The sequence below is a fragment of the Phodopus roborovskii genome, unplaced genomic scaffold, assembly GCF_943737965.1.
Source record: "Phodopus roborovskii unplaced genomic scaffold, PHOROB, whole genome shotgun sequence".
In the NCBI taxonomy this organism is placed as follows: domain Eukaryota; kingdom Metazoa; phylum Chordata; class Mammalia; order Rodentia; family Cricetidae; genus Phodopus; species Phodopus roborovskii.
Window position 1 is genome coordinate 67,926,676 of NW_026126418.1, and position 67,426 is coordinate 67,994,101.

General features: G+C 44.2%; 1 protein-coding gene across 2 annotated transcripts; it reads right to left on the reverse strand.

Annotated features, from left to right (window-relative positions):
- Positions 1-34,391: 34,391 nt before the first annotated feature.
- LOC127222644 (histo-blood group ABO system transferase 1) lies at positions 34,392-52,610 on the reverse strand. 2 transcript variants are annotated; one of them, XM_051184917.1, is made up of 5 exons: positions 52,139-52,301; positions 41,398-41,467; positions 39,433-39,468; positions 38,796-38,930; positions 34,392-36,355 (listed from the first exon to the last, which is right to left on the reverse strand). In XM_051184917.1, exons 1-5 carry the CDS (start codon positions 52,191-52,193, stop codon positions 35,665-35,667), a joined length of 987 nt encoding a protein of 328 aa, XP_051040874.1. In that variant the 5' UTR covers positions 52,194-52,301; the 3' UTR covers positions 34,392-35,664. The 2 variants fall into 2 exon arrangements, with proteins under 2 accessions (XP_051040874.1, XP_051040875.1); XM_051184918.1 differs by lacking the exons at positions 38,796-38,930; positions 39,433-39,468 and having other exon boundaries at positions 52,139-52,610.
- Between the last annotated feature and the right edge of the window lie 14,816 nt (positions 52,611-67,426).

The window sequence follows — 67,426 nt, forward strand, 5'->3', positions numbered from 1 at the left end:
TCTCTTTTCTTGTTCTCCTCTATTCTTTCCCTGTCTCAATCTTCCTGTTCCCTCATGCCCAGCTCTGCCCTTCTCATTTCCCTGTCTCTCCTAACTCCCTCTCACCTCCCCACATGCTCACAATTTGCTCCCTTTCCCCTTCGCCAGGGGACCATGTATGTTTCTCTTAGGATCCTCCTTGTTTCCTAGCTTTTCTGGCAGTGTGAATTGTAGGCTGGTAATCCTTTGCTCTATGTCTAAAATCCATATATGAGTAAGTACATACTGTGTTTGTCTTTTACACCCCACTCTCAACACTAGACAGGTCCACTAGACAGAAGCATAACAAAGAAACAAAGGAACTAACAGAAGTTATGACCCAATTGGGTTTAACAAACATTTATAGAACATTCCATCCAAATACAAAAGAATATACCTTCTTCTAGTGCCACATGGAACCTTTTCTAAAATCAACCACATACTCAGCAATATAGTAAACCACATTAGGTACAAAAAAAAAAAAAAAAAAAAAAAAATGGAATAACCCCCTATATCTTATCAGACCACCATGTTTTAAAGTTAGAATTCAACAACAACACAAATTGCAGAAAACCTACAAACTCATGGAAATTGAACAATCACACCATTCCAGGGTCAAGAAAGAAATAAATTTAAAACTTCTTAGAATTCAATGAGAATGAAGACACAACATACCCAAACTTATCAGGTACTTTGAAAGCAGTGCTAAGAAGAAAGTTCATAGCCCTAAGTGCCCACATGAAGAAACTGGAGAATAGTCACACTAGAGAATTAACAGCACAATTGAAAGCTCTAGAACAAAAAGAAGCAAACTCACCCCTGAGGAGCAGATGCCAGGAAATAATCAATTTGAGGGCTGAAAACAGTAAGGTAGAAACTAGGGAAACAATACAAAGAATCAATGTAACAAAGAGTTGTTTTTTTGAGAAAATCAACAAGATAAACAAACCTTTATCTAAACTAACCAAAAGACAGAGAGAGGACATGCAAATTAACAAAATCAGAAATGAAAACGGAGACAAATCGATGGACATAAAGGAAATACAGAGAATCTTCAGGTCATACTTTGAAAACCCATACTCCACAAAATTCGAAAATTTAACAGAAATGGACAATTTTCTGGATAGATATTACTTACCTTAAATCAAGACCAAATAAGCAATTTAAATAGACCTATAACCCCTAATGAAATAGAAGCAGTCATCAATATTCTCCCAATCAAAAAAAAAAAAAAAAAAAAAAACCCACGGTTTCAGTGCAGAATTCCATCAGAAATTCAAAGAGAAGCTAATATCAATACTCCTCAAAGTGTTCCATATAATAGAAGCAGAAGGGTCATTGCCAAACTCTTTTTTATGAGGCTACAATTACCCTGGTACCCAAGACACAACTAAGAAAGAGAACTACAGACCAATATCCCTCATGAATATTGATGTAAAAATATTCAATAAAACACTGGCAAATACAATCCAAGAACACATCAGAGAAATCATCCACCATGACCAAGTAGGCTTCTTCCTGGAGATGCAGTGATGATTCAATGTAATCCACCATATAAACAAACTGAAAAAAGAAAAACTACATGATCATCTCACTAGATGCTGAAAAAGCCTTCGACAAAATCCAACACCCCTTCATGATAAAGGTCTTGGAGAAATCAGGGATAGCAGGAACATACTGTAAGACCCTCAGAATGAGGAGTCTCCCAATTTCGGTCAGTACCCCCAAGAACTCAATGTCCAGTCCAGTTGCTGCAAAACGCAAGAGGCTTTAATGAATAGGAAACGTTTGAGCAAATGAGCTCCTCCAGCACCCAGGCTAGAGAGAAGACCCCCCCCCCCCCGTTCCAGGTGTTTTTAAAGGCAAACCCACAAGCTTAGGGAGGGGGTGGGACCCTCTGTCCATTGAGTACTTGACCCTTGGAGGCCAGATGGTCTGCTATTAGGATCAATAGACCTTAGGACCTCAGGGTGTGCTAATTAATTTTGTCTGGGCAAACCGGAGTTGCAGCTATCTCTTTGTTTCCTAAGGACTCTATTCACCACCTGCTGACTCACAAGAAAGGAGGGGCAGAAAGGAGGGGCAGTGTGAATTCTTGGTATCTTGTTATTTCAAGGCCTTGTAAGAGGAAGTTAACAAATTCCAAGGAACAGATATTGGTTTCCAGGTTAGTCCTTCATTAACTTTACTTTTTTGTCTTTCAATACTTAAACATAATAAAAGCAATATACAGCAAAGAAACAGCCAACATCAAACTAAATTGAGAGAAACTCAATGTGATTCCTCTAGAATCAGGAAGACAAGGCTGCCTACTCTCTCCATATCTCTTCAATATTGTACTTGAAGTTCTAGCTAGAGCAATAATACATCAAAAGGAGATCAAAGGGATAGAAATTGGAAAGGAAGAAGTCAAATTTCCATTATTTGCAGATAATATGGTAGTTTACATAAGTGACCCGAAAAACTCTACCAGGGAACACCTACAGCTGATAAACACCTTCAGCAAAGTGGCAGGATACAAGATTAACTCCAAAAAAAAAAAAAAAAAAAAAAAAAAACCCAGTAACCCTAATATATACAGGCGATAAAGGGGCTTACATATCACCCTTTACAATAACCACAAACTACATGAAATATCTTGGGGCAATGCTTACCAAACAAATGAAAGACCTATCTAATAAGAACTTTGAGTCTCTAAAGGAATAAATTAAAGAAGATACCAGAAAATGGAAAGATCTCCCATGCTCTTGAATAGGTAGGATCAACATAGTAAAAATGACAATCTTGCCAAAAGCAATCTACAGATTTTTTTGTTTGTTTGTTTGTTTGTTTTATTTTTTTGAGTCAGGGTTTCTCTGTGGCTTTGGAAGCTGTCCTGGAACTCACTCTTGTAGGCCAGGTTGGCCTCGAACTCACAGAGATCCACTTGCCTCCACCTTCCGAGTGCTGGGATTAAAGGCATGTGCCACCACTTCCCAGAAAAGGAAAAAGTTTTTATTGTAGATATGAGCGAGAGCACATCCAGAAGCATCTGGAAGAGTCCAGAGCAGGGAGAGAAATCAGTAGACTAAATATGGCCAGTAGAATGAAGTGGACCATGAGAGGAGAGGGAGCAGGGAGGAGCAAGAGAGGAGGGCAGAGAGAAGGAGGCAAAGGAGAGGGTTATGCGAACCAAGAGAGCAAAGACAGTGCATGGACAAAATGACAGGATTATATTGGACTGAGGAGCTGGGGGTAGTGAAGCCCATGAGCTGGAGTTTGTGTAGGGGGCAGGATGACCAGAGGTGAGGGGAGACAGGGTGCCAGCATACCCTCTGTAACTGGTACTTGCAATACTGAGAGAGCCTGGAGGTAAACTTTGGTATGTTAATAAACCCCACAGTGAGCCAATTATGTGGAGTTTCTTCTGAACCTAACAATGGAAAGCTAAAATCTGCTTCCCAGCCAAGCTGCAAAACCCAGCATGGGTCTATTGATGAAGTGACAGCTATGAATGTTAAGAACATTCTGTGCCACATTCGATCTGAGGTTTCTTTTTTTATTTCCTCTTAGCCTTCCAAGATCAACTGGAACTTGTTTGTAGTGGATGGCAGTAGATCTTCAGATCTTGAGCATTGTCTGTAGAAGTACTCCATTATATAATGACACTCAATGAATGGAGGGAAGATTTGAGAAAGTGTCTGAGAGAATGGTTAAAACAGCTATAAGAGCTGAAATGTGGGGGATGAGTATTCAGTGGTAATGTGCTTCCTAGGCATGAATGAAGACCTGAATTCAAATATCCAGCATCCACTTAAAAGGCAGACAGGAAAACATGCATCCACAACCCCAGTGCTCTGGGGACGGGGATAGAGACAGAGGTCCTGTGGGTTTGTTGGTAGCTAGTCTAGCCAAAACGCCATGTTCCAGGTTCAATATGAGATGCTGATTCAAAAAAAAAAGAGGTGGAGTGAGTCAAAGGAAGACAGCAATGACAATCTTTGCCCTGCACATGTGCATGTACAATGAAATGTGCACATATATGCCTATACTACCCTCAATCTTCCACATACACATGTTAACAGTAGGTCATAAGACCCTCTTGGTGAAGACCCTCAACGCTATGGCTGCAAATATGAAGAAATAAGACTGGAACTGAGCAGAACACACACACACACACACACACACACACACACACACACACGCACGCACGCACGCACGCACGCACGCACGCACGGCTGACTGGTTCTTTTAGTACCACAGGGTGCTGTGCATGCTGATGCAGGAGAATTATCACCTGCTGTCCTGCTTGGTTATGGACAACCTGTGCTTCACTAGCAACAGGTCAGGCAGCATCTAGTGGCACTATAGTGACAACACCATGATGGGTGTTACTGATGATCTTCCAATTGAAATTAAGACTGGTTGCAGAAGAAGGAACTCTTGTTCAGTTCTGTGAGCAAGCGCAACAACTTGTGGCTACAAAGATTAAAATCCCAGAGAGGTGGTAATGGCTCCTGTTTTGTTAAACAACAATGATTTTTCTGTAAAAAATGTCTTCTAAACATATGTGTTCATGCCCATAGATTACTGCTATGTCCAGCCTCATTCACAAAGGGGTTGTTGTTGTCTTCATAATTATTGCAACCAGCACTGGTTACTGCACTTATAGCTGCCCAAGTTGCTGAGAGTTTATAAGTATTACTATATATATATATATATCAGAAAGAACATTCAAGTTATAAAAAGGGGTGGAGTGCTGTATACTTATTTCTTTCCATTATGGGGAGAGTCTCAGGAGGCCCACAAAACTCACAAGAAATGTACAAGATTCAGGGTCCTTCCCTTTCCCCCATGTTATATAAATAGTAAATAATAGCTAGAAAAGAGGAGACTCTTTGGTGGATCTGCCTAGAACCAGTGGAGGGAGAGCAACTTACTCAGCGTTCATGAGGCATCACCATTGGAGAAGGAAGTTTTAATGGTGCAGTATCCTGAGTCACACACGGTATTCAAAATAGCCTCTCACACACTGTCCTAATACATTCAATGGGTCGGCCAGATAAACGTGGGTGAAATGGGTTCCTTGTTTATTGTTATTGCCCTGTCTGGAGTGAGCACACACTCATATTATCCCCAGGAAAAGTCACACAACATTGCAGAGGTTCCAAGGGATAGTTGAAGACACTTTAAGAGGTCAAGTTGTAGGGAGGACCTACTCACAAATAACAACACTGAGAAGGATTCAAGTGAGAAAACTGCCAGAAACACAGGTTAAACTGTATAAAACATAGAATGGAAACATGTATTAAAACTCATTGAAAGAAAAATTCAGTGGAAATTCAACTGTGTTAGTCTAATACTAAGTTTTGGTTCATTTGAGACTGCATCTCTGTATACAGTCCTGGAGCCCTAGAACTCCCCATGTAGGCCAGGCTAGTCTCAAACTTAGAGAGATCTACCTTCCTCATTGTCCAAGTGCTGGGATTTTAGGCTTGCACCACTCTACCAGTCTCAAATATTAAGTTTTAAAGCATGTCTACTTCAGCAGTCAAATCTATTTTCACATAAGATTTTTCAACCTACCCTTCAATACTATGAAGTTTAATAAACTCAGTGTTTATCCAGAGTTCAATAAAATACATCCACTTCTTTTTTCAAAATCGTGCATGGAGATAGACCTTTTACCTTTCCGGGCAGCAGAGACACATAGAGTGACCACCAGTGTTGTAATTTTCTTGCCATCCCTTCTCTCCAACCTGTTCCCGCTTCCTCAGGCTCCAGCAGGTGCCTGAGGGGTTGATCCCTCTGCAGATGATCAGGCAGAGAGGGGCCAAGAGAGGGCAAGAGGTGAGGGTGGGAGTTGGGCTGAAGGGCTACTGCTGTGCTCATTTGACAGCAATGGGCAGCTCCTGGGGAGGGGGAAATAATGTTGCTCACTTATCCTCCACAAATCCATGTCCAACTGAGACTGGCAGTGATCTTGATCATTCAAAGTACTGGCCCAGCCCTCCCTTACTGTGGTTCCACCACGTCTTCCCTCCCCCCAGCCCCCCAGGCAGTGTCAACACAGACCTTGAATACTGACCAATCACAGAAAGCCAGGATGAGTAAACATACCCTGAGAGCTGCACCCAGGTCTGCCTTGCTTAAGGGTCATGAGACAGGGTCCTGCTCTCCACCTCTCTCCACCCCTGCCCCTGCTCCTAGGTTACTCAAAGCTAAGTCCCTCACTGGATTCAATGACGTTCACCAGTGTAGCAAGATCTCTGTAGGGACCTTCAGACGTTTTCAACCTGATGTCATCACCCAGGCCTGCCCACCCTAGTGACTACCCGAATTCTCCTGCCCCAGTGTCAGACATCTTCTGAAGCTACGTGGCATTGGATGCGTATCACATAGCTCTACAGGACTGCTGAGTGGCATGCTACTCAGCCTACCACATAAAATCTGAACACAGAAAAACGAATGAACTCTTTATTAGATCAGACAGGGCTGGGAAAGGGGCTTAAAAGCTAAAGCAGGATGGCAGTCCACTGGGGAATAACATGGAAGGAGTGGGTCTCAGGGAGGGGAAACAGAGCTCAGTGGAGTGTGGTCTGGAGGAAGAGTAGTCCAGTGAGGTCATTGCTGTATACTGGTGGCAAAGATGGCTCAGCAGTTGTGGTCCTGGTGGGCTGTGGCAGAGAGAGGGACACAAATGAGAAACTCCTTCCCTTACAGTAAGAATAGCAGTAGCTACCTGGAAGGTAGGTGCCTATTGGAGACCTCTAGGAGGTCCTTTGAGAATACATGGGCCCCTGAACAATCCTGAATCCCTTGACCTTGTAGATCTCTGATTGTGTTTGGTGGGTAACTAGGGAATGGAATTATACCAAATTATATAGGACTCTTAGAAAAGAAAGGGCAGATTTCCCAAGTATCCCGGGAATTATGCTTGAGGACACCTCCTGAGGTGGTCACTGCTTCCTGACTAGGCAGGGTCCCTCCTGAGTGAGAGGATGGGAGCAGGACCAAGAACAGATAGAAACTTCAACCCTGAACTGAGGATTCTGGGTTTTCTCGGGGTTCTTTCAGAGGGTCACTTACCACTGTCATATTTGGGAACACATCATTCTATAAAAGCAAGAAAAAAATCAAATATAAGAAGGTGTCCACAGTGAAGACCCACATTACACCTGAAGTTTGGATGACCTATGGTTAAGATCATAAGATGATCCCTGCTGGTGAAGGAAGGCACACAGTTAAACAACAGTTGCAGGATCATGGGTGACACAGAGGGACATGAGGAGCAAAGCAGAGCAGAGCAAATTCTCACCCCTCTGCTCAGGCACAAAGATATTTTTCTTGGAGAAATCCTTTGCTCAGTGTGAATTTCCTTAATTCTTCCAAGGCCTCCAGGTTTTCTTCTGGACTCCTTCCTGTGAGCAGAGGCCAGATAAGCAAGGGAGCATGACTGCACAGCTCTGTTGGGATCCAGTGACACAAAGACATTGCCTAACCCTAGGGCCTCCTTCAACCTGAAACAGATGGCAGAAAGAAGTGAGGAGACTTTAGAGTGATAATAGAATCAAACTTTTCAGAGCCAGCAGTGGCCCATTGAAACCCTGAAAATGTGTCTATAGTGTGGTGCATATATTTTAATTTTCCAAATTCTGCAAAATGAAACACATCAATTTGACATATTTCATTCCTATTTATACCTTTAGGGTTACTGCCTGGTAGTAAAGGACTTTGGTTATAGAATGAGCAAGTAGGACATTTCCTTACTATTTCTTTAGCTTGTTGCCAAGTGATAGAAAAAATCCTTTTTTAAACCTTTGTTGTTCATTTAGTGTTTCTAATGAAACTCCGAGGCTTCTAGCATACTTCCTATTAATACTGATCAATTTCAGATACTGTGGTTCGATAAGGATCAGGAGAAACAAATAGGCAGAATAGATGTTTATTCAGGGAGAAATAACTTACAACATAGACAGATGAACACCAGCAGGTTCCTGGTCCCAAGGATGCCTCTGGATGCTCTTCTGTCCCCGTGCTGCAAGCAAGAGAGCTCCCAGGGCCACTTCCTCAGACCTAGTTCCCACAAGTAACATCCGCCCCTGTCGGCACAGACATTGAGAGCAACAATTAATAAATGGGACCTCTTCAAACTTAGAAGCTTCTGTAAGGCAAAGGACACAGTCGACAAGACCAAACAGCAGCCCACAGACTGGGAAAAGATTTTCACCAATCCTATATCCGACAAAGGGCTGATCTCCAAAATATACAAAGAACTCAAGAAACTAGTCAACAAAACACCAAATAACCCTATTAAAAAATGGAGTACAGAATTGAAGAAAGAATTCTCAATAGAGGAAATCAAAAAGGCTGAAAGACACATAAGAATGTGCTCCACATCCTTAGCTATCAAGGAAATGCAAATCAAAACAACTTTGAAATAGCATCTTACTCCTGCCAGAATGGCTAAAATTAGAAACACCAATGACAACTCATGCTGGAGAGGATGTGGAGAAAGGGGAACACTCCTCCACTGCTGGTGGGAGTGCAAACTCATACAGCCATTTTGGAGATCAGTATAGCGGTTCCTCAGGAAAATGGGAATTAGTTTACCACAGGACCCGGCAATCCCCCTCTTAGGCATATACCCAAATGATCCACATCCATGCAACAAAGACATGTGCTCAACTATGTTCATAGCAGCACTATTTGTAATAGCAAGAACCTGGAAGCAACCTAGATGCCCCTCAATTGAAGAATGAATAAAGAAGATGTGGCACATCTACACAATGGAATACTACTCTACAGAAAAAAAAAATAATGGAATCTTGAAATTTGCAGGCAAGTGGATGGAACTTGAAGAAACCATCCTGAATGAGGTAACCCAGTCACAAAAAGAGGAACATGGTATGTACTCACTCATATATGGATTTTAGACCTAGAGCAAAGGATCACCAGCCTATAATTCACACCTCCAGAGGAACTAGGATTCACATAAAGTCCCTCACAGAAGCGGGAAGGGACAAGTCCCGCAGAGCACAGGCGGGGGGGGGGGGAAGCAGTGAATGGAGAGAGAAGTAGGAGAAAACGAGGGGGAGTAGAGGAAAACACGTGCGACTAGGAAGAGGAAGATTGAGTCTGGTTAGGAATAGAAGACAGGAGAGAGAGAACATAAAGAGGGAGCCAATATTGGTTTGAAGAGAAAACTGAACCCAAAGAAAGGTCTAGAGACCTACAAGACTGACTCCAACTAACAATTTGAGCATCCGTGGAAAGGCTAACATAAATGCCCTTCCCGAAGAATGATATCAACAACTAACTTATGCATGGAGCCCTCAACTAAAGCCTGTTGGAAACAGAAGCAAACACCCATACCTAAGCACTGAGTCAAACTAGAACCCAGATGCAGAGGGAGAGGACAAGACCAGGCTGTAGAAACACATAGACAGCTGACCTGAACAAGGAGGAACTAACAGGCCCCAAGACTGATAGCTGGGAATCCAGCATGGGACTGACTCAGGCCCCCCTGAATATGGGTCTCAGCTAGAAGAACTGAGCAGGCTAAGGGACCTCAGACAGTGGAGCCAGGATGCATTCCTGGTGCACAAAAGGACCTTGTGAACACATCCCCCATGGAGGGATACTGCCTTAACCTAGAGACAGGAGAGAAGTCCTAGTCCCTACTTCAAATGACCTGTCAGATCTATATGACCCCACCTGGATGGCATTGCCCTACATATGGAATTGGGGTGGAGGGATGGGAGGGGAGGGTGTTTAGAGTGCTTGTGAGAGGGCAGAGAGGGTAAAAGGAAGGGAGGGAGGAGGGAGGGAGAGGGAACTGGGATCGACATGGAAAATAATAAATTAAATTTAAAAAAGAAAAGAAAAGAAAAAAGAACACCATAATCTTTTGAAAAAAAAAAATCTGCCCCTGCCACCACCCCAATGGGCGTGGTCAGTGCCACAGGTTTGGACAAAGTGAATATCTCACTACAGATTAGTGCTTCATCACAGGAACTGAGACAGGCACTCACAGGTGGTGTATTGACAAGCTCCTCTGCTCTCTGCATATGGAATCTTATCTTTATGCACTCTCCCACAGACATGGAAAACAGGAAACCAACCAACATCCTCTTTCAGAACACATGCCTGAGCTCTACCGGGGTCACCTGGTTCATCAGTCTTAGAACAATGACCCCTGAAATCCAGTATCCAACCCTCCAAGTTTCAGGATGCTGACAAAGGAAGGGCCTTTTCTGTCACCAATGTCCAAACACCGATAGAGGAGGGGAGATAAAGTTGAAAATACCCAGGGACACTCACAGGACAGTGGTCCTGACCTCCAAGGTTCCTTGTTCCGGGCATGTCACTCTATGAGGGAACATTACCACAGGTTTCCTCTTCGCTGCCAGGTTCCTTTGAGTCACCATGGCCTTTACAAACCAGACACCTGACAGCTGTAGCAGACAGAGCCCTGAGCACATTCAGCCAGCCCCAAAGCTCCCCCAGGCTGCCCATAGGCATGCAGTCTGAACACACACCCCAGACCAAGATGCAGCCCATGAATTGGTGAGGTTCAGTTCTCCAACCCCATGCTCCTTAAAATTCAATCACAACTACAGTTTTGTGGTTCAGATGAAGCAGAAGCTGTCTGTCTCCAAAGGCTGAAAACATTTAGGAGCCTAGGAAACAACACACAAGGTTCTATCAAGTGAGACTTTCTGGTTCTGGGTGTCCCTGCTCTCGGACCATTCCTGCTCCACCTCTGTGGCTCAGGGAGCCCATGAGTGCTGGAGAACAGTAGTGTCTGCTCAGACTCCGAGGACCTAAACCCTCATGAGTGCTGGCTCCGGCCCTCAGGCACTGGACAGCAGTCAAACCTTCCACATACACCTGTCCACCATCCCTCCCGCCTCACTTTGTTGTCTTCTGAGAGGAAGGGCAGGTCATCCTGGGCCTGTAGGACAGCCACCAGGACAAACAGTGTGACAGTCGGGAGCATGCTCTTCATCTCCAGGCTGAGTGCTCTCAGACAAGGCACAGCACTGTCATGTGGCTCAATTACCTCTGTTCTGTACCATATGTCCAACTTCTTCATTCTCACTAGCAGCCACACCTCTCTTCTTCCCATAGTTCTAGCTCCCTCCCCACAAGTCCCACCTATTATTTCCTGCCTACCCATTGACTATTCAGCTATTTGTTAAACCAGTCACAGTGGCACATCTTCACACGTGGAAACAAATATTGCAAAACAGTGATATGCCTTTGTGAGCTTAGGGACATCAACTTTGACAGAGGATATTGTATCCTCTGCTGTGTTGATCATGGGAAAACCTGCTAAAAGGGCTTGTGAAGCCTCAGCCAATGCTGAACTATTGAGGCTCCTTCCACACCTTGTGACCTGTATTGGTCTAGTACAGACAGTCGAGAGACAGGACAATGTACAATTGCATCAACTTTCTCAGACTAAAGCCCACACCCCACTATTTTACACTCTAATTTGCCTGAACACAGACTACCAAGATGATCTCAGGTCTAAGTCCCTTTGGGTAAGAAAGGCAAGAAGGGCACAAGATGGCCAGGGCCTTTTCTATCCAGAGTCCAGGGCTGAGCTTCCCTGACTGCCCTTTCTAATGACTCAGCCCAGCTCCCTCTCCAGCAGGAGCTCTGCCTCCTTCCTACCCATTCTACAATTCTTGGCCCTCAATGTCCTGTTTGCAGACCCAGCTGGCCCAGGATCTAAAATCAGATATTGGTCACACAATACCATGTTTGTGCTTCTGTGGACCCTAGTTGGACAGTTCCACCTATTTTCAAACAATATGTACCCTGGTTGAACAGCTCAACATAGTTGTAAACAGTTTAGACACAGTTTGGACAGCAATACATATCTATAAACAATATTAATGAGCACTCTCTGACAAGCGTTGGCTCCTGATGAGGTGCTCTATGACCTAGGCCTTGACCACAGCATGTAAGGTGCTACTGAGCAGGAAGTCTGTTGTTCCAAGGGCAGGAAAGGGTGGGGCTTGTGCTCTTTAGAAGTAAAGAATAATGAGAATGTTGGAATCGCCATGCCTGTGTTGCCAAAGATTTTTTTTTATTATTATTATTATTGTCCTGCTGATTGAAATTAAATAGCTTATACTTCAGCATGTGGATCATGGATGAAATCATTTGTGACAATGGTGTATGTGATTCCATCCTTTAAAAAAAAAGCAATGGGAAACAATAGGCACAAGTGATTGACAAATCACGAATCTCATGTGTAGTATGATGTGAAGCCTCTTGTGCTCCTGTCACCCACCTGTCATTCCCTGTTACCCCGTGAGCTGAGTTCTGCCAACTATTCTCAGATACCCAAAAGTTAAAGCATTGAGAGAATCCATCCAGAGTTGGTGAGGGAGGGATGGCACTCACTCCCTGGTGACTGAGACATCTTGTAGAGTCCTCAGATGGTTGATGTTCTCAGGAGTCAAAAAGCAGGTGGCTGGTGTCAACCAGGCGTGACAATCTGGAGCGATGGTAGGGTAGGAGAGAGATGATTCCCTCTCTGCACTGTGCCATGGCACAGGCATTTCTCTGAGCGACCCCATTTCATTCTGGTGGTGGTTCTTACAGGGTTCCCCAACTCCACAGCTCCCAGTCTCACCACTTCTGGTCACTTCCTTCAGTGCCCTGGAATGTGAACCTCAGTGTGGTCACCTTTTAGATGCTGCTAAGTCCTAAGTGCCTCGCTGCAGGGTCCAGTGTCTGGGTTACACAGCATTGTGGATAGGGAGGTCTTGAGAGCTCAACTGACAATACCAGGCCAGAATGGGGTGCTGGGGGGACTGAGGTGCATTGAAAAGAAATGGGGAGCAGTCCTGACATGATTATTAGTAACTCTCTCTCTAAAAACTTTTTAAGGAATAAAGAAAAGAGTCTGTTTTTGTGTACCTCCTTCATACCTCTCTCCTTTTTTGTCTCTTTCTGTCTCTGTCTCTTTGAGACTCGTGTGTATGTGTGTGTGTGTGTGTGTGTGTGTGTGTGTGTGTGTGTGTGTGTGTGTGTGTGTGTGTGTGACTCCTCCACTCTCTCTTCCTTTCTGTCTGAGGGAAATCGAGCAGATTAAGTCATGTCCCACCCACCATGCTCATCTTCTGGGTGACGAGCTTTTTATGTTCTTTGCATTTTGATTTTATTTTAATGGAAATTTTAAATTGTATGTGGAAATTTGGGTGACAATGACCCCTACAGACCCAGATATTTTGAATACTTGGTCCCCAGTTTGTGGCCCTGTTGGGTAGTTGTGAGAGGTGTGGCCTTGCCGATGGAAGTATGTCACAGGTGGGGCAGGCTTTGTGATTTAAAATGTTACATGGCATTATGAGTTTGCTAGCTATGCTTTCAGGTTGTGGTTTGCGATGTGAGCTCTCAGCTGTCCCTGCCACCATGACAGCCTGCTGCCACACCTCCCTGCCATGATGATGGCGGGCTCTTCTCCCTCTGAAACTATAAGCCCCAAATGGATCCTTTCTTCCATAAATCATCATGGTGTTTTAGCATGGTCTTGGTGTTTTATCACATAAATAGAAAGGAATTAAGACAGAACCTGGCGCCAGGAGTGGGGAATTGCTGACCTGACCATGTGTTTTGGGGAGGGTTGTGGTGGCATTGGAACTTTGGGCTGGGAAAGCCATTGGCTGACAAGAGCTCAGTGGTTCTACTGTGCAGGGAAGGAAGGAAGGAAAGGTGAGAATAAGGCAGATGATGGAGGGCGTCCTTGTGAAGGTTCACAGGGATGCAAAGACTCTACCTGTGTCACCTTGTGATGTTCTGAATTAATGATCTATGGTGTCTGATCGGCTGGAGCAGAAGGATGGCTGTGATCAGCCAGAGATCCTCACCACTGAAGTGAAACCCCTGCATCACTCAGACAGTCCGTGCTGGTTAACTGTGGCTGAGAAATTAGCAGTGACTGAAAAAGAGACCAGAATCACTGAGGCACAGTCTTCTGTGAATCTTCCCTCAGGGACACCACACAGGAGCTGTAGTCCAGGGGGGCTGCTAAGGCTGCATCTCATGTGTTTGTCTGAATTTAGTGATGTGTAAGAGTCACCAAAGTGGTACTAGATTTTACATAAATTTTATTAGATTTATTCACTTCATTTTACATGTGAGGGATTTGGCTGCATGCACTGTGTGCTTGGTGCCCACAGGGATCAGAAGATGGCATCGATCCCTGGAAATGAAATTAGAGATGGTTTTGAACTACTATAGTGGTGCTAGGGGTCAATCCCTGATCCTCTGCAAGAGCATCAATTGCTCTTAACTACTAAACCATCTCTGCAGTCCCTTAGGTGGTGCTGGTTTTTAAAGTATGGAGAGAAGTTGAAGTTAGATCAGGGCTAGAGCCCTGAAGAAAGACGCATGAGTGTGGGGATAGCCTCAGTTGCAATGGAGACCCCAGAACACTGGATACATCAACACCATGTGTAATCACTGCCAAAGACAGCATATGTGAGTTGGTGAGACTATGACATGAGTTATTTGCTCTGTAGAAGGCAGAGGTAGGGAAGAGGAGTTCTCTGTACAGGCTCCTTGAAGTCCAAAGAACTATACATGGGTCCCAGACATCAAGCATTTTTTACATTGTTTAAGTTTGGTTGTGGTTTGAGTTGGTTGTAATTGTGCCCTGATTCTTTCCACATGGAGCAGGAAGTGTTCCACTGAGGTTTTTTGTTTTGTTTTGTTTTTTTCTATTTCACAAAAGCCCAGTTAAGTATCTTTAATCTTTGAAAGAGACATTGGATTTTTAAAGGGAACATGATATTTTACAGTGTTGGCACTGTTGAAAACTGTGAGACTTTTAAAGTTGTTTTGGCTTTATAGTGTGATATTAATTTCAAGCAGACAGCTTGGAAACAAATAGAAAGGAAAGGCTATGATTTAATACTGGTGTATGTGGATGTTAAGTTGATGAGTGGCACTTTGTGCTGGTTAGTTTTTATGTCAACTTGACACAAACCTAGGCCTCTCGGGGGAAGGAATCTTACTTGAGGGATTTTCTCCATCAAACTAGCCTGTAAAAAAGTCTGTAAGTCATGTTCTTGATTGACAGTTAATGTGGGAGGAGACAACTCACTGTGGGCGGTCCCACCCATGTGCAGTTGATCCTGGACAGTATAAGAAAGCAGGCTGTGTGGGTCATGAGGAGCAAGCCAGTGAGTAGCGCTCCTCCCTCCATGACTTTTATTTCCATTCCTTCCTCCAGGTGCAGGCCTTGCGATCGCTACTTGGCTTTCTCCTATCATAGATGGTGGCCTGGAAGTTGTAGGATGAAATAAGCCTTTTTCTCCTCCAACTTTGATTGGGTCAGTTTTTTATCAAAGCAGCAGAAACCAAACAAAACACAGAGGTATGAACCAGATTTATTAAAAGAAGAGGCATAATGGAGTCTGGACACTGGGCTCTGTCTTCTCATGGCAACAGGAGACCTGCATCCATGTGCAGGTGGTAGGTGATCAGCTCCTGGTGGCTGAGTCATCTCTACAGAGCTTGTTCCATGCACTAAGATCCGCAGATCACTCACAGGAATCTATTTGTAAAGCCAGAAAGAGACAGGCAGCTCTAAAGAGTGCTTCTGTCATCATGTCTTACAGGGACATGCTGAACAGAAAGAAGGGGAAATGAGTAAACCCAGTCTCTACCATCACAAGGGGGGCTGAAGATGTCTGTTCTATTCAGGCCTGTGTTCACCACAAAAGTTTCATACAACCTCACAGATCGTGGGTTTGCGACTAGAGAACGACCTGTAGGACACAAAGGGTAATGGTCTGTTAGAATGAAAGGCCCCAATCCACATAGGATAGGAAATTGTGTTTGAGGAAATGAGGTCACCATGGTTCCTTTTGGAATGTCTAGGACCTGAGAAGACCCAGACCAGGAATCAGGAGGCCCTAGTTCAAACTTCCTGTAAAAGAGGCCAGCCGGGTGGGAGGAGTAAGGAGGAAATCATTATCACATGAGGTTTGGGACAAGTGTCACCTGAGCAGATGGGTCTGCTACAGGCTTGGAAGCCTCAGATGGAACATTCACAAAGCTTCTTAGCAGAGGGATCCCACCCCCAGAGCCCTGGGGAGCAGAGGACAGGTGCTGAATCCAATGCACAGGCACAAGCTGGATACAGCCTACACCCTCTCCTAAAGGAAAGTGCTGAGTTTCATAGCTGGGACAGCATGGGGGGGGGTGTCAAGGGAGGGCTCCACCAGTGACAGTCCACATCCAATGCCCATTATGCTCTAAACCCTTCCAGGTAGGCCCACATCTGCCAACATACCCCTGAGTAGCTGCCCATCCCCTGCCACAATGCCATATATAAAAGAGAGCCCCTTTTGTCCTCAAATTCTTCAGACCAACAGTGATATTTGATGCAGAAGAGGAAAAACAGAAGAAGAAAAAAAACTAGCAACACACAGATGATCTTGGCAGCACTGGGGCCTTGGAGTTTGGTCATGATGTGAGGGTAGAGCAGGAAGGCAGTTCTCCTATGTCTGCATGGTCTATGCTGTGACACTCCCCCTCCCTCCCGCCAGGACACTGCTAGAGTAGCTTGGCTGCAAAACCTGCATGGAGGACAGGGGAGAAACAGGAGGAGAGTTGGGAAGGCTGTCGTGGAGCACAGGAGGGAAGTAGCACTGGGACACCCAGCTGGGAGGGATCCTGGGAGCAGAGTGAGTGTAGAGCACCAAGGGAGGTGTGCAGTGTGGTCAGAGCTGCAGAGTTAATGATAGACATGAGGCTCTCGGTGACCGGGGACTGTGGCAGGTGGAGGTCATGTCTCCACCTGGCACTGGTAACCTTAGACTCAAGTACTCTCCATGTGTACCTTAGTGTCCAGATCAGCCCTGTGAGAATGAGGACAGAGACACTAAACCCTGGCAGCTGCTTTCCCCAGCATGTGACTGACACCTGTTTCTCAAAAAATACACTCTTGACTACTTTTGACCTGTTCGATAGTTTCAGTAAGTTTTAAGTTTTCTAAAGGAAAGACAGAGAAAATTTGTGTTTTTCTTGCTCCCCCAGCACTGCCCAAATCCATAGACTGACTTTCCTTCAGCTCTTTGTCTCTCCTCTTTCTTTTAAACAGCCACTGGGCTGTGACTGCGGAGCATCTCAACTGTCTGATTAGAGAAGAGCATGGTATGTGCAATAGGATGTGCATCAGGACCCTGGGGTCCTTGTGCCAGGACTTCACACCTGACACCAGGACAACACTACAGTCTCAGGATGGAACCAATGAGCCCACCATCAAGAAAGTCCCACTAGAAGGCTGTTCAGAGAAAGACAACAATAACAGACTGAGAAGAGAAAGAAGGCATCAGGGCTGGGTGAGGAGAGACTAAAAGTGGATGTAGGACTCAGGGCTGGCCATGTGATGATGGCTTGGAAGAAGGGAAAAGAGCTTGAAATCATTCTCTCAAAGATCCCAAGAATGACATGAATTGTCCCAGTTGGAAACTAGACAAAATAGGGTAGGAAGAACCCACTCTGGACCCATCAGCTCACAAGTTCATGGACAACGCTCACAAACTCACACACCCATGAGCATAGTCATTATGTAGGTGGGATGTTTAAAGTTATCCTTGTAGTAGGCCAGGGCGAAATCCTCTGTGATCAGGAAATAGATGCCTATGTAGTGCTTCGACCCTGTGGACACAAATTAGCCATATACTCATGGAGTATCTTTAGAGGTCTCTACGAAAAGACAGAAATATGGTGTGAACACTTACAGGCTTGAAATAAACCAGGGTGTTTGGGGAAATCATCCAGATACTGCTTGAACAAAACACATCCAATGGGTTTCCTGAAATACAGGATAAAATAATGACTCTAATTGGGGTGTTTTCCTGCCTTTCCCAGAATACATCATGGGCCTAGACAATTAGACCAGTTTTTCCCTCTCAATACATGGGGTTCAGACAGCAGCCTCAGAGTTCAACTGGTGACAACTCCACAACTTCCCTGTGTGCTCCAAGTCACTCTAGGAGAAAGGCAGCTAACAGACACAGGTGCAGAAATGGTAATCAGCCCAGCATCCCTTCAGGACATTCTGAACCTCAAACACATCTGACCATTTCAAGCAGCCTGCACACATAGCCAGAAGCACCAAATGGGTCTCTAAAGATGTGTCCTAAATGACAGGGCCCTGGGTAACATATGACCCACCTTGGTTTTTCACTAGCACAGAAACCAGGGGAATCTTAAGGAGCTTTAGCTGATCTTTGAGCAAAAATGAGCACAGCCCCTACACAATTATGCTTAGCTCAGTGTCCCTGTTAGCATCATTCCTGCGGTTACTGAAGCCACCTGGTGCATTGCACAGCTAACACAAAAGGAATCCATGCTGATGTGAAGAGTTAGCTACCTAAGATCAGGAAGCATGTGTGATGTATAAGGGGAAGATGATGCAGCCAAGCACAGAGACTTCAGCCTACTTGTACCCACTTACATGATCTTCATCCTGAACTCCAACTTCCCAATGGCATTAATGACAAAGGTGAAGGGTGGCAGTGGGCTGGACTTCTTCTTTGCAGGAATAGGCAGGTTTCCAGCCCAGCGAGTTATATACCACTTTCCTAGAAGCTATAAGGGAAGGCATACCTGAGTCAGGCTTCAAGGTCAAGAGAAGCCAGGAAGAGGGTTCCAAAGCTGGAGATGAAGTGGGATCAAAGGCTAGGAGGGGCTTGGGGAGCATCTTAATGCAGACAGGAGGGGCCTGAAGCACTGGAATAATAGTAGGAAACCTGGTCATGATTGGATCTTCTCCACCATTTTCAGACAAAATCAGGCAAGCTGCAGTAGGGGTCTTCTGGGAGATAAATTTCCTGGGAGGGCTCTGCCGTGTGTCCTTGAGAAGGTCCTGAACAAGGAGCTAAGAAAAGTCACCCAGAGGATGAGCCATGATATACAGCAGACAGAGCTCAGAGTGGGTGAGTCATGGGTGGAAGATACCACCAAGTACGCAGAGACTATGGAATCAGTCGTGGCCACAGTCACCCCACTCACCTGTCAACTGAATGTGGACTCGGTACCTTACCCCCCCACACACACAATTAGGAAGAATTACCCAAGGACCTGACTCACCAATGTTCTCACACAACCAATTGGTACTCAGTACTGTCTCTGTCCCTACCTTGACACAATGGCCTCAAAGACCTACTTAGCATATGACTCTCACCTCAGCACCTGCCTCCCCTTGGTCCTGACTCCTAGGATCCACACACCCTTTCCCTCATTGTCTCCTGTGCACAGGGACACAAGACCAAGGTGAGAGTTGGATGGATGGCTTTCCTGCTATTTTGGAGGACAGGCAGGGTGAACACCAGGCATTTGGTGTGGAAAGGAGAGGGAGTGGAGCTAGGTCTTTAGACCTGGGAGGTGAAGAACATGAGCTTTAGCTGAGCTGAGCAGCTCCCTGATTGGAGAGAACACTTGGGGTCTTTGTGAATAAGCTATGTGACCATGATGGACAACTCAATGAACTGGAGTTGTACCTGGAAGGAGACAAGGTGACCAGATACCAGACTCAGTCCTGGGACCCATTTGGCACAGATGTTCCTTGGCTTGCAGGACAAATACATCAATGAACTGGAAAGGCACAATCACCTCTATTCATCAATGACAGAGTGTGGGAGCATGGCTAGTAACTTTAGGACCTTCACCTCTTCTCAGAAGGAGATACCAAAAGTTAGTAAACACACCTCCAGGGAAGTCAAACCCTCCTGACCTTCCCTCCCAGCAGTGTTCAGCCCTCTGCAAACGGCTGTGCTGCATCTGTACACACCCTCCTGCATGGACTTTCATTAAGAACGGAAGTTCTGAAAAGACTCAGTTCTGTGGTTTGAAAGAAGCCACAGGCTGACAGAGGAGGCACTGGTCACTGTGATGGAGTGGTGGGCCAGACGGCTCTATAACCAGTCCCTCTGCCTGTGGTTACCATGCCCTGTGGGGAGCTGAATGGTGATATTGGAGGCCATAGCCCAGAATTAAACCTGGGGACTGTCACAGAAGTCTACATGAGTCCATCAATGACCTCAGATACTCATCCAGTTCAAGATCATGACCCAAGAACCCCAGATCCCACCCTCAGTGTTCCCAGGGCTCTCACCTTCTCAGTGGTAGCAGGGAATGTGCCAGCCCTGTAGGTAGCAGCAGAAATCCCTAAATCTCCTTCCGCTGCTGCTGCTGCTGCTGCTGCTGCTGCTGCTGCTGCTGCTGCTGCTATAGAAAGTAGAATCAGGCCCATAGGCAGCAGGAGCGGCTTCACAGTCACCATAGCACCTGTACACTCCAACCTCCCTGCGGCATGTATATCCTGCACAGGTGACAGCCAGCCTCATCTGCACAAAGGCCAATCCATGTGTGGACTGATTGTACTGTTTTGTTTGGACCTATGGGCACATGGTACATATTTCTGTAATTAGCCACCTGCCTGTGCTTTCACTCATTCTGAGGAAGCCTTGTCAGGAAAGAGAATGTTATCAGAGCAGGAAGCACTACCTCATAATCCAGAACAGGAGGAAAACAAGAGCTCCCCAGTTCCTACCCTTTCCGTGTCCAGGTTCCATTCCCACCAAAGCCAGTCACAGCACTTCCTCTTCTCTCCCAGAACGTCCAGCTCCAGTCACCAGCTCCTCTCTACAATAGTAATGCTGGATGCAAAACCCTTCCTGCCGCCCACCACAGCCCCCAGAGTAGCTCAACTGTGGCCTCTCCCCCACCACACTCTGGTTCCTGTATTCTGTCTTCCCCACATGTTCATGAGGACCCTGAACACCTCCCTAACCCTGCATGTCCTCCCTGCAGCTACCATCCCCCTCCGCATCAAGGCTTCTAGAAACCCTCCAAATTCTATTTCACCTTGTCTCAGAGCTGCTCATTTCTCTCAGTTCAGACTCCAAGAGTTAGACTCAGACCAGACTGGTCTCCGCAGATTGCCCAACTCCCATTGGTCCTCTGTTCTATGCCACAAGACAGGGCAAATCCACTGCCTTCCTACCTTGCGTATGTGGAGCTGTGTGTGTGTGTGTGTGTGTGTGTGTGTGTGTGTGTGTGTGCGTGCGTGCACTCGTGTATGGGAACTTATGCACATGCTTTGTACATGTGTGTATGTGTATGTATGTGAGACAGCACATGTGCATATGTGTCTCAGAGTTTATGTGTGCCTATCTTAGAATTTTGGTCTCTTTCTGTGCATGAGTGTGAGCGCATGCTTTGTGCCTAGGTGTGTGTGTCTGTCTTTGCATATACAAGTATACATATATCAGTGTGTATTTGTATCTGTACTTATATGTATCTGTGTATGAAATCTGTGCAACTGGGGGGTCATTTTTTTATGACTGCTTGTGTGCTTCTGTTTCTATGTGTGCATCTGTATCTCTGTGTTTATGTGGCAGGGTCTGTGAGAATCCAAATCTGTGTCTGTGTATATGCCTGTCTGTGTGGCTGTTTCTGTCTGGGGGTAGTTTCCTGAATGCTATGATAAGAATCTGAAATGACCCTCACAGTCAACATGCTTAAATACTTGACTGTAGCTAGAGGCACTTTTTTGGGAAAACTAGAACCTTTGGCACTGTGGTCTCTCTAGAAGATGCTGGATGCCAGTGGAATCACCTCTTGGTCTTCCCCAAGCACTCTATCTCCTGATCCACTAGACTTTGTCAAGCTCCCATTCCCAGAGACAGAGCTGACTCATCTACCTACCTTACCTTCTCACACGATGGACCATGTCTCCTAAAGCATGGGTTGAATTCAATCCTCAATCTATTGTGTTGTTTCTGTTGTATATTGTGTCCAACTAGAGAAACTAACAGACAGAATAGGTTCTGATAAGTGGGGTCACTGCTGTAAGAAGCCTGAGCATGTGGGTCACAGGCCATGAAATGGTTATGTGGGAAATTATGAAGGGATTAAAGCTAAAGGTTAAAGCAACCCTTCACACCCTACCTGATTGACACCACAGACTAAGTGAGTCATGACAGCCTGCCTAACTTCTTTATGAAGAAGCAGAGAGGAAGGTGAAGATACAGGAGAGGGCAATGGGCTAAGTTGGCTTGTACAGAAGGAGGATTGTTTCATGTTCTACAGGACAAAGGTTCTAGTACTGCCTTGGGCTGCTGTGGAGATAGAATTCACCTTGACAAAAAGAGGAGTTTGTTAACAGGAAGGAAGCTGTGGTGGTTTGAAAGAAAATGACCCCCCAAAGGAAATGGCACTATTAGGAGTTATGGCTTTGTTAGTATAGGTATGGCCTTTTAGGAGACCAGTTTCTGTTGCTCGCAAGATGTAGAACTCTCAACTACTTCTCCAGCACTATAACTGCCTGCACACTACCATGCTGCACCATGATGATAATGGACTGAACCTCTGAAATGTTAGTGAGCCACCACAATTTAAATGTTTTCCTTTATAAGAGTTGCCATGGTCATAGTATGGCTTCACAACATGGAAACCCTAACTAAGGCAAAAGTTGGAACCAGGGCCTGGAGTGTTGCTGTGATAAGCCTGACCATGTTTTTGTTTGGAGAAATTTGTACTTTGGTGCTTTGGGTTAGAAAAGCAGTGGATGATTTAAGTGCTGCTTAATGGGCCATCCTATAGCAGCATGGAAGACAGTGGTGCTGAGTGTGACCTGATGAACTCTATGGGGCTGGCTCAAGAGGTTTCAGAGAAGAATTTCAGTAGTTGCCTAGAGATCATTCTTGTGATATTTTGATGAAAGAAGTGGCTGCTTTTTGCTCTTGTTCAAAGAGTTTGCCTGAGGCTAAAGTACAGAGTTTTGGATTAATTACATTGGCAGAAAAAAAAAATCTCCAAACACACTAGTGTAGACTCTGTTGTGTGGTTATTAGTGCTAACTCTGAAGAAGATTTATAATGAAAAAGAACAAACTGAGCAAATAAAAATATAAAATGTACAGACTGAGAAAAGGGAAACTAGGACATAGAATAGAGCTAAATCCTGTATTCAAGGAGATGAATGGATTAAGAAATGAAATAAAGGGAATGGTGACCTCAGGGCAAGATCCCACACAGCTAAGTTTCCAACTCCTGAAAGGATCTGAAAAGCTTCGAGCCTGGTATGATGGTACACACCTTTAATCCCAGCACTGGGAAGGCAAAGGCGGGCAGATTTCTGAGTTTGAGGCCAGCCTGGTCTACATAGCAAGTTCTGGGACAGTGATGAAAACTATGGAAAACAGAAAGCTGGTGAAGATGTAATTGAATAAAGGTGTCATGTTCCAGTCCCAGTAAGCAGCAGAATTTGGCAGCTTAGGCCACCTGGTTCTGGAGCTAAGGATAGAAGAAAGAGGCTTAGTTGGCTCATACAACTAAGAGAAGCCACTGAGGCCAGGCATGTGTCAGAGGTATCCCTGAATGGAGGCACAGAGATGTCATTGCATGAAGCTGTGAAGGTAAGGCCTGGATTTCCTTGGAGACACAACATGTTAGAGATAACAGAGCTGCAGGATACCTGCCAAGGAAAGCTTCTACCATGGAGTGGAACCAGAGCAACAAAAAGAAGTCTGTTACACTCAACAAAGCTGAAATCAGTTGGAGATTTGAAGAGCTTTTTGACATCAGACAAGGAGATGCAGAGTTTGGGGTTTGCCACCCTGGTTTTCAGTCTTGCTTTGGCTCAGTAGTTACTCACTGCTTCCTCCCCTATGTATTGGAATGGTAATGTATATCCTGTGCCATTGTTTGATGGAACTATGAGATCAGTTTTTTATTTTTATTATTATAGGGGATTACAGTGAAGAGATTACATGAATCTCAGAAGAGACTTTGAATATTAGACTTTTAAACGTTGAGACTGTGATAAACTATGGGGACTTTGAATGCATTTTGACATTATGATATGACTATAAGCCTTTGGAGCCAAGGGGTGGGATATGGTAGTTTGAAAGAAAATAGCCCTCAGGGGGGAGTGGCAATATTAGGTGGTGTGGCTCTGCTTGAGTAGGTATGTCCTTGTTGGACCACTTACTGTTGCCTACTAGAATTCTCAGCTACTTCTCCAGCAGCATGTCTGCCTACATGCTGCCATGTTCTACTATGGTGATAATGGACTGAGCCACCTCAAATGTTTTTTTTAATAAGAGTTGCCATGGCCATGATGTGTTCAAAGCGATAGAAACAAACCCTAACTAAGATAGGAGCACAACAGAAACTACAGTTGTAGAGGAGATGCTGGCATGCCCCATTTCCCTAGCTACTTACAGTTCTCCACATTGGAGCCTGAATAAACAACTGACTTTAGTTCAGAAGGATAAGCTGAAATCATATGCATAAAACACATCAGTAGCAGGGCAGTGGTAGTGCACGCTTTTAATTCCAGCCCTTGAGACGCAGAGGCAGGCAGATCTCTGTGTCGAGGCCAGCCTGGTCTACAGAGCGAGTTCAAGGACAGGCTCTAAAACAATACAGAGAAGCTCTGTCTCAGAAAAAAAAAATACATCAGTAATAACTATTTGTGTCTCAAAGACACAAAAAATTGGAATAGCCCCCTATATTTTATTAGATCGCCATGGCCTAAAGGTTGAATTGAACAACACTAATTGCAGAAAGCTTATAAGATCATGGAAATTGACCAATGGCAAATTGAATCACCCCTGTACCCCACAAAATTGGAAAATATAAAAGAAATGGACAATTTTCTGGATAGGTACCATATACCAAAATTAAATCAAGACCAGATAAACAATTTAAATAGATCTATAACCCCTATGGACATAGAAACAGTCATCAAAAGACTCCCAATCGAAAAATGCCCAAGGACAGATGGTTTCACAACAGAATTCTACAAGAACTTTAAAGAAGAGCTAATGCATATACATTCCTTTAATTGTTCCACACTATAGAAACAGAAAGAACATTGCCAAACTCTTTTTATGAGGCTACAGTTACCCTGATACCCAAACCACACAAGGACTCAACTAAGAAAGAGAATTACAGACCAAACTCCCTCATGAACACTGATGCAAAAATACTCAATAAAATATTGGCAAACCTAATCCAAGAACACGTCAAAAAAAGTATCCACCCTGATCAGGTAAGCTTCATCCCAGAGAGGCAGAGAAGGTTCAATATATGAAAATCTGTAACTATAACTGGCCATATAAATAAATTAAAAGAAAAACACATATGATCATCTCATTAGATGCTGTAAAAGCCTTGGACAAAATCCAACACACCTTCATGATAAAGGTCTTGGAGAAATCAGGGAAACAAGGAATATATCTAAACATAATAAAAGCAATATACAGCAAAGAAACAGCCAACATCAAACTAAATTGAGAGAAACTCAAAGTGATTCTACTAAAACCAGAAACAAGATAAGGCTGTCCACTCCATGTCTATTCAATACAGTACTAAAAGTTTTAGCTACAGCAATAAGACAAAAGGAGATCAAGGGGTTATAAATTGGAAAGGAAGAAGTCAAACTTTTGGTATTTTCGGATGATATGATAGTATACATAAGTGATCCCAAAAATTCTATCAGGGAACTCCTACAGCTGATAAATACCTTTAGTAATGTGGCAGGATACAAGATCAACTCACAAAAAAAGCAGTAGCCTCCCATATATAAAAGATAAACAGGACAAGAAATAAATCAGAGAAACATCACCATTTACAATAGCCACAAACAACATAAAATACCTTGGGGTAACACTAACCAAAGACGTGAAAGACCTATATGACAAGAACTTTAAGGCTTTGAAGAAAGAAATTGGAGAGGGTATCAGAAAATTGAAAGATCTCCCGTGGTCTTGGATGGCAAGTATATCAAAAGCAATCTTTAATGTAATTTCTATTAAAATTCCTGCACAAATTCACAGACCTTGAAAGAACAGTACTTCATATGGGAAAAAAACAGAATAACCAAAACAATCCTGTACAAGAAAGGAACTTCCAGAGGCTTCGCCATCCTTGACTACTACAGAGCTATAGTAATGAAAACAGCTTGGTATCGGCCTAAAAACAGACAGGTGGACCACAAAGATCCTGATATTAATTCACACACCTATGGACACCTGATTTTTGACAAAGAAGCCAAAATTGTCCAATGGAAAAAAGAAAGCATCTTCAACAAATGGTGCTGGCATAGCTGGATGTCAACATGTAGAAGAATGCAAATACATCCGTATCTATCACCATACACAAAACTCAAGTCCAAATGAATCAAAGACCTCAACATAAATACCAGCCATACTGAGCCTCATAGAAGAGAAAGTCGGAAGTAACCTTGAAGGTATTGGCACAGGAAACCACTTGCTAAATATACCATCAGTAGCACAGCCTCTGAGAACAACAATAAATGGGACCTCCTGAAACTGAGATGCTTCTATAAGGAGAAGGACACTGTCACTAAAACAAAATGGCAGCCTACATACAGAATGGGAAAAGATCCTCACCAACCCCATATCTGACAGAGGACTGATCTCCAAAATATATAAAGAACTCAAAAAACTAAATATCAAAATATCAAATAATACAACAGAAGAATCTCAAATGACTGAAAGACACTTAAGCAATTGCTCAGCATCCTTAGTCATCAGAGAAATGCAACTCAAATCCCATCTTATGTGTGTCAGAATGGCTAAGATTAAAAAACACTGATAACACCTTATGTTGAAGAGGATGTGAAATAAGGGGAACACTACACTATTGGTGAGAGTATAACTTCATTTATGTTGAAGTATTTGATGCACTTGGACTTGAGTTTTGTGTATGGCGATACATATGGATCTATTTGCAACTTTCTGCACATCAAGATCCAGTTATGCCAGCAACATTTGATGAAAATGCTTTCTTTTTTCTATTGTAAATTTTTGACTTCTTTTAAAAAATCAGGCATTCATAGATATATGGATTAATACCAGGGTCTTCAATTCCATTCCAATGATCCATGTGTCTATTTTTATGCCAATACCAAGTTGTTTTTATTAATATAGCTCTATATTAGAGCTTAAAGTCAAGAATGGTGATGCCTCTGGAAGTTCCTTTCTTATACAGTATTGTTTTGGTTATCCTGGATTGGTTTTTTTTTTTTCCATATGAAGTTGATTATTGTTCTTTCAAGGTCTGTGAAGAATTGTTCTGGGATTTCCTACATATGGAATTGGGATAGGGGGATGGGAGGGGAGGGTGGTTAGAGTGCATGTGAGAGGGCAGAGAGGGTAATAGGGAGGGAGGAAGGGAAGAAGGAAAGGAAGAAGGGAGGGAGAGAGAACTGGGATCGACATGTAAAATAATAAATTAAGTTTAAAAAAATGCTTTGACTCCAAGACTCCAAAATTTAAGTTCAAGGACAAGTTACTGGGGAAAAAGATTTCTATTTTTGTTTCCACAGAAAATGAAAAGCTGTGGATTCCTTCCAGACTAATGTGGTTTGATCAAGCCAGACCACCTGAAACAGAGTACCAGGTGATCCTACATTCAAAACAGCTGGACAAAGCAGCCTGACAGACTACAGCCAGGATTTCTGCATCTTCTTCGAATCCCCCATGACAGCGCCCCTTACCAGCAGGAAGTAATTTGGAAAGAACGACACCCAAATTCCCAAATATTGTCTATAAATGTTTGTTTTCATTTAAATGAACTTGGTTATATAAAATAATTTTTAAAAAAAGAATTGTTCTGGGATTTTGATGGGGATTGCATGAATCTGCAGATTGCTTTTGGTAAGTAGTATTTTTTGCATCAATATTTATGAAGGAGATTTGTTTGTAATTCCCTTTCTTTGTTGCATCTTTGCATGATTTGGGTGTCAGGGTAGCCTCATAAAAAAGAGTTTGGCAACATTCCTTCTGTTTCTATTGTGTGGAATAATTTGAAGAGTATTGGTATTAGCTCTTCACTGAAATTCTGGTAGAATTCTGCACTGGGCTTTTTTGTTGCTGTTGTTGGGAGTTATGGGTCTGTTTACATTATTTATCTGGTTATGATTTAATTTCGGGATGTGGTATCTATCCAGAAGATTGTCCATTTCTTTTAGATTTTTGAATTTTATGGAGTACATGTTTTCAAAGTATGACCTAATGAGTCTCTGGATTTCCTCGATGTGTGTTGTTATGTCCCCCTTTTCATTTATGATTTTGTTAATTTGGATATTCTCTCTTTGTCTTTTGGTTAAATAAGGGTTTTTCTATCTTGTTGATTTTCTGGAAGAGCCTACTCTTTGTTTCATTGATTCTTTTTGTTCTAGAGCTTTTAGGTGTGCTGTTAAGTCGTTAGTGTGAGGTTCTTCCTAATTTTTTCTCTTATAATCCTTTTTAATTTCATTTTACATTCCAAAGTTCTCCCTCCCATCTTGCATCCTGCACCCCCTCACTTCCCCCCTAGCTCACTTCCTACGCATTCCTCCAAAAAGTCATCCAACAGGAAATAAATACAAAGCAGCCCAATTATTACTAACTGTGGTGCCTTTCTTGCTAGGACTGGTTCATGACCAAAGGTGATAATTAATTCTTTTCACCCATTTCTGCCCACAATCTCCTGATATAGATTGATGGATGGATGGATGGAGGGAGGGAGGGAGGGAGGGAGAGAGGGAGGGAAAGAGGGAGAGAGAGAGAGAACTTTGATGAGTACATTTAAAGATTCAAAGTAGAGCTGACTGTTTTTCATAGATAAAAGTTTAAGTTTGTGATTCATTTAAGATTCCTTGTAAGATTACCTTTCAAAATAAGTAATAAAGTAATTGGTCCTTTCTCTGTAACTGCAAAATGCAGCCTGTCAGTAAAATAATATCTTGCTTGCCTACACCATTAATCTACAGCAAATTGCTTGGGTATGAATGTATGTAGGTTTTGGGGATATTTTGTTTTTCACATGTAATATTTAAAATGGTTAATCGTGTAAGGAATATGGAAAATATGCTGTTTTTTACTTGTATTCATTGTAATCCATTCACTTGAAAAATAGAATGTAACCATATTTAATTTTTATATTGCCTGAAATATTTTGCTGGAGTTTGTAAGCTGTAAGGGAAAGAATAAAGACAGAGCTAAAAGGAGAAAGAAAAATATCAAGAATAAAGATAGATGGAGAAGTAAAACATCAAGAGAGACAGAAGTAACATTTCTGGATAGAGATAAGAAAAGAGAACATAGAATATAGAATCAGAATATAAAAAAAGAACAACCAAAAAAAAAAAAAAGGTCTGAGAGAAACCATCAAGAGAGTGTGTAACAAACAGGAGACCACTTCCTGAACATAATACCAGTAACATAGACACTGAGATCCACAATTAATAAATGAGACCTCCTGAAACTGAGAAACTTCTGTAACACAAAAGACATGGTCAACAAGACAAAATAGCAGCCTACAGAATGGGAAAAGATCTTCACCAACCCCGCATCTGACAGAGGGCTGATATCCAAAATATACAAAGAACTCAAGAAACTAGTCAACAAGACACCAAATAATCCAATTTAAAAAGGGGATACAGATATAGAGAATTCTCAATAGAGAAATCTCAAATGGCTAAAAGGCACTTAATAAAGTGCTCAACATCCTTAGCAATCAGAGAAATGCAAATCAAAACAACTCTGAGATACTATCTTACACCTGCCAGAATGGTTAAAATAAAAACCAACAACAGTTTGTGCTGGAGAGGAAGTGGAGAAAGGGGAACACTCCTCCACTGCTGGCCGGAGTGCAAACTTGTACAGCTACTTTGGAAATCAGTATGGTGGTTTCTCAGGAAAATGGGAATCAGTCTACCTCAAGATCCAGCAATTCCACCCGGGCATACACCCAAAGGATACACATTCATACAACAAGGACATCTGTCTAACTATGTTCATAGCAGCATTATTTTTAGTAGCCACAATGTGGACAAAACTTGGATGCCCAGAAACTGAAGAATGGATAATGAAAATGTGGTACATTTACACAATGGAATACCATTCTGTGGGAGAAAAAAAAAATGGAATCTTGAAATTCACAGGCAAATGGATGGAACTAGAAGAAACCATCCTGAGTGAGGTAACCCTAAGAGAGACATACATGGACCCTCAAGTAGGGTAAAGGAACAAGATCTCCTAAGTAAACTGGGAGCATGTGGTGGGGAGAAGGAGGTAGCAGAAAAAAGAGGAGAGAAGAGGAGGAGGGAAGAGAACATGAGGGATCAAGAAGGTCAAGTTGGGAGAAGAACAGAGGAGAACAGGAAAAGAGATACCTTAATAGAGGGAACCATTATGGGCTTAATGAGAAACCTAGCACTAGGGAAATGTCCAGGGATCCACAAGAATGACCCCAACTAAGAATCTAAGCAATAGTAGAGAGGCTACCTTAAATGCCCTTCCCCTGTGATGAGATTGGTGACTACCTTAAATGCCATCCTAGAGCCTTCATCCAGTAACTGATGGAAGCAGAAGCAGACACCCACAGCTAAGGACTAAGCTGAACTTCTGGAATCCAGTTATAGAGGGGGAAAAGTGATGAGCAAAGGGGTCAAGACCATGTTGGGGAAATTCACAGAAACACTGAGAAAGTAGGAGCTCAGGGAGCCCAGTCTGACAGCAGGGGAACCAGCATAAGACCAAACCAGGCCACCTGAACATGGGTGTTAGCTGGGAGGCTTGGGAAGTCTATGGAGCCTCTGGCAATGGAACTAGTATTTATTCCTAGCACACAAATGGGCTTTGGGAGCCCATTCTCTATGGAGAGATACTCTCTCAGCCTAGATACACGGTGAGGGCCTAGGTCCTGCCCCAAATGATGTGACAGACTTTGATGATCCCAATAGGAGGCCTCACCCTCCCTGAGGAGTGGATGGGAGGGTGGGATGGAGTATGGGAGGGAGAGAGAACTGGGATTGGTGTGTCAAATGATATTGTTTTTCATGTAAATAAAACTCAATTTTAAAAAATGGAACACACTCTCACCCACCTCCTCTCCAATCCACCTATCTCACTCACAAGTGCTCGTTTCTGCCATCATGTCAAACCGGGGAGAATCAAAAGGCCCTTCAGTAATGGAATCACCAGATTAAGCACACTGCCACATCCAGAGTGTGTGTCAGCAACCAGAGCAACTTGGCTGTTGTCAGAAACTGACACAGTAGAACGGAGTGGTGGCACATGCCTGTCTGTAATCCCAGGTCTTGGGAGGCAAAGGCAGGTGGATTTCTGTGAGTTTAAGGCCAGCCTTGTCTACAAAATGAGTCCCAGGACAGGACAGCCAAAGCTGTTATACCGAGAAACCCTGTTTTAAAAAAAAAAAAAAAACCTGGCACAGTTTAAGATAGAAAATACAGTGGGGTGGGGGCTCAGTTCAAACACCAGGTACCATATCTGCAGCGGTGTCTGCATGCTGTGCTTGCAGAGTGGAACAAGCATGCTCCCCCAGCACAGCTTCCTGTGTCTGACATCATACTACAGTCAGGGAGGGATGACCAGTGAGGGAAGCTGGGGTAAGCTTGTGCGGCACCCTTCTCCATACTATTCCATACCATGAGCTTAACTTCCTGAGACTGTCATTTGCTTTTACTTTTTATTATAGTGTTTAATATTTTGAGACAAGTTCACATGCAGCTGAGAATGTCCTTAAACTTGATAGGAAACTGAGGGTGACCTTGAGCTACTGATCCTCCTGCCTTCCACCACCACCCCGCCACCCCACCACCCCACCCCCACACCCTTGGGTTCTGCGATTAAAGTTGTGTGCTCCTAGATTCACAAAGACAACATTTTAAGTTTTTGTTATTGTGTTTTGTTTTCTCCTCTCTGGTGTGGACCTATGAGCACAGCCTGAGGCAAGGAGGCCAGACACCACAAAAAGCCAGGGAACATCTCAGGACAGGACAGTGGAGACACATCAGTTCTTCTCAAAATGGAGCTGGGAGCTTGTATGGAGTTTGCAGAAACAGGAAAGAGGAAGGCACCAGGAAGCTCCCAACAGGAAGGAGCGTGGACTGTCTCCATCTTATTAATCAGATCTATGCCTTACTTTACCCATTCCCTTGAAGACTCCCAAATCTCAGCTTCCAGCACCAGATAGCTGGAGACCAACCCCAAGTGGGAATGAAGACAGAGAGGTTTTTAAGAGGACACAGAGAAGCCCCGAGAAGACTATGGGGGCCCTCTAAGTCTCCAGCCTTGTCTGAAAGCCCCCATACCATCCCCATCTCCCTTTCTTAACTACCAAAATCTCTGAGGTTATGACTCTCCTGGCTCCAAGGAGCTCTGTCTGAACCTTCTATTTTATCATTTTGGAGATCCTTGAGAAAGTGCCCAGAATTCAGGAAATTTAACAACCACAGAAGAGAAAGTAAGACACCATGCTCTACTTTGTGTGTTGTTGAAGAATATTCTGTGTGTCAAAACCAACCTATCACAGCAGAGTGCTCCAGGACACAGACAGAGAGCAAGCACACCAGACAGGAAGTACACTCATTTGGTGGTAACACAAGCTATGACTACACCTTACCCCATTGGTGGGAGCTGGACCTCAGAACTTGATGAAATTGGCTAATTCATAATTGCTGAGAAAAAGAATACTGTGATAAGAAGTCTCAGGAGTGTACCCAAGGCTTGGCAGATAGCACACACATGGGGTATCAGGATGGTAGAGGTTTATGGAATATTGGCTAATAGTGGCTTATTCACCTTTAATAGAGGGGGTAAAAATCTTGCCAGGTATGATGGCGGGCAAAGGGAAATGGATCTCTAATTCCAGGCCAACTAGGTCTAGTAGCAAATTCCAGGCAAGCTAGGGATACACAAAGATCTTGTCACAGAAAAAAACAAGATTATTGTAATGTGAGAAATGGAAAGCCAGCCAAGAACACAAAGGACTTCAGGGCCCAGAAACTGTTTATGGAACAAGATAAATGAGGTTCTAAGAAAGTTAAGTGTGGTAGCATGCTTGTAATCCTGGCGCTGCAGAGGTAGACGCAGGAGGATCAGGAGTTCAAGGCCACCCTTGGCCACATAGGGAGACTGAAACAAGCTGGAGCTACCAGAGATTCTGCCTCAAAAAAAAAAAAAAAAAAAAAAAAAAAAAAAGTAACATTTGGCCCTGCACCTCACCTGGGTAACACAATAAAGCCAACCTTGCTAGCAGAGGTGTGTTTAAGCCAGCCCTGAGAGTTGTAAGCATGGGAGAGCTGGTCCCACTACTCCTCTATCATGCAGTGGGGGGGGGGGGGGTGAGAGATGCCCCCCATGACCCCTCATCCCTTACCACCTACAGACAAGAGAGCTGATCCTGCATCTTACCAGCTGCAGCACTTAGGAAATCAGGTCCTGCCCCTAGCCTAGGCAGCACCGCAGAGCTGTCCAGTGGTCAGAGGTGAGGGTGACCCAGCCCCAATGTTATGAGAAAAGGAGAGATGTCCCAATTACTCATCAAACACGTGGTAGCATGGGCACCCCCCACTTACCACCCATCAACCCCTGAGACAGCTGGCCCCAGCAGCATGAGAGAGGGAAGACTGGGAACTGGAGCAATGGGTTAGAGGTTAAAAGCACTGACTGCTCTTCCAGAGTCCCAACTGCATGGTGGCTCACAACCATTTGTAATGAGATCTGGCGCCCTCTTCTGGCCTGCAGGCATACTTGCCAGCAGAATACTGTATATATAATAAATAAATCTTAAAAAATATAAAAGGGTGAGAAGGCTGTCCCTACCTCTCATCAGCTGCAGCACTCAGAAGAGTGGCCCCTGCCCCTCACCTGGGCAGCACAGTAGAGCTGGCCCTAATGGTGTAGGTGTGAAAGAGCCAACCCTGAGAACACAAAAGCAGAACTGGTCCCACCCCTCGCTCATTGTTACAAGAGTTGAATTGGCTGGGGCAATGCTGGAGGGCTCACCCTGGTGGTGATGACAGGTGAAAACTGGCTTGTAGACCAACCCTACAGCTGCCCAGGCCCGGATCCAGGGTTATCACTTGGTGTGCCCTGACATCTACCCACCCCATCTATGATCTGCTGGAGCGATGTCCTAGAAGACTCTCAGTGAGGGCCCATCATGGACAGTGTAGCAGAGGCTCAAACCAGACCAATGACTTTGCAGTGGACACTTGCAAATAAAGATATCTGGACAGGGGTGTTTACTGCACGCCTCACTGTGTCCATGCAGCTTCCATGACAAGATTTTTAATTTTTCTCTTTTTTTTTTTTTTTCACCTTTCCTCTGAAATTTTGTTTTATTTGGGGGGTTGCAGGGACAGAGAATGAACACAAAGGGACAGGGAAATGAATGGGATCTAGATACATGATGAAAAAGACGCATAAAATAAATAAAAAGGAAAATGCAAAACAAAGTTAACAATAGTCCCCGCCATTACCAAAAATATGTCAAATTCAATGCTGGGAACTGACTTTGATCACAACACTGTAAAAGGAAAAGCAAAGTAACAATCTCTTTATTTTGGACATTTCAAATGAAAGCTAGAGTATTAAAATAAAGTAGTGAACCTAACACGCAGCAAGTTCAGTCATGTGTCTCTAGGAGACAGCCTGGACTTCAGTCCTGACCAGCATCGAGGAGGCCCTGGGTTCACTCCCAACTACCTCAAAAAAAGAAAAAGAGGGCTGGAGAGATGGCTCAGTGGTTAGGTTAAGAACACTGACTGCCCTTCCAGAGATCCTGAGCTCAGTTCCCCGCAACCACATGGGGGCTCATAACCATCTATAATGGGATCTAATGCCCTCTCCTGGCAAGTAGGCATGAGCACTCAAGACCTTTAAAGAATTTTTTAAAAATAAAATTAATAAAAAATTTTAAAAAGAAAATTAAAAACTTCCTATAGCACCTAGAAATACACTTATTCCCAGGTTGCATAACTAGCTATTCACAAATCAAAAATGAGCAGAGGCGATGGTCACAGGGTGCTGATCGGCCAGCTGGGCTGACAGGCGCTAAGCACCTCTGAGGCCTCCAGGCTGAGTCTCCCTGCCCTCCTGCCCAATCCTAAGGGCACTGGCTGTTTAGGTAGAAGCCCTACTGCTATCCATATATATACCCCAAAAGGTTGGGGTGTTGGGAAACTCCAGTTAGGGGCCTCATTTGACACACTAGTATCACTCCTCCCCATTCCAAACCCCACCCCTGAGAAAACCAGCTAAAAGTCAGACCCTCCGTGGGGCTGCTCAAAACTCTGCCTACAGGCTATATAAGACCTGGTAGCCATGTTTGTCATGTTACTCCTCCCCTGCCTCCCCAACGGTCACCCAGAAGTTGTTTTGCTCTATTCATTAGACCTGAGTTTACCAATATGGTTTGATTTGGCTTATTGCATCAGTGGTGGAGGAACCCAACAACCAGAAATCTAATACTTAACACTGCCATCTATCAAGCCTCCTAGCAGAGGAAGGGACAAGCTGAGTGAGGATACCCAGGCCCTCAGGTAACTGCATGACAGAGTTGAGTTTCTCCCGTGTTCTGGAGTCTCCTGCTACCATCTCACTGAATAGGAGCACAGGGACACAGTGGGAGCTGAAGGTGGCCGTCACTCTGGGGGCTCAGCGTGTGGTAAACCAAGTGGCTGGTACCAGGGCTGCTGGAGTCTCAGGTGGGGTAGAGGGAGACCCTTCAGTAATGTCTCTCAAATCCTTCCAGTTCCTGGAGTGCCCCTGGATATAGGTCTGGCCTTTCCATAGGAACTCAGCTATCGGTTCCTGATTGCCTGATGGTTCTTGGGTACAGCCACGTATCTCAGCTTCTTCATGATGGAGGGCCAGCCCAGCAGCTGCTGGTCCCACATGTACTCTGGGGACAGCACCTTTGTTGGCTTGTGGTGTAGCAGGTACTTGTTCAGATGGCTCTCATCATGCCACACAGCCTCGATGCCATTGGCCTTGTCCTCCATCATAGCCTGATGACAGGCCTTGGTGAGATGGTACACCTCCACCACTGACCCCCCAAAGAAGGCCCCCATGTAGTAAAAGTCACCCTCATCCCAGGGGATGTAGGCCTGGGACTTTGGCCTGCGCTCATAGGTAAAGGCCTCTCGGCTGGCTCTGTAGAAGCCAGGGTGCAGGGTACCAAAGAGTGCTGAGAGAATCTCCACACCCACGTGGTCACTGAACTTCATGTCCACATCTGCGCACACCAGGTAATCCACCTCATGCAGAAAGCGCTGCTCTGAGAAGCGGCTGATCATTTCCATCCTGTGCATGGACACATCCTGCCAGCGGCTGTAGTTGCGCACGGTTAGCACCACCAGCTTCCGTCCGGCTCCCAGGGGCACCTGCGGCACATCAGCTGGACGGTCAGTGAAAACATAGTAGATGACCTTGTGTCCCACCATGAAGTGCTGCTCTGCAGTCTCCAGGAACAGCTTCAGGAACACCACGTACCTGTGAGGGAGGACAGAGTGATATGGAGAGGTTTAACACAGCTAGGTAAAGACTAAGCAGGGCAGAAACTAACCTGCAGAAACCACGGCTACTCAGAGGCTTGAAGCAGCAGCAGCCTGAAGATGGGAGGTTTCTGTCCCGCCTGGTCCCACAGCCACTTTGTCCAAAATAAACACACAGAGACATTTTAATTATTAAACTGTTGGCCAATGGCTCAGGCTTCTTATTGACTAGCTCTGTTCTAATTATTAATCCATTTTCATTAATCTGTTTATTTCCACATGGTCTTATCTTACCAGAGAAGGGTCCAGACTGGTTACTCCTTCCTCTGCTACATGGCGTCTATTGGCTGCCTCTCTCTGCCTTCCTCTCCCCAGCCATCTCTGGTCCACTAGCCCCGCCTGTCCTGCCTGCCTGGCTACTGGTCAAACAGTGTTTTATTCATCAACCAGTAAGAGAAATATATATAGAGAAGGACATGCCCCATGAGCATCCCCTCTTTACAGCTGTCCTAACCAGTCTGCAGGCTTTACCTCACCTCACCCTCCTTTGCTGCAGAAGGGTGCAACATCAGCACATCTTAGCAAGGAATGTTGAGGTAGAGCTCTGGAAGCTTTAGCCAGGCATCAGGGATGATCCAAGACCTGGGCATCCAGGAAGATGCTCTTCAGATATATCTCTATCTTGGCAGTCCCCTCAGCAAGCCACCTCTCCATGAGTCTGTCACCTGCTCCAAAAAAAATGACAGCTCCATCCCAAGACACCCCACACCCTTGCATTGACCTGAGCAGAGCCTGTGCTCCCAGGACCCACATTCTAAGCCCTGGTGGAACTAGATGGATTTTTAAGTGCCTGGTACCTGCATCCCTCCCTTGTGTCACTCTCGAGGACCCTCTCTCAGGGAAGGAAGGGCTCTCTGTATCCCAGACCATCCTCATCAGAGGTTTGAAGGTGCCTGGACAAGGCAGGCAGTTACTCATTATGTCCCACATTCACTCCAACAGAGGAAGAAACAGTCTCACAGCGTAGGAAAGAAAGGGGTGACAGACACCCTAGAAAAAAGGGCAAGCCTAAGCCAAACCCTCAGGTCCGAGAGCAAAGGGCTTCTAACCCAGGTTCTATGTCATCTCCCAACCTAAGAAGTTTTCACCTGATTCAGATGGCTTCTTCCCCCTTGATAACCCCCAGGACCATGTGTTACCACCATGGGAACAGGGATCCATCCCCATCACCTGGCCAGTGTACCAAGCCCTCCCCTCTTCAAGGACAGAAACAGGCAAGTGTCTGTGTTCCCTGTGTAAAGGTGACCATAGGGCTCCCAGCTCATTCCCTCAGGGGCCTTCTTCCCAACAAGCACCTACCCACACCTGGAGGGCTCTTGCTCATGTACCGACAGCACCCACACAAGGTTGTGTTTGTGCCTTGTTACTGAGAAGTCCTTTTCCCCTAGGAGCTACAGGCATTCTCAAGGTGCCCAAGATCCCTCAGCTGAGCCCCAAACCTCTCCCAAGACTGATTGGTATGAAAGACTCAGAGCTATCATTGGATCTCACCCAGCACTGCAGGGAAGGATAAAGCCCCTCCCTTCTTATATGCAGGCAGCACAAATGGCTTTCTCAGCCCCCCACAGCCTTACACACTGTACTACTGCCCTGTCCTGCTCCCCACAGGCTCCCACAAGTGTTTCAGGGCTTCACAGGTCTTCTACTCACCACCCCAGGGCTGAGGTTAAATGTTTCACCCAACCCTTGCTGTCCAATTAGTCCAGCATCTGAGGACACATTCGTGTCATAGCTCTGCTTGCAATCTGTCCCTTGCTGCCAGCCCTGGGGATGAGGACAGCCACCTAAAGTATGTGCTGAGGGATGCAAATGGCACCTGACTAAGAGCACAGAGGGAGGGGCAGCTGGCCTGGGGTTCTAGAAGGAGGCAGAGCTGGGTTCACTCACCTGCGAGCCCATGAGACCTCAGGAAGGTGTCAGAGTGAACCAGCAGAACCCACACTGCATACTAAATAACTAAATACAAGAATGGAGCCTGGTCTGCCTGGTGTCCACCTTGACCTCTGTGTGTGTGTGTGTGTGTGTGTGTGTGTGTGTGTGTGTGTGTGTGTGTGTGTGTGTACACCCATTGTATGTATTCAAGTTTACTTGCCTGTGTGCCTGTGTGGAAACCAGAAGTTGACTTTGGGTGTCTTCTTGTGGCATTCACCTTTTTTGTTCTTCAGACAGGGTCCCTTCTCTGACTCTACAGCTCACTGTTTGGCTAAGCCATGCAGAAAGCTGCCTGATCCATTGTCTCTCCCCTCCACCCACAGTTCTGGGATTAAGGGGTGTGCCACCATGCCCACCTTTACATGAGTGTCCGGGATCAAATCAGGTCCTCCTGCCCCTGAAGAAAGTGCTTTACACACTAGCCATGGCCAGCACCCACTGCTTACTTTTTGATGGCAAACACGGTCAGTCCAACTGTGATGTTCTGAAGCCTGAACTGCTCATTCAGAATGTCGATGTTGAAGGTCCCTTCCCAGATGATGGGAGCCAGCCAAGGAGTCAAGACAAGAACATCTTTCCTACTGCATGGGGAGAGGGCCACAGGCAACATGTGACCAAACATGCCTGCAGGAACCTGCTCAGATTCCATACCTTCAGCTTCCCCCAGGGCTGCCCACCCTCCCTGAGGGAGCCTGAGGCACTCAGCATCAGCTCTCACTGGTTATGCCCACCCCACTCTACCAAGCTCTAGAAGCACCTGAGTTTAACTCCCACTGCACACACCACATCTCTGAAGCCTTGATGACAGAGACAGGAAACAAAGAGCAGAAGCCCAGTTATGAAACAAGATGCTCTGGGCTCCACATCTGAATCAGACAACCCTAAGACTCTGAAAGAGTTGGTGGAGTGAGGGCGATGACAATCACAATCAAGCTTTTGGTTTTTCCTGAGTTTTGTGTTTTCCAGTGCTGGAGACTGACCCAGGGCCTCAGCTGTGCTACTGAACTTTTCCCCACTGCAAGCAAATTGTCCTTGAATACCTGTATGACTCCTGCACTACTCATGCACTGACTAAATACTCACCTGGGTGTTAGCACCTTTGGCTGGGCATAGGCCATCCTGCAAACAGAAAACACAGTAGTCCAAGATGACAGAAGGGTCAATGGGAAGCATGTCACTGGCAGCCATGGACCTGGCAAACAGACCTGAATGAGTGGTGGCAACCAAGCCACCATGTCTGTCCATGATCCCAGGAGCTAAGGATGAGTTGAAGCAGGAAGGTCACAGTCTTACTTGACATTTGGTAGGCAGAGGAAAGCATGACCTCCCCACTATCCCACATAAGTCTGGGAGAGCTAAAGATTACTTTAATCACAAGCCACATAAGACTGAATTAAGTCCTCTCTTGGCTGGTGGCACACAGAGTCCTGGCTCTCTGTTGCTGTCAGAGATCAGCCTGAACATCTGACTAGTCCAAGCATCTGTGTAAAGTGCTTCCCACAAAAGGCCTGGGACAGTGTGTGGCAGTGGGCTGTCCCCACGAAGGACATCAAGCCCCAAGGGTCAGGAGCCATCTCTGCTTGTAAGCTGCATACCCTATGACAGCTTGTAAAGCAGAAAGCAGGGATGGGAAGATGCTCAGCAGTGAGAGCACTGACTTCTCTTGAAGAACAACTGGATTAAGTTCCCAGCAAACACATAGAGACCACAATAGTGTATAACTCTAGTTCCAGAGGACCTGAGGCCTTTTTCTGGCTTCTTGGGACACAGGCATGAATATGAGAAGCACAGCATAGACAAAGACCAAGGCCAGCCCCGCTAAAGAGCATGCCTGGCTTGTGCAGGAATGCAGAACTGCAGGCTGCTGGAAAGGGTCAGCAGAAAGGACCCAATTTCAGGAATCCTTCTACCTTCTGCACTGAAGGATCATTAGCTACTGTGAGCAAAGTAGGAATGAAACAGACTGACAAGCATGGGGCTCATGCAAGACCACAGGAGACCCAGGAAACAGAGCAAAGCCAAGGGATGTCTCCCAAAAGGCAGGCTGATATGATCTGGGGACTGGGAGGATGGAGAGGCCTCCAACTTGAATCTGGTTATAGAAGGCAAAAGACCTTGCACTCAGCAGGCTGCTGAGGAGGTGGGTGGGGAACAGTAAGTGTCCTTAGGGATAGCAGGTAGGTACAAATGGGAGGATGAAGCTGAAGACAGGAAAGACAAGTGCTTCCCAAAAACACTTCCTTTAAAGAGCAGGGGGCAGCTGGGGCTGCTCTGAGAAGCCTAGAAAAGGACTGGACCCATTCATGTAGAGGCACAGGCAGAGACTACAAGGCAACATACAGCAGGAAGTTCATTCATCCAGTAACACACACACACACACACACACACACACACACACACAGACACACACACAGACACACTCACCTAGTCATAGCTCCAGAGTCTCTCAATTCCTCCTGGCTTCTGTGGCTCACGAACCCATAGCTGTGGAAAGGACATGGAGACTGGCTGTCTGTGCCTCCTCCAGAATGCACCACTGTATCCAGCAGAGTGAGCACAGAAGCTCCCAGAGGGGATGCAGGGCCACATGACAGGAATAACCATGCCTACCACACTAGAAGAGGTGGGACAGGAAGGTCCCTGGGGACAAAGCCTGCACCTGGACAGCTGTGACAGTTGCAGACAGCCCCTTCTCAATGCCAGATGCCAGGCATACACCACAAGGCCACACCAGGGAGTATTCTACAGAAGCCCCAGTAGACTTGGCAGTGCCTTTGCCGTATGACGGGTCACAGAACATCTGCACCTAGAGAGAACAGCCTCCAAGCCCTTCCTCTCCTTCCCTATACCCACCACATTGCTAGGGCCAATGCCAAAACCCCTTTTGTGGCATCAAGAGAGGCTTCACTATGGAGACATGCAAAAGCTGGGCATCTGTGTGTGAGTGGCCATCAGTACCCTCATCACTGCCACAGTAGTGGGGATGCTCATGGCTCAGGGTCCCCATCAGGGTCTCATGAGCTGTTCCTCACCAGACTGGATTCTTACCCAAAGAAGACCAAGGCAAGCACTATGAGGGGAAGGATTCCAAGGTGAAGCGAGCAGCATTTTGGTCTCCCTGAAAAACAGGAGCGCAGGATCCAGTTACTCACCCCTTCCCAGACATGACTCCCCTCCACGCCTCTCCTGAGACTCAGAGGTCATCCTCAGGACTGTGGCTCTGCCCTATCTCAGGCAGCCCCAATCCTTGAGGGAGCTCCAGCCCCACTGAGCAGACAGAGGAAAGAAAGTTATTACTTCCAGCTCATGACTCCCTTGGGCCCTCAAGGTCCCTAGGGCCCCCATGTGATCATGCCACTGAGTACCCCTTCCTGTGGTTGCTGAAATGAAACACAATGAATGCCTTGGGGTCACTGCTGGCCCGTGTATGTAAGCATCCAGGAACCAGCTGGCTCCATCAAGGAGGCTAGGAACAGCTCTCCCCACCCCCACCCCAGGCCCCTGTATGCTTACATACACGGGGACAGCAATGAGTCTGTTCTAGTGACTTTTCTCATGCTGGGGTTGAAGGCCAGGGCTGAGACAAGTGCTCCATCACTGAGCTATGTCCCTAATACCTCAGATGATTTTCGTGTCTCTGGAAGGTACGTGTTTTCATAATGAAGCCCAAATAGACCTAAAAGACACAGATCTAAATAGACTCACATGTGTGCTCTGGAGAGAGCGCTCAGTGGGTAAAGCGTTTGTCATAGCCACACAAGCATAAGGACCTCAGTTCAGACCCCCAGGGCCTAGGTAAAAGTCAGGCATCTGAAATCCCAGCACACCTGTGATGAGATGGGACATGGAGATGGGAGAATCCCTAGAAGCTCACAGGCCGGCCAGCCAGGCATACAGTGAGGAGCAACAAAAGGAGCACTGTCTCAAACAGGGTGAAAGGCAAGGACTGACACCAGGTGGCCCTGTGACCCTCACATGCACAGCCACACTCACAGGGTGTTTGCACAGGTTCACATCTAAAACGGCTTAGCCCTCCCTGTCCCAGTCCGCTACTTCCCCTTTAAATCACTGGAGCTGGTACTTTGTTTCTTATTTCATTTGCTTATTTATTTGCATGTGTGTGCCTGTGCATGCCACAGGGCACTAGTGGAGGTCAGAGGACAACCTGCAAACACTGATTCTCTTTCCACAATGTGAGTTCCAGGGATTGAGCTCAGGTCATCCAGTTTGGCTGCAAGCGCCTTTATCCACTCATCCAGCTCATTTTTCACTTCTTAAGTTTTCTCTCCACATTTCCAAATCCTCCACAATGGAGCAACTGATTTCTGAAAGCCTCAGAAACAAAGACAAAGTGACATTTGAACTTCATTTGTTCTCATTATGTTCCCCCCTTTTATGTAGTTTCTAGTTTAGCTATAAAGAAATCTAACTGAAAGTAATATTTGCCCAATTTTGAAATAGTTCCTTTTTAATTTTTGGGCTGAAGAGATGGCTCACCAGTTAAGAGTACTGACTGATCTTGAGGAGGACCAGGGTTCAACACCTACACATCAGTTCACAACTGTCATTAACACCAGTCCCAGGGTATCCAGTGTTTTCTTCTGGCCTCCATGAAGCACTGAACACACATGGTACACAGATACACATGCAGACAAAACACCTATACACATAAAATAAAACTAAAAGTTTAAAGAAAACTTTTTGTTTCTTGGGTTTTTGAGACAGGGTTTCTCTGTGTAGCTCTGGCTGTCCTAGAAATCCCTATGTAGATCAGGCTGGCCTCAAACTCAGAGATCTGTCTGTCTGTGCTGAGTGCTGGGATTAAAGGCCACCACCACCCCTTTAAAAAAAAATTTTTTTTTATTTTGAGATGCAATTTGTATCTAATAAAAAAATGTGCCCATTTTAGGTATAGTTTGATAAATTGAATAAGGAATACCTCCGTGCTGTCTACACAGGGACCACATGATACATGTGCCCTCTTGTCTAGCTGTTTATATAACATGATGCTGTCAAGTCTCACCATGGGGTCATGTGTGGATTCTTCACTTTTTTTTTTTTTTAATTGCTTCTTTTTAAATGCTGCAAAAGTTGTGGCCATTTGAGAAAATACATTCTTCTTGTCTCATCATTCTAGCATTCATCAAAAATCACATGGTGGGAGCTGGAGTGATTACTAAGGAATTAAGCACACTTGCTGCACAATCATGAGGTCCCATGAAAGAATGTCTGCAGTCAGGACTCCATGTGTGTGTGTGGTAGCTGTAGAGGAGGAAAGGGGTTTGTTGTCGTCCAGCCTGGCTGAGAAAAGTGAACCTCAGGCTCAGAGAGACCCTGACTCAAAGGCAGAGGTAAAGAGTGAGAGACCCTGTCTCAAAGGCAGAGGTAAAGAGTGATAACGGAGGGTTCCTGGTGCCTTCCCGGCCTCTGTATGCACACATCACTTTTTAAAAGCCACTGGATGGTGAAGGGGCTCGCGAAGTCCCACTCCTGTCTAAGGAGCTATGGTAACTCTCAGGTGCTGGGGAGGGAAGAGTCCACTTTCTTCAGGAACGCAGCCCCTGAGAAACCACTCATGCTCCAGCAGATGACCCCACATCCAAGCACAGGCAAGTGGCATTAAGTGGATTCAGTGGGTTTTTTAAAAATCATATTAAATTGTGGAGAAAATGTGTGGGGATCAATAGAGGAGGAGATGGATACAGGGTAGATTTAATCAAAACCTGTCTATGCATGTATGAAATTCTCAAACAATAAAAGTAAACCTAAAAGAGTAAAAATATTTTCAGTCAAGCTAGAAACAGCTCAGCAGTTCAGAGGATGCACTACATATGCACAGGACCCAACTTCAGTTCTAAGCACCCACATTAGGTGGCTCACAATCTCCTGTGAGTTGAGCTCTAAGAGGGCCTGCTGATACCTGTGGCCTCCACACACAGACACATTCACATAATTTTAGAATAATAAAATTAAATGTTAAAAACCCACCTTAAATAAGTCTCCTGCTTGAACCCTCAATATTTTCCCTTTGATGGCTATATAATATCCTTCCCTATGTCTTCTGATTAGTTTTGTGTGCAGTCTTTTTTTTTTTTTTTTTTTTTCCAGCTATAAAAATCCTAACACCAGGAGTATCAGTCCAGTCTTTGACCCCCCATCATCTTTGACCTCCATCGCCAGGTCTCGGCTAGAGGTGAGTCTGGGACCAATATGGGTGGAATCCCCCTCACACACACCCTTCTCTGGGAACTACCTGGGTTGGCACCGGATCTCACCGCCCCTGAGTGCTGTCCCCAAAAAGAGCTCTCTTGGAGCTCTGATACACACCTACCCACCCCCACCAAGAACCTGCCCTCCCTCTCTCTGTGCCCTGCCCTGCCCACATCCCACCACTCTGGTTGAGCACTGGGACACAGGGTGGAGCCAACAATCCTGCCACTTTTGGGGAACTTCCTGGAGCTACTCTGAGCACACTAGACCAGCCTATCCAGGCCAAACAACCCGCAATCCCCACCTGCCTGGTCACTAATACCCACAGCCAGTCCTCTACTGGAGTTCCGGACACCTCCCAGAGAACCGCCTATCCCTGAGAGGCCACCCTGAGTTCCTGCTGGCTGGAACCTTGACCCCCCTCTGCTAAAGAGGACTCAGCTGGAGAGTGCCAGGCCCAGGCTAGATCTGCCTATAGGCACTCGGAACATCCTGAGTCCAAGCCTTCTCGATCTTTGACCCCTATCGCCGGTCTTCTACTGGAGCCTGATCTTTGACACCCACTGCTAGGCCCATACCTGAGGAGAGACCTCTAGAGAGCTTGTACCAACAAGAGCTACAGACATCGAACCTCTGACCCACCTAAGTCCACCTGGAAAGTACCATAAAAAGAGAGAGACCCCACCAACACCTACTGGAAGAAGCCATGGGAAGACGCCAATACAAGAAAACACCTAACAACAGAAAGACAAGCATGACACCACCAGAATCTAGGGACACTACACCAACTAGACCTGAATACCCCAAACCAGAGGAAGCAGAAGAGAATGACTTAAAAATTATCATGACAAAAATGATAAAGGCCCTCAAAGACAATATAAGAAAATCACTTAAAGAAATGGAAGAAAAAACAAACAAAAAATTGGAAGAAATGAACAAATTTCTTAAAGAAAATACAGAAAGCCAAGAAAAAACAATTAAACTGGTGAAGGAAATGGTTCAAGACTTGAAAACTGAAATAGAGACAATAAAGAAAACACAAACTGAAGGAATGCTGGAAATAGAAAAACTGGGCAACCAATTGGGAACTACAGACACAAGCATAACCAACAAAATTCAAGAGATGGAAGAGAGAATCTCAGGCGCAGAAGGTAAACTAGAGGACATAAATTCATAGGCCAAAGAAAATCAGATTTCCAACAAATCCTTAACACAAAACATCCAGGAAATGTGGGACACCATTAAAAGGCCAAACCTAAGAATAATAGGCATAGAGGAAAGCGAAGAAGCCCAGCTCAAAGGTGAAGAAAACATAATCAACAAAATCATTGAAGAAAACTTTCCCAATCTGAAGAAGGACATGCCCATGAAAGTACAAGAAGCACACCGAACACCAAATAGACTGAACAACCAAAGAAAAAAGACCCTTCGACACATAATATTCAAAACACGTAACATACACAATAAAGAATATTAAGAGCAGCAAAGGAAAAAGGCCAAGTAACATATAAAGGCAGACCTATCAAAATTATGCCTGACTTCTCCATTCAAACTCTAAAGGCCAGAAGGTCCTGGATAGATGTTCTACAAGTACTAAGAGTCCACGGATGCCAGCCCAGGCTACTAAACCCAGCAAAACTCTCAATCACTATAGGTAGAGAAAACAAGATATCTAATGACAAAGCCAGATTTTCACAATACATATCTACAAATGCAGCCCTACTGAAAGATCTGGGAGGAAAACTCCAACCTAAGGAAGTTAACTACGCTCACAAAGACATAGGCAACACATAATCCAACTTTACCAGAATCCAAGGGTAAAGCAGGACAAATATATTCAATACCACTGCCAACAACAAATCTAAAACAAACAAGCATTAACAATCAATAGTCCTTACTCTCCCTCAACATTAATGATTTTAACTCGCCTATAAAAAGATACAGGCTAATGGAATGGATACGAAGACAGAATCCTTCTGCTGCGTACAAGAAACACATCTAAGCTTCAAAGATAGACATTACCAGTGTAAAGAGCTGGGGAAAGTTCTTCCAATCAAATGGACCCAAGAAGCAAGCATGTGTGGCTATCCTAATATCTAAGAAGTTAGACTTCAAACCAAAATTAATCAAATCCATCGCAGGAGAAAGCCATCAACACAAAGTCTCGATTCTGAACATCTATGCTCCAAATACAAAAGCACCCACATTAGTAAAAGAAACACTACTAAAACTCAAACCTCACATAAAACCTCACACAATTATAGTGGGAGACTTCAACATACCACTCTCACCACTAGACAGGACCACCTGACAGAAACTTAACAAAGAAACAAAAGAACTAACAGAAGTTATGTCTCAACTGGGTTTAACAGACATCTATAGAACATTCCATCCAAACAAAAGAGAATATACCTTCTTCTCTGCTTCACATGGAACCTTCTCTAAAATCGACCACATACTAGGTGGCATAACAAACCTCAACAGATACAAGAGAATTGGAATAGTCCCCTGTAATCTTATCAGACCACCATGCTTTAAAATTGGAATTCAACAACAACACTAATCACAGAAATCCTACAAACTCGTGGAAACTGAACATTGTGCAATTGCACCACACCTGGGTCAAAAAAGAAATAAAGAAAGAAATTAACAACTTTCTAAAATTCAACGAGAATGAGGACACAACATACCTGAACTTATAGGACACCTTGAAAGCAGTGTTACAAGGGCACTAAGTGCCCATATGAAGAAAATAGAGGATAGTCACATAAGAGAATTAACAGCACAACTGAAAGCCTTAGAACAAAAAGAAGCAAACTCACCACGGAGGAGTGGACACCAGGAAATTATCAATTTGAGGGCTGAAATCAACAAAATAGAAACCAGGAAAACAATACAAAAAAATCAATGCAACGAAGAGTTGGTTTTTGAGAAAAATCAACAAGATAGACAAACCTTTATCCAAACTAACAAAAAAGCAGAGAGAGAACATGCAAATTAACAAAATCAGAAACGAAAAGGGGAACATAACAATGGACACAGAGGAAATCCAGACAATTTTCAAGTCATACTTTAAAAACCTGTATTCAACAAAAATTGAAAATTCAAAGGAAATGGACAAATTTCTGGATAACTACCACTTACCAAAATTAAATCAAGAATAGACAAACAACTTAAATACACCTATAACCTGCAATGAAATAGAAGAAGTCATCAAGAGCCTTCCAACCAAAAAAAGCCCAGGGCCAGATGGCTTCAGTGCAGAATTCTACCAGAAATTCAAGGAAGAACTAATACCAAAACTCCTCAAATTGTTCCACAGAATAGAAACAGGAGGTTCATTGCCAAACTCTTCCTAAGAGGCCACAATAACCTTGGTACACAAGCCTCACAAAGACACAACTAAGAAAGAAAACTACAGACCAATATCCCTGATGAACATCGATGCAAAAATACTCAATAAAATAATGGCAAACTGAATCCAAGATTGCATCAGAAAAATCATCCACCATGATCAAGTAGGCTTCATACCTGGATTGCAGGGATGGTTTAACATACGAAAATCTATCAACGTGATCCACCATATAAACAAACTGAAAAAGAAAAACCATATGATCATCTTCCTAGATGCTGAAAAAGCCTTAGACAAAATTCAACACCCTTTCATGATAAAGGTCTTGGAGAGATCAGGGATAACAGGGACATAGCTAAACATAATAAGAGCAATATACAGCAAACCAACAGCCAACATCAAACTGAATGGAGAGAAGCTTAAGGCGATTCCTCTAAAGTCAGGAACAAGACAAGGCTGCCCTCTCTCTCCATAATTCTTCAATATTGTATTTGATGTTCTAGCTAAAGCTATAAGACAACAAAAGGAGATAAGAGAATCCAAACTGGAAAGGAAGAAGTCAAACTTTCTCTATTTGCAGATGATATGATAGTTTACATAAGCGACCCAATAAACTCTACCAGGGAACTCCTACAGCTGATAAACACCTTCAGCAAACTAGCAGGATAAAAGATAAACTCAAAAAAATCAGTAGCCCTACTTTATTCAGACGACAAAGAGGCTGAGAAAGAAATCAGAGAAATATCACCCTTTACAATAGCCACAAACAACAGAAAGTATCTTGGGGTAACGCTTACCAAACTAGTGAAAGACCTATATAATAAGAACTTTGTGGCTCTAAAGAAAGAAATTAAAGAAGATACCAGAAAATGGAAATATCTCCCATGTTCTTGGATAGGTAGGATAAATATAGTAAAAATGCCAATCTTGCCCAAAGCAATCTACAAATTCAATGCAATCCCCATTAAAATCCCAGCACAATTCTTCACTGACCTTGAAAGGATATTAATCAACTTTATATGGAAAAACAAAAGACCCAGGATAGCCAAAACAACCCTGTACAATAAAAGAACTTCAGGAGGCATCACCATCCCTGACTTTAAGCTCTACTACAGAGCTATAGTCCTGAAAACAGCCTGGTAGACCAATAGAATCGAATTGGAAATCCTGATATAAACCCACACACCTATGAACACCTGATTTTCGACATAACAGCTAAAAGAATACAATGGGGGGAGGAAAGCATCTTCAACAAATGGTGCTGGCACAATTGGATGATGGTGTATAGAAGACTGCAGATAGACCCATGTCTGTCGCCATGCACAAAACTCAAGTCCAAATGGATCAAAGACCTCAACATAAATCCAGCCACACTGAACCTCTTAGAAGAGAAAATGGGAGGTAACCTTGAACAAATTGGTACACTGAGATCGACAATAAATGGGACCTCCTCAAACTTAGAAGCTTCTAAGGCAAGGGACACAGATGACAAGACCAAACGGCAACCCACAGACTGGGAAAAAAATATCTTTACCAATCCTACATCTGACAAAGGGCTGATCTCCAAAATATACAAAGAACTCAAGAAACAAAGCATCAAATAACCCTATCTAAAAAATGGGGTACAGAACTGAATAGAGAACTCTCAATAGAGGAAATCAAAAAGACTGAAAGACACTTAAAGTACTCAACATCCTTAGCTATCAGGGAAATGCAAATCAAAACAACTTTGAGATACCATCTTACTCCTGCCAGAATGGCTAAAATTAGAAACACCAATGACAACTTATGCTGGAGAGGATGTGGAGAAAGGGGAACACTCCTCCACTGCTGGTGGGAGTGCAAACTTGTACAGCCATTTAGGAGATCAGTATGGTGGTTCCTCAGAAAAAGGGGAATCAGTTTACCACAGGACCCGACAATCACCCTCCACATCCATGCAACAAAGACATGTGTTCAACTATGTTCATAGCAGCACTATTTGAAATAGCAAGAAACTGGAAGCAACCTAGATGCCCCTCAATTGAAGAATGGATAAAGAAGATGTGACACATCTACACAATGGAATACTACTCTGGGGAAAAAAAACAATGGAATCTTGAAATTCGCAGGCAAGTGAATGGAACTTAAAGAAACCATCCTGAATCAGGTAACCCAGTCACAAAAAGAGGAACATGGTATATACTCGCTCATATATGGATTTTAGGCCTAGAGCAAAGGATCATCAGCCTATAATTCGCACCGCCAGAGCAGCTAGGATACAAAAAGGAATCTAAGAGATTCATATAAGGTCCCTCACAGAAGGGAAAAGGGACAAGTTCTCCAGAGCACATGGGGAGTGAGAGAGGACAGTGAGTAGAGAGGGAACTAGGAGAAAGAGAAGGGGAAGAGTGGAAAGCACATGGGCACATAGGACTAGGAAGATTGAGTCAGGGGAGGAATAGAAGACAGGACAGAGAGAGAGAGAGAGAGAGAGAGAGAGAGAGAGAGAGAGAGAGAGAACTAACATAAAAGAGGAAGCCATTATTGGTTTGAAGAGAAAACTGAACCTAAAGAAAGGTCTAGAGACCTACAAGACTGCTGCCAACTAACAATTTGAGCAACCGTGGAAAGGCTACCATAAATGCCCTTCCCTGATAGTGAGATCAACAACTAACTTATCCACCATCATGGAGCCCTCATCTAGTACCTGTTGGAAACAGAAAGCAAACACCCACAACTAAATACTGTATTGAACTACAATCCAGATGCAGAGGGAGAGGACAAGACCAGGTTGCAGAAACACATAGAGACAGCTGACCTGAACAAGAAGGAGCTAACGGGCCCCCAGACTGATAGCTGGGAATCCAGCATGGGACTGACTCAGACCCCCTAAACATGGGTCTCAGCTAGAAGACCTGAGCAGTCTAAGGGACATCAGACAGTGGAACCAGGATGTATTCCTGGTACAGAAAAGGACCTTGCATGCACATCCCCCATGGAGGGATACTCCCTTAACCTAGAGACAGGAGAGAAGTCCTAGTCCCTACTTCAAAGGTCTTCAAAGATATACATGACCCCTCCTGGATTGCATAACCCCACATGTGGAATGGGGTGGGAGGGGCGGGGAGGGTGGTCGGGTGCATGTGAGGGGGGAGAGAAGGTAAGAGGGAGGCAGAGAGGGAGGGAGAAAGGGAGGGAAGAAGAGAGAGAGAGAGAGAGAGAGAGGGAGGGAGGGAGAGGGATGGTGAGGGAACTGTAAAATAAAAAAAATAAAATAAATTTAAAAAAAAAAACCTATCTACCCAGGTGATGGTAGTACACGCCTTTAATCTCAACACTTGGGAGACATAACAGGTGGATCTCTATAAATTTGAGACCAACCTGGTCTACAGAGTGAACTCCAGGATAGCCAAGGTTACACAAAGAAACCTGGTCTAAAAAAGCCACTTAACTACACACATATGGGTCCATTTCTGGACTCTGCATGCAGTCTATGGAACTTTGGGTCTACCCTAACTCCAACCTGCACTGATACCCTGTAAGGATATAGGTGTGAGTTGGGACTATAGGGACATATGGGCATATTAAAATCATATCTAGGAAATGCCACTGTGGTTATTTCAATAAGAATAGCCCCTACAGGTTCAAGTTTCAGAGGAGAAGAATATTAGTGGCCTAAGGACCATTCTTGTGATATTTTGGTTAAAAAAAAAAAAAAAAAAAAAAAAAAAGTAGCTGTTTTCTGCTCGTGACCAAAGAAAAATATGCCCGAGGCTAAATTGAAGAATTTTGGATTAATGGTGTAGAAGAAGAGATTTAAAGACAGCCTACTACTGACCGGGCTACTAACATTGTAGTTATTGGTAATCACTTATGCAGATCTATAATGAAAAGAAACAAGATGCACAAAGAAAAATACAAAATGTCCAGTGTGAGGGGGAAAGGGGCAAAGGAAGGTGTAATAGAGAAAGCTAAGTCCAGTGCTCAGGAGGCAAAATGTTAGAAAAGTCCGATGCGCCTAGGGCCGGGGTGGGTCCTCATCCCATCTGCAGGTATTTCTCTGTGTCCTGCCTTCCTCTGTTCTTAGCTCCCATTTCCCTGGACACCAGAAACTTTTCCAGTAGGCTACCTGAGACTGTGCTCCCACCCGGGTGCCATTAGAAAAGGGAAGGGAATGTGGAGAGGAGGCCTTCACGCGCACGACACAGCCCGTGCTGCTTATGGCTGTCCGCTGAAGTCACTCACCCAATCGCAGCTCCTCGGCACCTGATCCAGCTCGTGACACCCACCACCGTAGCATCGGAGCTCAACGCTCACCGGAAGGATACTGGCAGGAAGGGACGCAGGGAACACAGATCCTCCCACACCCCGAGCTTCCTAAAGACAACCAACCGTTTAGGAGACAGAACCCAAAAGGCCTGAGCTGGTGCGGAGAAGCCCCGCCCCTCCTAGCCTGTAACTCCGCCCCTCCCAGACCATTACCCTGGGGCACACACTCAGCCCTAGGGGCACACAACCGGCGCCCCTCCCGTTCATCCCACCCCAGAGCATCCTGTGCAGTTCCTGCCTAGGGACCCTCAACTCCCTGCAAGGCCTTTAATGCTAGCGGCTGTTTACACTTTTCAACTCCAGCTCTCAGGACTCAGAAGCACCCCTATGCGTCTCCAGCTCCTTGGTCCTGTCCCAAGACCTAGGCTTTGTCCTCTGCCTGATAGGATATCTGGGCGGACGCTGACACTGTACCCTGCGGGAAGGAGGGGTGGGTGCACAAGGACTATGGTACCAGCAGGTTCCCTATTTTGGCTGGTGCTTCCAGGCCTGTTAGAGACCTCTTCACACTTCTCCTGCTTCTAGTTCTCCTGATCGAGCAGGATGGAGTTTGGTGCCCCCATGTCTTGATTAACTTTTGAATTCATGTTTCTTACTCTGCTGTCCTCTCTATTTCCTGTCAGCTAACTGCCTTCATCTCCCCACCTACATTGGGCCTAGGCCCCAGCGCCTCTGTGAGAAGGAAACCTGGGGCCTTAGGGCTTCAGCACATCTCACCTTGGCCTTCATTTTTCTCCTGTCTACTCCTCAGACTTCCACTACCTGGTTGAGAGCTAGCTGACCTGCTCAACAAGGAAATGGAAACCAAATCCCCCAGGCTTCTTTCTCCCTCTCCTCATTTGGCCAAAGATGAGGTGCCAGCAGCCTCAAGGTAGTCCCTCATGGGTAGGCAGATCCGATGTGTTCGGAGCAGACCCAGGAAGTTCCACAGAAGTGGAGGAGTTATTGGACCTTCCCTCTGGCCTGATGCTCACCCTGAGCAGTGGGCCAGCTGGTCAAAGGGTGGCGGGGGGGGGGGGGGAGGAGGCAGGCTCTGGGTGGGGAATGGGGTTCTTATAATTGCAATGGGCATACAAGCAGTGCCTACAGTTATGGGGGACCTATTCCCCAGGCACAGTGGGATCAGGTTTGGGGGAAGGCAGTCTAAATTTAAAGGAGTTACTGTTGTTCTTGCTGTAGTTGATGAAGATGGTAAACTGGAGAAATTAAGGTACTTATGTCTTCAAGAGGAATGTTGTCTGTTGACCATTGATGCTCTGTTCCTTGATTGCTGTTACTATCTTATGTCCCATGAACCAAAAAAGTTTATGGTGAGGATACCATGGGGTTAGAAGTATAGGAAAATGTCATATCATGTGGTCATAGCACATTCCCAGGGAACAACTCTCTTTTGTACTTATAAAACTTTTTTTATCTTATCAATACTAATGTTGATGTCACTGTTATTGTGTCTACTTTTGGGCTACAAAAATAATCTACTTGGTTATCATCCTCCATTTTGATTGATCTTGGGTCCTCAACAGGGGTGAAAACAAGGAGTTCTGAAATACGAAAATAGAATTCCTTTATTCCATAAAGTTTATATGGAATCTGCACAGCTGTTTGTGGCAGACATTCCTGTAGATATATGGGGATGATATTTGTTGTCTCAAATGGAAGTTACTGTCTTTTCTAACAGAATAAGGCAATCATGTCCCTAAGATTGGAAAAAAATAATGTCAATCCTTGAGATCTTTGTTTAAAAATGGTCAATTTGGTTTAGTATATTCAAATTTATAGGAATTGTCACTGGTAATGCACAACCTAGATGTGTACTTTTCTTATCACCTGTTGACTGATTTCTCCAATTTGGGTTAATCAATTTGGGTTAAAATCAATTGGGTTAAAAGGGGGAGGTGGGATGTAGTATAGCTAAACAACTAAAGTATAGCAACAATTGGATATGGGGCATAGAGAACCCTCCAACAGTCCTTGGAATCCTCTGATTTTCACCACACCAATGAGGTCAGAAAAAAGTGACAATTGCTACAAGACTTACATGCAGCCCATGCAACCAGGTTTGTACTCACCCACAGTTGTTTCCACAGATTAGCCTCTTACTGTAAGAGATTTAAAAGATTGCTTTTTGCTATTCTTTCAGCCTACCAGAATAAAGAAGTTTGCCCTTCTGTACCTGCATTTAGTAATAAGGAATGTATACAGGGACATCAGTGGAAATTTTCTCCTGAGGAAATGTTTATCTGCTCCAGCATGTGTCAATGTTTTGTGGCTGAGGCTTTGTTGCCCGTGCACCAAAAATACCTTAAAACTTATTTATTATATGAATGATATTTTTTTACTCACAAAATTCAAAGTTTTCCAGTATGCTATCATTTGTCTCGTATCATTTGTCTCGAAAACATGAGTCTCAAAATCATATGAGAAAAATTAAACATGTACCTTTTCAATAATTGATATATATTGTAGATATATATCTTCAAAAGGTACAGCTTCGATTGTCACTCATAAAAACATGAAATAATTTTCAAAAACTATTGTGTGATATTAACTATGTGAAGGACTGATACACATTTCCACAGCTGAATACCAACCTCATCTTAGGTTGCTAATGGAGATTCTGGTCTAGTCTCTATGTCTATCCTCACTGCTAAGTCTCCTGCCCTCTGTAACAATTGAGAAATATTCAAAATATTCAACTGACAAAAGTTCATTTTGACTTAATTGAATACCTTTATATATTGAATACATCTGTGCTTCCTACAGGCATGCTGGCTCAATGGACCCCTGCCCTAAGCATCATAAAAGAAACAAATTGCCATCTCAATTCCAATGGACTATTACCCACTTATATTAATTTTGCATCACATAGGGAAAAAAATCAGCTATGGAAATGTTGGAAGCCTTTATCATTTATTTTAGAAGTAGCAATTAACATTCTAGGTATCAACCCCCCAGAATTAACTTATGATGGAGAAAATATACTAGGTGATTTATCTTCTCAAAAAGGCCCCAAAGAAAGGAAATTTCTTCTCACTGGAGCATCAGCAGTAGGAGCATTCCACTTCTTGCCCTGAGGCTACAGGCAGCAGCTTCCTGATCTCACACTGCATAGCTTTAGTTTTTCCCTTTGATATAGCGCTGAGAAGTCACTTCTAATCAATTAACAGCATGCCGTGTCCCCCTTGAGACTTAAGTTTGCCTAAGCATTTTACATGTCACATCTCCCCTCTGAAATATGAGGTGCCCTGCTTTTGTCAAGACCTTATCTTCCTTCCTGGCTCTAAGACATACACATGCCTGTATCTTTGCTAATTGTGTCTGTGGGTATATAAACTGGAAACCTTATGGGATCTAAAAGAACTGTTAGAGAATTAATTTTTTTTGTTTTGTTTGTTTTTGTTTTTTGTCTTTAGAGACAGGGTTTCTCTGTATTGCTTTGGTGCTTTGGTGCTTGTCCTGGAACTAGCTCTGTAGACCAGACTGGCCTTGAACTCAGAGATCCACCTGCTTCTGCTTCCTGAGTGCTGGGATTAAAGGCGTGCACCACCAATGCCTGTCTAGAATTGATTTTTAAGGAGAGAATTTTTAAGGAGAACTTCTTAAGACAACTTTCAGAGAGAGCCTCTAAAGGGAAAATTTTTATAGAGAGCTTTTGAGAAATCTTAAAGAGAGCTTTTTGAGAGAGAACTTTCTGGAAGAAACTTTTGAAGAGAACTTTAGGGGAAGAACTTTTTAAAGAATAAAGAGCTATGAGCTTTTTGCTCTTAGGTCTTGTTAGTCAGCCTGCTATAAACCTCCTGCCTAAACCCTTGTTATGGAAACTCAGGTTTTATTGTTCTTTTTGGTGCCTCCAAGGTTGCTTCTTTATATGCATTTGGTCTCTCATAACTAACAATTATCCTCTTCTACAGGACAGATCCTACTTCATTACCCTGTGATAAGATTCTACCATTCTCACAACACAACACTTTTGTTGTTCATATGGTTCCTTCTGACTTTTTCTATTTTGCACAGGTCCAACATGTACTGTCTCTTTTTCCACTTTGAGGCAAGAACCATGATATTTTGCTGTTAAAACTGGGAAACAAACCTCAGGCATTTTAGGGAGCATCAACACAGGAGGGAAGACCTACCCTGGATATGGGTGGCTCATCTCCCTGGGCTGAGGTAAGAGCACCAGCATTCCCCTCTCTCTGCTTCCTGACTGTGGGTGTAGTGTGACCAGCCACCTCATCCTCTGCCACCATGTCTTCCTTGCCCATCTGCCACCAGTCCTGGACTTTCCCTGGCATTTTTCCTGGGATTTGCCCTTGGACTTGCCCTATGATTTTTTTTTCAACCCCCACAGCACAGGTTTGGGGCTGTGGGATTCTCTAAACACACTTAGGAAAAAGGACCTTCTTTGTCCTTCCACCCCCACTCTTGCCGAGGTTAAGCCTTGGAGATTGACAGAGGGATATGGACTCCAGGTATGCCCAAAACATGACAAACAGAACTCCTCTGGCAGCTCCAAGGAGAAAGCAAGACCACAATTGCCACCATGGTTCCACTCAGCTACACCTGAAAGGCTCTCTGCCCATCTCCCAATTCCCAGGTCTCCCACATCTCCAAAGCTCTTGTCTGACAGGTGCCTCCACAGACCCTCATTCCACCCACATCTCTGCATCATTCTTTAATTAAAGAAATACACATCACTTTAGAGATCAGAAACACTCTTCATGAACACTGGCTCTTGCCCTAGCTCTGAGCCTCTCGGTCACACACCCTAGAAATGGTAATTTTATTTTTCAAAGTTGCCCTACCATTTGCATCCACATTTTAACTACTTGTATGAACATCTTTTCCTTTCCCTAGTTTCATACTTTTGAACAGGCGATCACCATCACATTGGAAATGGTGTGCACTAAAATATGTTGGTATTGCCCAAATGCCATACCAGAGATCATCCAGTGGCTTCTTCTATCAGAGCATCAAGGCTCTCTTATTCCCTGCCATATTGGAGAGTGTGCACATGTGCGTGTAAGTGCACATGCCTGTCCACGTGTCCAGAAGAGAATGGAGGAGAATGTCCTGTATCCTATTCTATCATTCTTTACCTTATTCTCTGAGACAGGATCTCTCACTGAACATGGATCTAGGCTGGCAACCAGCAAGCCCCAGCAATTCTCTTGTCTCTTCTCTCCACAGAACTGAGGATTTGAACTCAGATCCTCCCTCATGCTTGGCAACCAGAGCTCTTACCTATCCTGAGCCCTTATTGTACATTTTAGTCCAGTATTATGTACTGAAATGTTATGAAAATGGAAATACTTTTCATAACTGAGACATAGAAAGACTTTGCAACTTATCTGGACACAGGTATAAGATTAATCATGGGATTGATAATTTTTTCATGTTTAATTTTCTTTACTTTTTCTTTTCTTTTTTTTTTTTTTCTTTTGAGATAGGATCTATGTAGACCAGAACTCACAGAAATCCAACTGCTTCTGTCTCCTAGACCCCAAACAGAATGGGTTCCAGTCATCCCTCTGACTGCTCTGCAGCCAATTCCCTCCCTGTACTTGGAAAGTTCCTCACCTAATGAGCCACAAGGCCCTCAGCTGGAAAAGCTGCAAATTTCAGACCCACTTGTCATACTTCAGTAATGCATCTGTTCAGATCTGGTGTCACCTGATTGTAGTGTTATGACCAGTTCATGAGACCACCAAGGAGCCAATTCACTGATGCTAATGCACAAGGTTTATTGTTAAGTTACAAGCCTCAGCAAGGACCCTGTCCAGCAAACTGGCACAGTAGCTGCAGGAAAAGGTACCTTGGCCTCAATCCTCAATTGCAAGGAGTTTTTAAAGGAGAAAAAAAAAAAAAAGCCCTCAAACAGGGTGGTATGTACCTTGGCTCTTCAGGATTGGGTAAGAATAGGTGACCTTTGGATTCATTAATGTGGGGTCTAGGAGAATTTCAAAATTGATACTAACAATTGTCCACAAGGACAGTTACAGGAGAAGATGTTATTTACAAAAATTAGTCATTGCCTGACCACCTGGATGGGGTCACTTTGACTGGGGTGGGCACAGTTTATGTGCTTCTTGGAACTGTTTATGGTTCCTTAGCTGAAGCTGAATCAGCCTTGTGCCAGGCAGAATTTCTCAAGGTGGCTTTTTCTGAGGATGGAGTTAACTCCGTCTTCTCCAGTTTAGCTTGCTCTTACAGTAGTTGGGTTTTGTTGTTGCTGTTGTTTGATTTTTGTTTGTTTTGTTTTTTTTTTAATCTCTCTTTTTGGGGGCCCACCATCCAGCTCCCAAATAAATACACCAAGTCCTATCTTGTTTATGAATGCTTAGCCTTAGCTTGGCTTGTTTCTAGCCAGATTTTCTAACTTAAGTTATCCCATTTCTTTTTAACTATGTTTTTGCCTCTGGGATTTCACCTTTATTTATTCTATATATCTTTCTTTCCTTTTTACCCTGTGGCTGGTTGGGTGTCTGGGTGGCTAGCCCCTGGTACCCTCCTCTCGTTCTCCTTTTCTCCATCCTGGCTCTTCCTTTCCCTAGATTTCTCCTCCTATTTATTCTCTCTGCCTGACAGCCCTGCCTGTTTCTCTCTCCTGCCTAGCTATTAGCTATTCAGCTCTTTATTCGACCAATCAAATGTTTTAGTCAGGCAAAGTAACATAACTTTACAGAATTAAACAAATGCAACATAAAAGAATGCAACATATCTTTGCATATATTAAATGCAAATATTAAACAAATATTCCACAGCATAAACAAATGTAACACATCTTAAACTAATATTCCTTGACACCTAGTCCCTCCAGAACAAAGCCAATCCTGCAGACAGCACCTTCATCTCACTTTTGGTCTTAGTTCATTGGGAATGCTTCTAGTAGCACGACACAGGCTTTGGAAGTGAGGTGAGTAGGTTTTCCTCAGAGTAACTAAAACTAGACATAATTCCATCCCCCTACCTATAACAAGAATATGGTGCCTTTAAAGTGCTTCCTCGGGTATTTTGTCACAGATGTGAGGAAAGTGACTGACACACTTGCTTTTCTGCAATTAATTCAGGTGGGCACCATGATAGTTTCTCTTCATTGTCAACTTGCCTGGATTTAGAATCACCGTGGGAAAAAACCCTAGGTGTTTCTATGAAGATGTTTCCATAGAGGCTTAATAGAGGAGAGAAGACTCACTCTTTTTATTATTACTAATTTATTCTCTCATATATTACATCCATACTGCAGTTTCGCCTCCCTCCGACCAAGTTCCATTTACTACTCCATTTCCTTTCACAAAAGGACAGGCCTCTCAGGGACATCAACCAAAGATGGTATATCAAGTTGCAATAAGACTAGGCATCTCCCATGTTAAGGCTGGATGAAGCAACCCAGTAGGAGGAAAGGGTCCCAAAAGCTGGCAAAAGCATCAGAAACATCCCTTACTCTCCCTGTTAGGAGTCCCACAAAAACAGCAACTAAACAACTAAAATACATATGCAGAGGGCATAGGTTAGACACATGAAGGCTCCCTGGTGTCAGTTAAGTATCAGTGAGCCCCTATGAGTCCAGATTGTTGATCTTGTGAGTTTTCTTGTGTTATCCTTGACCAAGCTGGCTCCTACAATCTTTCCTCCCCTTCTTCTACAGCATTCACCAAGTTCCACCTAATGTTTGGCTGTGGGTTTCTGCATCTGTTTCCATCAATAGCTAGATGGAACCTCTCTGATGGTGATTATGCTAGGCTCCTGTCCACAAGTATACAGAATATCATTAGGAATCGTTTCATTTACGTTTTTTAGGGTGTTTTTTTTGGTTCTATCCTAGGTCTCTGGGCCATCCAGCCCCTGGTTTCTGATCCTCCAGGCAGTGTCAGGGGGTGGGCTCTCTCTCATGGCATGAGTCTCAACCTGGACCAATCATTGGTCAAACATTCCCACAGTTTCTGTACCACCTTTACCCAAGCCTTGCTGGCAAGACAAATTGTAGGTCGAAGGTTTTGTGGCTGGGGTAGTGTCACAGCCACCATTCAAATGGAAGGGTTGCTTGGTTATAGGAGATGATGGCCAGTTCAGACTCCTTATGCCCCATTACTAGGAGTCTTAGTTAGGATCACCTTCTTAGGTTCCAGGATTTTCCATTGGGTTTCTACCTTGTCCCCAGATTGCCAGTTGTCTCTCCTAGTATTCTATACCTCCATCCTGCCCAACACCTGACCCCTCCTTCTTAGCTGTGGATGCCATGTGATCAGCCTCCTGCTGTCACATCTTCCTGGCCATGATGGACAATATCCTCAAAACATAAGCCAAAATAACTTTTTCATACCCAAGGTGATTTTGTCAAGCATTTGATCACTAAAAAGTAACTAACACAGAAAATCTGTACTAGTATTGGAGGGAAACTGAGACCAGAGTCATGAGAGCTCAACTTACAGCAGTTTGGGTCAAGCAAAATATTTCTTCACTCTTACAGACCTAGGCATCAAGATGCTAAGAAAATACTCACACTCTCTTCAGATGCTAGTGTTCCTTTGGGAACTGAGCAGACAGTGGAGGTTTTTATGAAAGGTTAGCAATAGATCCCAGGAAGACTTGCCTGACAAGTACAAAAATGTTAATCCAACATAGTCTTCTGGTTTTGTTCCTCACTTGGCTCTTGAAAGTAGTCAATTCAGCAAGCCCAAGGCAAGACATTGAGCGTTCCTTGTATCTATCTGGTTGTAACTCAAAGAAAACATGATGAGAATCCTTATGATCATCTGACCATGTAGTTTGAAGATCTCTGGAAATAATTTGAGTAAAAAAGTGTGGAAGAGATTAGAGATGTGGTCCAGAGGAACCCCAGAATGCTGTAAATACAGTTTAGTGGGTCAGGTTTGGAAGAGACTACAAATACCAAGGGAAATGTGGCCAGTGGAGGACCAGCTAAGGTGTCAGAGGAACAAGAGTAGGCTGGAGGCCACTTATGTTACATGCTAAGTAAATGCTGCATTCTTCCAGATGCAGCACTGGATAACCTGGGGTTCCACACTGACAAAAAATGTAGAAAGTAAATACTTCCATGAAAGTTGGCAGACTACAGGCTTCCGCCATGTGAACCAATAAATGGGAGAGTTGGGATAAGAAAAACAGACTTTGTCCCAAGAAACAAAGAGAAAGAGCTGTGGAAACTCATGAAAGGATACAGGAAAGGGGAGCAGAGGGAGATGTGCTAAGGGAGAAGAGAGGCAGACTGTTCAGCCTCAGCCATGCAGCTCTCTGGCAGGGGGAGAGGAAACAGAAATGACTTCCAAAAAGCAAGCCCAATGAAGATCAGGAGTCCTGCTCAGAAGAGATCTCCAGTCTTCACAAACCTCAAATACAGTCTGGGGTTTTGGTGAGACAGTGATTCCTCCAGCTTTCAGGTTAGGGGTGGAGGAAAATCTCACTTTGTCACTCTGAATCAGAAAGCCATGGTTAGGTGCCATCTTGAGTGAAGAGTCTGTTGTTAAAAACTGAGCTACCCCAGGGTCAGAATCCAGGAGCTGGCTAGGAGCCTCCATTACAAAAAAACAGGATAGCCAGACACTAGTAGGTCAAGAGTTAAGTACAGCAAGATGCTAGACCCAAGACCAGAAGTGCATAGTCAGAGATTATCCCTGAGTACAAACCTAGACTTACCCAGCTCTGAGCCCTGTATGAATAAATGAATGGCCCAGAGACTGATATTGGGGTTCAAGCTTCAAGCTGAGTATCAAAAAAAAAAAAAAGCAAAGCAACTAGCCACTAGCTTCTTACTTCTAGCTCAGGCTGAATGGGCTGGTCCTGTCTCCACAAGCTCTCACCAAGCTTCAGACTATAAGCCTCCCTCAGCATGGCTGGAGAATGAATGCCTCTCTGAGACCTGGCTTCTGTCTTATACACTTCCCTAATGTTGGGATCAAAAGTATGAGCTATAATTCTCTTTTGGACCAATTTACTCTTGTGTAGATTTTGGTAGCCTTAGACTCACAGAGATCCATCTATTTCTTAATCCTGATTCCAAGGATTAAAGGTGTGTACCACTACCTCATAGCTTTGGGCTGCTAGGATTAAAGGTGTATGCCTGGCTTCTATATCTTGTGGCTGACTTTTCTTTCTGAATCTTCAGGCAAGCTTTAATAAACCATAAATAATATATCACTACAGAGCCCAAAGCCAGCATCAAGACTAATTCTGAAGCTATCTGCCTGGCATTCATTCCTGTAGAGCCTGGGAACTCTAAAGTTCCAGAGATGTACATTATGCCCATGATCCTTCCAGCAGCAAGGTTAAGGTTCAGGAGGTCTTGAAAATAGAGTCAAGTCCTCTGCCCACATCCATCTCAGCACTGTGTCTATTCAGTACTGTGTCTACTTAGTACTGTGTCTACTTCAGTACTGTATCTACTTAGTAATGTATCTATCTGCTCAGTGTTATTATCTATTCAGTACTGTACCTGTTCAGTACTGTATACTGTATCTACTGAGTATTGTATCTGTTCAGTACTGAGTCTACTCAGTACTGTATCCATTTCAGTACTGAATTTACTTCAGTGTTGCAGCTGCTTCCCATACCCCCAGTAAAGTAAAATATGCCTGACCTGAAATACAGGTAAGATCAGAGGAGTGTCAACAGGGTCAGAGAATTTGCACATCCCACAGAATGCAAGAGTAAGTGCTTCAGGCAGGGTGTGAAGAAGGGAAGCTACCACTGTGAAGACAGCTCTGGAGAACAGGAGGATCTTGGTCAGTTCAGACAGCTTAAACCACAGAAAAGACAAGACACACCGTAATCAAATGGCCCTCAACCCCCATGCATATAACTGGAACTTTCTAATTCTATAGGACCCCAAAACAAGCTGGTCATGCACCTCATTTTTGAGTAGAGTATTGGGGAGTATTTTTTGGAGACAAAGTCTCACTGTGTAGCCTTGACTATCCTGGTATTTACTATGATACCAGGTGGTCTGGAATTCAAGGAAATCTACCTCCTTCTGCCTCCAAAATGCTGAAATTAAAGATCCAAGCCACCATCCCTGGACATTTTTTAATTAGATTTATTTTGTTGTTTTATGGATATGACTAGTTTGCCTTGTATATATGTATGTCAGGTACCCAGATCATAGTAAGGACCCAGATCTTGGTGCAACTGACTCCATGGTGGTAGTACCATTCAGACCACAAAACTTAGCATATAGACAGTGCCACCTGCCAAAATGAAGACAGAGACCTAATCCATCAAAGTTCATAGTTCTGGGAAAGTCTCTAAATATACTAATCTTGCTTTTTTGGCTTCTGTAGTCCTGCTTCTGGCTAACTGTTCTTGTAAACTAAGTATGTCTGTCCAAGATATGGTTTTTGTGCTTAAAAGCTCACCCTAAGAAAAGTTCGGGGCTACACTGGAATCTCAAACACCCAGTGTAGTTGCTGGAAGGCGAATAAAGAGTTTCTATTGGCTTAAACCCATGTCCAAGCAGTCTTCTCTGTGAATACACTACAACCATATCATATGAACCACATGCATGCCTATTGCCTGAGGAGACCAGAAGAGGCCATCAGATCCTCTGAAACCGGAGTTACAGACAGTTGTGAACCACCATGTGGTGCTGAGTATTGAACCCAGGAAGTGCAGCCAGTGTTCCTAACCACTTGCTAAAATTCCTCCCTTCCCTGTGTGTGTGTGTGTGTGTGTGAGAGAGAGAGAGAGAGAGAGAGACAGACAGACAGACAGACAGACAGACAGACAGACAGACAGAAGTGGGTTTGTATACATGAGAAAAATGCCCATGGAGGTGAACAGAAGGCGTCAGATCCCCTGGAGCTGGAGTTATGGGCAGTTGTGAGCTGTCTGTTGAGTGGGTGCTGGAAGGAAACTCAGGTCCTCTGCAAGTGCTCTTAGCCTCTGAGCCTTGTCTCCAGGCCCATTTCCTTACCTCTGTGACTATCTGTAAAGATCCTAGGAACAGAGTCACATGTTGTGTGAGAGACTATTTCTTAAGAGATGTAATACCCCAGGAGGGGAGCACATAATGATTAACAATGATGTCATGATTGTAGCAAAGTCCAACCTGGTGAACCAATGAGTTCTTACTGGGGTTACTAACCAGAGCATGCATGAGGGGTTACTTTTAGGGGCAGGATGACCCCCAAAAAGCAGCTATTTCACCAAAAAGCCCGCCCCACACCACCACAATGGCCACAGCTCTTGGCACAGCCTGCAGGCAGCTCAACAGTCCCAAAGCTGTTTATTCCTTTCATAAAGCTGAGGAGAGAGGGGCCTTTAAGAGTCTTCAGAGTTTCCAATTCTCCAGACATGTGATGTTTGTCTCAGGAGCCTTCCCCTTTCCCCTGAAGAGTCTACTTCAGTTCAGAGGAAACTCTATTGATGTCACATAACTGGTGTTGGGCTATAGGTACTATGCTTGGTAGTTGGTTTCTGTTAAAGACAAATACTATCTGTGTCCAGACTGATGTGTATGGATCATGGGGAATTCATGAATTCTTGGCATGTAGCTGATTCTTGTTGCTCCTCCTCAGTGAGTTATAGGAGTTGTATTCAGTTGTGACCTTGTAAAGAGGAGACTCACACAGCAGACCATGGACACTAGAAATGGCAGTCATCCCAAATCCAGTGATTACTTTTGCTAACATCGTTAACACACTGTTGGGTCCAGATTAGAAAGGAGTTAAGTTCATGGTATACATTGTTTACTGCAATTATTGAAAAAGAAAAGAAAACCTTCAAACACATACCCTTGGTTATATACTGAGAATGTGTCTAAACACAGAGACATTCTAGGGCAATGGCAAAAAACTCGGTTGGTGAAGTTCTGGCCATGCAAGCATGAGGACCCTAGTTCAGTCCCTAGATCACACCTAAGAGATCCAGGCACGGAGGCACACACTTGCTTGTAACCCCAGAACTAAGTCAGCAGAGACAGATTATCTCCTGGTCAACCAGCCCAGCCTCATCCATGAGTTCTAGGCCAAGGAAAGTCTCTGTCTCAAAAAACAAGGTGAGGGGCAGGAGTGAGGGGCTAGAATAATGGCTCAGTGGTTAAGAGCAGTGGCCACTATTCCAGAGGACACAGTTCAATTCCTAGTGCCTACATAGTGGTTCTCAACTGTCTCTAACTCCAGTCCCAAGGCATCCAGTGATCCTTAGGGAAAGACGTGTTCTTGGTATACAGGCATACAGGCATACATACAAACACCCATACACATAAAATAATAAAAGAAAACTTTTATTATATTATTTTACATGTATGAATATTTTACCTGCATGCATGTCTGTGCACCACCTTCATGCTATGCATGCCCTGGAGACCAGAAGAGAGCACTGGGTCCCCTAGAACTGGAGTTACAGACAGTTGAGAGCCACTATGTGGGTGATAGGGATCGAACCTGGATCTTCTGGAAGAACAGCCAGTGCTCTTAACCTCTGAATCTTGTCTCTAGCCCCGGTAAATATTTTTTTCTTTTATTACAACTTATTTTGTTTTTTTATTGAGCTATATTATACATTCTTTCCCATTCCCCTTCACTTGTCCCCTCTCCCCTTCCACCCTCCCGGTGCCCCCCCCATGCTCCCAATTTACTCTGGAGATCTTGATTTTTTTTCCCTTCCTAAGAGGATCTATATATGTCTCTCTTAGGGTCCTCTTTGTTACCTAGGTTCTCTGGGGTTGTGGATTGTAAACTGGTTCTCCTTTGCTTTATGTCCAACATCAACTTATGAGTGAGTATACATTATATTTGTCTTTCTGGGTCTGGATTACCTCACTCAGGATGACTCTCTCTAGTTCCATCCATTAGTCTGAAAGTTTCAAGATGTCATTGTTTTTTTACCACTGCGTAGTACTCCGTTGTGTAAATGTACCACATTTTCCTTATCCATTCTTTGGTTGAGGGGCATCTAGGTTGTTTATAGGTTCTGGCTATTACAAATAATGCTGCTATGAACATAGTTGAGCAAATGTCCTTGTGGTGTGAAACTTACTTCATTTTTGAGATTGTAATATAATTATATATCATTTTTCCTTTCTCTTTCTTTCTACTAAACCACCCTATACAATCTTCCTTGCTCTCTTCCAAATTTGAGACTTATTTTTCTTTTTCTTTCTTTTTTTGTTTTTGTTTTTACTTGTTTGTTTTGTTTGTGTTTATTTGTTTGTTTGTTTTTTGAGAAAGGGTTTCTCTGTGTAGCTTTGGATCCTGTCCTGGAACTAGCTCTGTAGACCAGGCTGGCCTTGAACTCACAGAGATCCACCTGCTTCTGCCTCCTAAGTTCTGGAATTAAAGGCGTGTGCCACCAACGCCTGGCGACCTATTTTTCATGAATTATTGTTATACACACACTTTACTAAACACACCCTGCTCAGTCTCTATAATGTAACTTACTTGGATATATATTCTCAGGGCTGACCATTTGGTGGTATTGAATAACCAAAGAAATGTTTAGTTTTTTAAAGGTGAACTGGTCTTGTTCTAGTTTGCTTTTTATTTTTTGATAAAACACTGATCAAAACTAACTTATGGAGAAAAGGGTTTATTATGTATTACAGGTTAGAGTTCATCATCAAGGGAAACCAGGGTAGGAATTCAAACAGGAGACAGGAACACTGCTTACCAGCTTGCTCACCATGGTTAACTCTCTCAGCTTTCTTATTCAACCTAGGACCACATACCCAGGGGTGCACTGCCAATAGTAGGATTGGCCTTCCCACATCAATTAGCAACCAAGAAATTGTCTGCAGCCTATTCTGATGGAGGTAATTCCTGAACTAAGGTTCTGTCTTCCCAGATGACTCTAGTTTGTGTCAAGTTGACAAATAATAATAATAACTAGCATGAGACTGGGGAGTTGTCTCAGCAGCTGAGGGCATTTACTGCTCTTCCAGAGGACATGAGTTCAGTTCCTAGCACCCATGTTTGGCAGCCCACAACTGCCTATAACTAGCTACAGGGGGTCTGAAATATCTGGCCTCCTCAAACACCTGTACTCATGGACACACACACACACAAGCACTCAAAGGGTAATTCTGAAAAAGAAAATCTTGAATATAAGGAAGAAATGAGAACTTGTAGTCAGTGAGTATGTGTGGTCACTTAAAGCAAATGTAAGGCTTTAAATACTGATAGAGTATAATCAAACATGTTCTTGTAGAGGTTTTTAATAGTTCTTGGGTACAGATGTCCAGGATGATGTGAA

Bases quoted from the DNA above. Each gene is read 5' to 3' on its own strand.
- LOC127222644 (XM_051184917.1), bottom strand. From the start codon at position 52,193: ATGCTACGGTGGTGGGTGTCACGAGCTGGATCAGGTGCCGAGGAGCTG. The intron at 41,468-52,138 runs GTGAGTGACTTC...CCTGTTTTTCAG, and splicing joins TGCCGAGGAGCTGCGATTGG to GGAGACCAAAATGCTGCTCG. The intron at 39,469-41,397 runs GTAAGAATCCAG...TTCTGTTTGCAG, and splicing joins CTTGCCTTGGTCTTCTTTGG to GATGGCCTATGCCCAGCCAA.